The 72,089-nt window shown below is 43.1% G+C and overlaps 2 protein-coding genes and 1 long non-coding RNA gene across 5 annotated transcripts in view; 2 read left to right on the forward strand and 1 right to left on the reverse strand.

Moving 5' to 3' along the window:
* Positions 1-223: 223 nt before the first annotated feature.
* Positions 224-42,561, reverse strand: LOC115655882 (P2Y purinoceptor 8-like). 3 transcript variants are annotated; one of them, XM_030571887.1, is made up of 2 exons: positions 42,501-42,561; positions 224-3,776 (listed from the first exon to the last, which is right to left on the reverse strand). In XM_030571887.1, exon 2 carries the CDS (start codon positions 3,670-3,672, stop codon positions 2,671-2,673), a length of 1,002 nt encoding a protein of 333 aa, XP_030427747.1. In that variant the 5' UTR covers positions 3,673-3,776; positions 42,501-42,561; the 3' UTR covers positions 224-2,670. The 3 variants fall into 3 exon arrangements, with proteins under 3 accessions (XP_030427747.1, XP_030427739.1, XP_030427756.1); XM_030571879.1 differs by lacking the exon at positions 42,501-42,561 and adding an exon at positions 26,721-26,936; XM_030571896.1 differs by lacking the exon at positions 42,501-42,561 and adding an exon at positions 10,554-10,589.
* On the forward strand, positions 27,259-40,888 carry LOC115655898. The gene is made up of 3 exons (XR_004001534.1): positions 27,259-27,354; positions 39,917-40,023; positions 40,517-40,888. It is a non-coding gene; the product is annotated as an uncharacterized LOC115655898 (long non-coding RNA).
* Positions 42,562-63,832: 21,271 nt separating the features above from the next.
* The window catches only part of AKAP17A (A-kinase anchoring protein 17A), a 15,764-nt gene continuing 7,507 nt past the window's right edge, over positions 63,833-72,089 (forward strand). The window contains exons 1-3 of the mRNA XM_030571918.1: positions 63,833-63,954; positions 65,215-66,466; positions 72,069-72,089. The exon at positions 72,069-72,089 is cut by the window's right edge and continues 128 nt beyond it. Coding sequence (XP_030427778.1) covers positions 65,705-66,466; positions 72,069-72,089 — 783 coding nt within the window. The 5' untranslated portion in view covers positions 63,833-63,954; positions 65,215-65,704. The remainder of the gene's footprint in view (positions 63,955-65,214; positions 66,467-72,068) is intronic.

Genomic DNA, 72,089 nt, shown 5'->3' on the forward strand with positions numbered 1-72,089 from the left:
ATACATTTCTTTTCAAAAGGTTTTTCCCTCCCCCTATTGTATAAATGGCCTACTTGTTTCTTACTACTCATTTATTGAGAAAGTGTCAGGAAGGAAGTACCCCACCCAGTCTCAGTCTGTCGCGCTCTATCTCTTAAAGGTGTCAACATCACAGTTAAATTGCAAGTGGTTTTATTTAAAAAAAATGTATAGAATCTTAATACATGTTTTAGAACATCCACACAATAAAGCTTTTGATTTTTTTCAAAGTACTGTAAAACACATTTACTGATTAACCTGCTCAACACCCTTCATAGGTACCAAAAATTTATTATCCTCATTTTACTGATTGAGAAATTGAGACAGAGGGGTTAGGTGATTTGCCTGATAATATCAGTGCTCTTGGATTAGAACCCATGTTCCCAGTTCCATACTCTAAACGCTAGGCTACAGTTCCTTTTCTTATAACTATTCACTGAGATCATAAAGTAACAACTGGATTTGATGTCAAAGGGGTCTCAACCTGTGGCTGAATTCTGCTCTTGGTTATGCTGGTGTAAAACTAGAATAATACTATTGAAGTTTGTGGAATTACTCCATGTAAATGAGAGCAACACTTGGCTTTCGGTCTCCAAATGTTTATGGATCCATAAGTTTGTGTGCGCAAGTGTACATGCAAAATTCTAAATTTGCACTTACCAATCAGATGTCTAATCAGTGAGAACCTAGTTCATATGCAGCTTCCAAGTCGATGACCCGTGGAGTGTAATTCTGCAGGAATCAGGCTAGGAATGAGCATAAGAGCTGAGGGGAACAGATAGGTTTCTGCAGAGGACACTGGATCAGGGAAAAGACACAACTGATATGCTGAACATATGTTAAAACAGCTTTATTTTTGAAGAAATAAAACCAAAGCCCAGGAGAAAAAGGACCAAAATCCTGTGAATGGAAAGTATTCTTTGGTGCATGGGACAGCGCATTAGCCTACAGGGCTACACTGCTGCATAATTTCCTTTTTGTACTATTTATATGGACAGCCAGTGAGCCTGATGGAATAATGTGGGGGGGGGAAGGGAGCAGAAAATAGCTGAGGAGATAAAATAAAATATATGGAGAAGTGGTAGGAGCAGGAGGCAGGGCAGAGATGCTGCATAGGAAGAGTTCAGGTGCATTCATCAGCTGCAGAGCTTCTAAGGAGAAAAGTCTCACTTGCAAATCTGCTTCCTTTTAATTTTAACAGCACTTCAGCTGCAGATCAGTGCTCAGAACTCCCCTGAGACCAAGCTCTGCCTGACAAGAGACCTTCCCCACACCGACCCTGAGCTGCTGTTGTTTCTGCAGCATAACACGAAGGGTTTGGGGGGGGAACCTAGGATATGACTCCACTGCAATTAAAAATCCACAGCTGGCCTGTTACTCAGGCTACGGGGCTCAGGCTAAGAGGCAGTTTAAATGTGGTGGTGATGTTCAGGCTCAGGCTGAAGCCCATGCTCTGGGACCATCCAATCTCACAGGGTCCTGGAGTCTGGGCAGCAACCTGAGCAGGAATGTCTACACCACAGTCAGGGCCAGCTCCAAGCACCAGAGCAGCAAGCAGCTGCTTGGGGCAGCCAATAGAAAGGGGTGGCACGTCCAGCTCTTCGGCGGCAATTCGGTGGCGGGTCCCTCAGTCCCTCTCAGGGGGGAAAGACCTACCGCAGAAGAAGGAAGCAGTAGCGGCAGAGCCCATCGCGGCTTTTTTTTTCTTTTTTTGCCACTTGGGTGGCAAAAATGCTGCAGCCCTGATGACAATTAAATAGCCCTTAGCCTGAGCCAAGTGCACCTGAATGAGCTAGCGTAGACCAGTCAGAGGGGTCTAACTGCAGTGTAGCCATACCCTTAGAGCCAATGCATGACAGCAGCATGGGTTTGGGTTTGGGTCTGGGTTTGGGTTAGGCTATACTAGACCAGTCTGTGAAACTAGAAAGGTTTGGTGCAGTAGGCTGCTGGTGGTGGGTTCTCTTCTTTGCTGGGTCTTGCCATATAAATGAGGTATAATGCATTGCATAGTAAAATGGGCCTTGTCTATAAACAGCCTGTCAAAGCAGTGTCAGTGAAAAAGGAGCATAAGTTTTATGCTTTAAGACTGAATATGCCAGTCAAGTAAATACTGATAAAGAGGAAATAAAATTTGCATGACCAGATTAAACCTCGTCTGCATGTCTTTTGGCTTTTCCCCTATTACAGATGCTAATCACCAGTCTTTGCTTACTCCTAAATCAAGGGATGTGAATCATTTTAGGCTCAGCTATTCCTCTGCCCCTCACAAACGTGGAGTTTATTTTATTGCTGTCAATTATTTATTTTAGAAATGCTGAACTGGAAAACAGGTTTTAGAAAATGTTCCAGAAATGCATTCCAAGGGAGTGCAGGTACCTGGCACTGACACATTTCTTGAGTTCCTAATTTATAGTAATTTATGTCCCATAATCCGTTGTCCTTAGCAAGCTAAGAGATATGCCTTTTTCCATGCACGTTGAGCCTTCCTGAATGCCTGGTTTGTTTCCAGAATAAGTTGTGGTAATATATTGCCTGGTGTGCTTTTCTGTATCTCTTGATGTTCTGTGTTCTAAAATAGAACAACCTCTAAACTCTCTGGATGATGATTTGGTGCAATGACTAATATAATCTGTTCCAGATCAAATCCATTTTTTAATTATTTTGTGCATGTTCTCTGGATGTTATTGGCACATCTTGCTCTGAAAGCATGGTGGGAGGTTCATTGAATATATCAGGTATGCATTTGCAGAGCTTCTTCTGTATCTTTCGTCGAAACTCTTTGGAACCGAAAAAATAAACAAGTGGATCGAAGCAACAATTAAGGCTATTCAAAGCCAGAGACAGCTTATATTCCACATAAGCAGTCTTATTTTGGGTACTATAGATGAAATGGATGATTGATATCACAATATTGGGCACGTAACACACTACAAAGACTGTAAGCAACACTATTATCAAGTAAATTGTCTGCTTCTTAATTTCCCTTAGTTGTGTGGGAGGGGAATTAAGAAGAGTTCGAATGACTAAGGTGTAGCAGAATGCCATTATTAGCAAAGGTAGGAGAAAGCACAGAAGAACTTGAGAGCCAAAATAAGCAATGAAATGATTTCTTGAAGGAAACATAGCTCTGGGCAGTATATCAAAACAAGTGGTTATCTGCAGCTCCTCTACCCAGAAGGTTAGCTCTGTCTTCATGAGTGGAAAGTGCAGCAGTAAAATAAATATCCAAATGATGATGCATGTCAGGAGAGCTGTTCTGATAGGTCTCATGGCCCTGTGCTTCAGCGGGTGAACAATTCCCAGGTAGCGCTCTATGCTGATGCTCATCATGGTTAAAATGGAACAGTGCATGTTTGCATAGAATAGCACAGTTACAACGCGGCACAGAACCTGTCCAAAGGGCCAGTCATTTCCCCGTAAGTGGTAGACAACCTGAAAAGGGAGGAGCATGCTGTACAGCAAGTCCGTGATTGTCAGGTTAATGGAAAACACGATGGTCGGTGTCCAAGGCCTTGAGTGGCGGCAAAGGAACCACAAAGAGATAGAGTTGAGGGGAATGCTGATGGTGAAGATGAACAAGTAGAGGGCAGGCAAAGTGGTCTGCAGCATTTGGTTCTTAAGCATCTCTATGGTGCTGTTTGGCAGTTTTCCCATGATAGTGAGATAGATTCAGTGGTTTCTTCTGGATTGGGACAACTGGAAAAGCTTCAGGTACCTTTTCCCACAAAAGAAGAATCTTGAGATGGTAGAGATTAGACCTGGTTAAAAAATGTATGTTTTGGTAAATTTTTTTTTAAGAGCAAATTAATTTAACACATGATAAAATTCTTAGTTTGTTCATTCCCATCACATTAAATCATATTCACGCTGCCCTTTGAACCAAAGAGTAGTTTTTAGCTATTTTCTAAAGTGCTTAATGAGTTTTGTTTATAGTTGCAATAGCAAGATGCAAGATCCAACCACCTGAGCATATATCACCAAGAATGGATGCTGTATCTTAAATAGGCTTAAAGCTTTTTCCTCCAAAGATGTTTTAGCATGCCCATTCTTGATCCATTTATTATCTTCTCCACCTCTCCCTTTCCCTTTATTCAAGCCCTTTCAATTGGCTTTAATAGTTAACATTTTTAGAGAGAGGTGTGACAGTGGCAGACAAGGTGCTAGCTCAGGAGTCGGCAACCTCTGGCACGCAGCTTGCCAGGGTAAGCACCCTGGCGGGCCAGGCCAGTTTGTTTACCTGCTGCATCCACAGGTTCGGCCAATCGCAGCTCCCACTGGCTGCGGTTTGCCATCCCAGGCCAATAGGGGCTGCTGGAAGTGACACAGGCCGAGGGATGTGCTGGCTGCCCTTCCCGCCACCCCCATTGGCCTGGGACGGCAAACCGTGGCCAGTGGGAGCCGCAATCAGCCTAACCTGCCAGCATGGCAGGTAAACAAAGTGGCCTGGCCCATCAGGATGCTTACCCTGTCGAGCCATGTGCCAGAGGTTGCCGATCCCTGTGCTAGCTCATGCCAAGGCCCAGGGCCTCGCTGAACACTGACAAATGAATAGCTGGAAACCAGTCTGGCTCACGTGTGGGTTAGTTAAAGTAGATATTAGAATTATAAGAATGTGTTTAGAGCAGGGATGGGCAATCTTTGGCACGCGGCCCATCAGGGAAATCTGCTGGCAGGCTGTGATGGTTTGTTTACTTGCGGCGTCTGCAGGTTCGGCCAATTGCAGCTCCCACTGGCAGTTCACTGTTCCAGGCCAATAGGGGCTGCGGGAAGCAATGGCCAGCACATCCCTTGGCTCATGCCGCTTTCAGCAGCCCCCATTGGCCTGGAACAGCAAACCGCGGCCAGTGGGAACTGCGGACGCTGCAGGTAAGCAAACCGTCCCAGGCTGCCAGCAGATTTCCCTGATGGGCCGCATGCCAAAGGTTGCCGATCCCTGGTTTAGAGTTATGGAATGCTTCTAGGATGCTGCATGTATTAATCCTACTTATAATATCTGTAATCCATGGTAATAAAGTAATATTGAGTGATCGCATTGTAAACCTCTGTCATTTGTAACTCACTAAACAGGAAAAGAAGCATTAATTAGGGTAAAGTGTTTGTCCTATGGCCCACTGAAGGCAAAGGAGGTATTGTGTAGCATCAAAGGACAGAGACCTTGTTGGTTTCATTCATTACTCCCTCCAGGAAGGTGAGATCTGTGCATGAACTCATCCCATCAACTTCGATTCTGGGGTGAAGGGAATAAAAATCCATGACAAGGAGGAATTGGGTCTCTGTATGCTGTCTGGATTCTGAGGGACAAAGATTCCTAAACATAAGCAAGAAATCCCCATGCTGCTTAACATGGGTCAGCCCTAAAAGACATACACAGCTGCTTATTATAGAAACTTGTATTACCTTTTTAAATCTAAGTCTGTAACTCATTGTATATGTATGCTTACCTGTTGTAATCTTGTACATAACTCTCATTTCTTAGTTAGTAACTCTTGAGTTAGTTTATTACAGGACTGGCTACAGGTGTTGTCTTTGGTTTGAGATCTGAGTACAATTGTTGGGTAAGTGACTGGTCCTTTGGGACTGGGAGTAACCTGAATATTGTTGTGATGTTTGGTGTAAAGTGACCATCTATGACATAGTCCAGCTTGCCTGGGTGGCAAGATAGACTGGAGTCCCCAAGGGGTCTGTCTGTGACTCCATAGTAAGGACTCAAAGAGTCATATGGCACCTTATAGACTAACAGATGAATTGGAGCATAAGCTTTTGTGAGTGAATACCCACTTCGTCAGACACATTCACTCATGAAAGCTTATGATCCAATACATCTGTTAGTCTGTAAGGTACCACAAGACTCTTTGTTGCTTTTTACAGATCCAGACTAACACAGCTACCCCTCTGATACATAGTAAGACTACTGTTGTGCTTTTGGAGGGCATGCTTGTTACTGAGTTGGTGAAATCTAATTATAGACCATACCATCTGTTTCGGGTGTCTGTCTTGCCATTTCACAATCTGCCTTGAGGTCGGCACTCGTGATTGTGAGCCGCTCCAGACATTGTGACAAGTGGTTTCTTAATTTATTGTATTTATATATATTTTATGTTATTTTTCATATTATAGGGTGATTGATAGTGGGTGCTTTCTACATTTTGGGGGATTAACTTCAACAGACTTGTGCTCAAAGTTAAATACATCAGACCCTCACTAGAATGCGCATCTATATAGCGGGAATGTGCATATAACGCGGCCTTAACTGCCATCTTGAACATTGGATACAATCCTGAACTGGGGTCTAAGTCTGTGGTGATTCAAACCCAGAAGGTTGAATCCTGAGGGGCTGAGTACTTGTAAATCCCATGTTGATGTCATCATTGACATTATGCGATGTAGTAGCTAAAGCTGTGCAGATAATGGATATTTTTTGGTTTGCTGGCAATTCTGAAAAATTGAAAAACAATTGTTTTGGGTTGAACCCGAAATTATTTTTAAACATTTTTTTTCAGTGAATCAAAAAGTCAAAAAGAGTTTGTTTAAGGGCAAGCTAATTGTTTTGTTCTGACAAAACTGAAATATTTCATTTTGATTTTGACCATTTAAAAACTTTTGCATTGTCTTAAAAATAAAATTAAAGGAAATTTTGAAATCCAATTCATTTCAAACCAAAAAATCAAAACATTTTGTTTTGAAAATGTCAGAACAAAATGTTTTGATGTTTTGGGGAATTTTTTTTTAGAAGGAGATTATCTTCAACCAAAACAATTTGTTGAAACCAACATAAATTCAGGAAATGTTTTGGTGTCACCAGATATGCATTTTTTCACCAAAAGTATTTCAGCCAAATTTTTTTGCCCTGTTCTTGTAGAAACATGAATGCAGACATGATCCAGAGAGAAGGTATATATCCTCAACTCATATTGAAGTCACTGGATTTGAAACTGCTCAGCACCTTGCAGGGTCAGGCCCCCCTGTAGCCCCTCTGCTTAGTGGTAACATATTCTAGAGCCTTGTAGGTCAACTTCCTGTTGGAAAACAAGTCAGTGACATAGAGGCTGGATATACTCTTAGTTCAGGTTATTTATTTAACACTAGCTACACTTGTCTTGGAATGGAGGTGGACAAACAGCATGTAGGTAATCCCCTCTTTTAGGAATCTCAGGACAAAAACCAATTCCTTGTTTCCAGGGAGCAACTGTGCCTCAAGAATTGACCCTGATTAGAGAGATTAAGAGAGAAAATAAATTTCCCTGCCATTCACCACAGATCCCACATGAAGAAACTACATCACTAAAGTAACACAATAAAAACATTTCTTCAAAGACTGAATGCTCCAATGTTATATAAAAGAATTTGTGAGATTGTGTAATGGCACCACCTGGTGATTTTTGCAATAACAATACTAAAGTGGCTCTCAGATATCTTTTTAGTAAATATAGAGTATTGAGCAATTAACAGCTTCTAAAGGCTGTTGCCATTGTCACGTGACTTCTATGCAATTATCCTCAAATGTTGTAGGCCAGGCTTCAGCGTTCAAATGACAATATGATTAATTAATAATTTGCTGCTACTAAAGTTAGTGGAAGCATGAACAGGTATTGTATATAGAACTCTTGATATTCTGGAATCTGGGAACAGACTGACTGAAAGGTATAGTGCTTAATATATCCTTAATAAAATGCAAGAATGAGTGAGCAAATGAATGTCAAAAGATTTGGGAAAAGATCCTCTGCGAGTGTATATTATTATAGCTCCGGCAAAATCATTGAAGCTTTGACAGTTTACATCAGATGAGGATTTTCCCTTGGTTCTTTTTGGGTCCTGTTCTTCTTCCAAATGACTTGGATTGAATTAGAACAGAACAGAGCACATTGATGGAGGAACAACAAGGCTCAATAATACAAATCTGTTTTGTTGATTGACACCAACCAAATTATGTGCAATGCATCAAATGAAGGATCTTAGTGCTTATTGAATAAAAGTGAGTAAGACAATATTGAATGAAAGTGGGATGGAATGAAAAAATACTGGTAGCCAAACATTATTAATAATAATGAATAGTAAATGGATTTCTTCACATGACCCCAAGTGAAGAGAGGATTCTGTACTTTTGATTTAGTCTAGTAAGTACTGCTTCCTAAATTGATGCCACTGAAGTCAGCCTATCAGTGTTTCAGTTAATCACCCTGTCGTTACCAGGAGGTAATTTTGGAATGGTATTTCTAAAAGTGATAACCTCAGTAATCATGATGTTCATATGTTTGTATGTAGGTGGGGAGGCTTCTGAATTTCCTCCTATTCTTAAGTATTTTATACCTAACCTAGAGTATTTTTGTAAGTACACCCCATAAAATTTATTTTGTATTTTTCCTTGTTATGTTTACCCCATTGCTGAAAATGTCTTCTGAATTAACCACAGATTTGTATAGCATTGTATCTTTCTCAATGCTACTCTGGTTAGGCAGTGTTCAATTCTGTCTTCTTTCCTAGTGTTAGCTACTACCAGGGCTGCCCAGAGGATTCAGCGGGCCTGGGGCAAAGCAATTTTGGGGGCCGCTTCCATAAAAAAAGTTGCAATACTATAAAATACTATATTCTCGTGGGGGCCCCTGCAGGGCCCGGGGCCTGGGGCAAATTGCCCCACTTGCCCCCCTCTGGGCGGCCCTGACTACTACCGTTGTTTGAAGAAGCCCAAAGCACTGAGGGCCACAAGCCCTCAGGAGACACTCAATGAAATTAAAAGGTGGGAAACTGTGAACCAATACAAGGAATCCTTTTCCACACAAGATTCCAAAAGGGTTTGAACATTTATATAGTATAAAAATATTCAGTTATCACACTTAATGTCAACACAAATTTTGAAAGGGATATTAAGCCTTGTGCTTTAGGTCTTAAACCAGTCAGTAACTACACCTCTACCTCGATATAACGCTGTCCTTGGGAACCAAAAAATCTTACCATGTTGTAGGTGAAACCACGTTATATTGAACTTGCTTTGATCCACTGGAGTGCACAGCCCCCCCCCCCCCCCGAGCACTGCTTTACCACGTTATATCCGAATTCGTGTTATATCAGGTCACATTATATCGAGGCAGAGGTGTATTAGATACCAGCATAAGACCTATGTGGGGAGCAGATTACTCCACATCTGTCTTCTGTGGGATTCCCACACCTTCCTCTGAGGCATCTAGTAGTAATCACTTTCTGAGACAAGTTGCTGGACTAGATGGATCTTAGGTCTGATCCAGTTTGGAAGTTCCTGTGTTTTCTGAATAGTTGTATTACCCAGGAACAGACCAGAGACTATATTGTGACTCAGAGAGGAACAAGCTGGTTCATGGTTTCCTCTCTTCCCAGGGTGGGGAACCATTTGCACCAGCCATGTACCTGGCACAGATTCCTTTCCCCTTCATGCCAGCTCGCTGTGCTGGCTAGAACATTGGCAGGGCAGAGTTCCTACCCCTGTCTGCCAGTTCCCCGTGCACCAGCACAGGAGGGAGTATTGTGTATAGGTGTGATATAGGTAGCCCACATAGGGTTGCCACCTTTTTAACTGCTGGTAACTAGTCCCCCAAGGCCCTGCCCCCGGCCTTGCCTCTTCTCCATCCCTGCTCCACCTCTTCCCTCGAGGCCCCACCCCTTCTCTGGCTCTTCCACAGGCCTTGCCCTTTTTCTGCCTCTTCCCCCAAGGCCCTGCCCCTGCTCTGTCTCTCTCTCCCCAAGGCTTTGCCCCCATTGCTCGCTGCTCTCCCTCCCATCCCCCATTACTCACTGGTGTCTCAAGGAGCTTGCCTGAGGTATGAGGCCCTGGCTGAGCAGAGACTGGTGTGGGTTAATGACCTCATGCCTCCCCTGGCCCCATGGTAACCAGACTTTTGGTTTGGGTGCCATTTTAGGTGCCATTTTGTTTTGGGTGCCATTTTTGCCCAGACTTTTCAGTTGAAAACTGGACACCTGGCAACCCTAAATGGCACCTAGACACAGAAGCCAAAAATTGGGCTGTCTGGGTAAAGTCCAGACAGGTGGCAACCCTAAGCTCACACAGAATGTGGAGGGGGTGTGACAGTTTCACCCTTATTGTAATGCAAGAAGCTGGGCAGGAACTTTTGATTTTAGAAAAATAAATTGAAAGTTAAAAGCAGACTTTTTAATTAATCCCACTTTGGAAGGAAATGGAAATGGTAAGATGTATGTGCTGTAGTTTTTAACTCACTGTGATGGTTTCTACTAAATTAAATCGATAGCATATGAATCAATAAACAGATACAATGACATACCAAAAATCACATTTGTTTAAGATGTATCATTTTTTCTAAAGCAGCAATTTTCCCTTCCCACTAATAACAAAAAGTTAAACCCTCACTCCTTGGCACGAGTGGAGACTCATTAAGGGTTTGTGAACAAGCATTTAAACAAACATAAATTTTAAAAAATGAAGACTAATACATCACCGAATGCACCTTGTTCACTTATATGGTGCCCCTAGCCTCTGTTTGCCAGAGGCTAGGAATGGGCTACAGGGGATGGATCACCTTGATGATTACCTGTTCTGTTCATTCCCTCTGGGGCACCTGCCAATTGGCCACTATCGGAAGACAGGATACTGGACTGGATGAACCTTTGGTCTGACCCAGTATAGCCATTCTTATGTTCTTATGTTGACAAGTGTAGTTCAGTTTTAATTCTTCGTAATATATTAGCAAAGGTTCTGTGGATAAGTGTACAAGTAGGGAAGATTTAATAATATGCCCCCTCTTTATAGTGCTATGCTCTTTATTATTTGTTGAGAAATAAAGTGAGACCACAGGATGTTTCTGGATTAGCAGTGAGAATTGCTACATTTCTAGTATATTAATGGTAAAATACATAGTAGCTGTATCTAGTTACTTGTGTGGTTCCAATAACCACAGTGTCTGAGCACCTCACAAACATTAATGGGGTGGATCCTCAGCCTACTTAGTTCACTTTGTTGCATTCTCTGCTGGCATCAATTTATACCTGGCAGAATTTGATTTTTAAAATAATTTTGATGGCTAATACTAATGTTTATTTTTAAGCATTTTTTTCTGTTTTTATTGATTTAAATGTTCACAGTTGCATGAAATTATGGAGGGAAGGGTTGTCAGACATTTATTGAACGGCAGTAGACTTTCAGATTCAAAACATTAAAGTTGTCTAAACCATTAAAACACAAATTGTTTACATGTGTCAAAATAGACAAAATAATATACCTCAGTCAATAAATCATACCTGTTTTTACTATTCATTTGCTAGTCCATTTGTAATCAGCCTAATTCAGAAGTGTAAATCACTGGGATTTGACTCTATTAAGTTCTCATGTGATGTTTTCCTTACTCTGTCTGTCTGTAAATGTTGATTATTATTGAAGGAAATACTTTTCTTTGGTTTGTGTGTGTACAGTAAAATGGATGTTTACCGACATTTACCAATATAAATCTTATCCTTCTGAGCCTGCATAAATTACAGCTGCCCCCCTGCAGCTTTTCTTTAGTGCAAAATCAGTAAACTGACTCAGGGAACTGCAACTGGTTCCCTATCATTCCCTTCCCTCACCCCCTTACTGCATTCAAGCTCTGCACAATGACGAATGCAGCCCTAACAAATAGATCCTCATAACACTGCTGTGATAATATTATCCCATTCTGCAGATGAGAAAAATGATGCACACAGGGGCTAAGAGTGGCGAGACTGTGACTTGGACTACATGCTCATGTGGGAAGCAAGAGATACTGCTCCTTAAGCCCCTACCTGGCCTACCCGGACTTTGAGTAAATGATGTTACCCACCTGAACAAGGGGATGGAGACGTGTGATAATGGGTGATATGTGTCTCCACCATTGGCCAGAGTCTAGGTATATCAAAGCAGCAGATTTACTACTGCTCTGAGGGACAAGGGGAAATTTACTTGGAATGTTCAGAGGTGTGTTTTCACGGGCTTGTCTTCACCGCAACATTTATCTCAAGGGATCTGCACTCAGGGTTACCCCAGGTCAGTTTGCCGAGCTCGAATGAGAGTGGTCACATGTTGAAACAGCATTTGAGCTACACAGTGCATATGTTAGAGCAGATTTAAAATATGGCTCTGAAGTACTGTTGCCTATAGCAGCTTGTATTCCAGGAAGACTAGGGTATGGGGGCAATAAGATGGTGACAAGGTAGAACCATTCTGCAGCATTTTTACTGAGCATGGTTAGCTGAAGATAGCTAATCTCAACATTCAGAAATTCAGAGGTAGATGTAAAAATCATTAGCTTAAAAGTCATGAGAAATTTTTTAAATAATACATTTTGTGTTTTTACTGGCCTTGTCGGTTTTCAGCCTTTAGTTTCAACTATTCCTCCACAACTATGGGAGCTAGAAACTTTAAAAAATGAGAACTGGAATGCTCTAAAAATCATTTGACTCCAGGAGCTGTATCTTTAAGAAAAACACCAAATATCACTAAACTTGCCATAAATGAATTACGAGCATAAGCAATACTTTCTCTTTATGTGGTGCTGTTGGACTTAAATCCATGGAGAAAAGTGCTGGGATATGAAACCAATTCTATTTATCATGGAGGAGAAACTTTATGCAGCAGAATCAGACATTTAAAACATAATAAGTAATAAGATGGCAGATCCTCGAACAGTTACACTGGCTGCAGAGTGGGTGCACTGAGGTGGTGCATGTTGTGTATGAAACCTTAGGAGAATGTCACTCTACAGAGGTAGCACAGAATTGTGGGCCACCAACTAACTTGTTTAAAATCAGAAGGAAGAGAAAAGAAAGAGGTCAGGAGTCCATTATATATAAAATTACATTAAACCGTGCTAAAAGAACAATATGTTTGCAAGGTCAAACACTCAAATTTAGGAAATGCCATCATGCAAAAATTGGAACAACCAAATTAGTGTTTGATGATTTTTCCATTCTTATCAATGGGTAGCTGCAATGCTGCATTTCTAATACCAGGTGGTGCTATGAATGTAAGTATAGCATACCCGGCAAATACTATTCACTTCTCCTGGTTGCAAAGAAAACCCGTAATAAGCCAAAACGTCTCCTGATATAAACCTAGTTCTGTTCTTTTTGTAGTAAAGGCAGAAGGAAGGAGAAAACCAACTCTGCAGGGTGCATCGTCCAGTTTCTCCTTTGCTGCATTTCCCTTTAGAGCATTGTACTATTTTTCAAGAAGGGCTTTTGAGATGATTAATATGTCTTTCTGTGTTAACCATTTAATAGCTTTATAAGCCCTTGAATAGCTCTCGCACTTGCTTTCTCGCCCTCAGTGCTGAGATGGAAACATTGTTTGCACTCCAGTACTGAATGGGTCACACCTATTGGAACAGTAGGTGGATGTGTTTTGGCAATGAAAGGATTACAAGTTTTGGCTAGCCTAGGGGTCGGCAACCTCTGGCACGCGGCTCGCCAGGGTCAGCGGCCTGGGCTGAGGGATGTGCTGTTCACAGCTTCCTTCCACCTCCATTGGCCGGTGAGAGCCGTGATCGGCCGAACCTGCAGAGGTGCCAGGTAAACAAACTGGTCCAGCCCACCAGGGGGCTTATCCTGGCGAGCCGCGTGCCAGAAGTTGCTGACACCTGGGCTAGAGGATGAGGGGGACAGTTGCATGTACTGTAGGACAGAAAAGTTTACACCAGCTGGGTCATGAATGGGAAGGAGAGTGAGATGGGACATGAACTCTGCCATTTTTTAATATCCCTGCACCTCCACTGCTAGTTCCTTTTTGGGCCATGATTAATTGAAAAGAAGCTCAACTCTGCTCCTTTTCCTTCCAGTCTTTCCCCTCATCTGGTCACTCTACCAGTTTATCCTGAGCACTCAGCCTTCCTTCCTTCATTTTTGCTCTTGTTCGCCCTTCAGAAGCTGTCTGATGCCCAATGACTCTCCGCCCTGGGCAGTTAGAGCCCATCTGCATTTCTGTCCAGATGAGAGGTGTGTTTATGAGAACTTGCCAGTGGCTAGGGAGCCCAGCAGCTTTTGGGAGCAGGACAAAGGTAAGCAGCAGAATGTTGGGGAGGATTCTCAACACCTAGGCATCTTTTTGGGGGGGGGAAATATTTGTGAGGAACTTTCTGTCCTAGGGATGACTTTCAAGGATATCTGGGCAATGAAAAGGGCTAAATAAGTGGTTCTCAAACTGTAGTTTGAGACACCAAAGTGGATCACAACCCCATTTTAATGGGTTCACTAGGGCTGACTTAGACTTGCTGGGGCCCAGGGCCAAAGCCCAAACCCAACTGCCCAAGGCTGAAGCAGAATCCCCAGGGCTTCAGCCCTGAGTGAAGGGCTCAGGTTACAGGCCCCCTGCCTGGGGTGCAGGGGCTCAGGCAGGCTCAGGCTTCGGTCCCCTGTCTTGTGGTCGTGTCATAATTTTTGTTGTCAGAAGGGGGTTGCAGTGCAATAAAGTTTGAGAACCCCTGGGCTAAATGAAATCAATGAACAATGGACAATGGAATGAAACAAATGCAGAGTTTCCAGATCACACCATTTTTGAAGTGTTATGTTAAAAACTCCGACTGAGTAACTCTTAGATCTTCCAAAACAACTTGTGTACCTAATCTCTGGTTAGAGGAAGGTTAGACAGAAAACAGGGTTTGTTTTTTAGAAGTCAGGGGTAGATCAAGGATAGGAAGTGCCTGTGAGGAGGTGTATGTACCCTGCCTCTAGAAAGATCAATAAAGGATTACTGGGTTTCCTTATACACGAGGAAAAAAACCTGCCCTGCAATGCAGGAAGTGTACAATCTGTCAGGCCTACAGGTTGGTGCTGACAAGTCAGTCTCCTGTAGAAAGAGAACAAAGGAAATGTTCCAGGGAGAAACACCCTAGCTTGAATTGAGAAGACTTCTGCCTAGGGCTGGTAGTGTCATGAATGAGAGACTGGGCTGAATCTGCTTTGGACTCACAGGACTAATGGAGTGATGCCTGCTGGAAATCCCCAGGCATTTGTTTGTAGTTAACCTCTGCAGGGGCTGGGAAGGGAATCCTGTTTAATTACTATAACTGTGGTTATGCCTTTGCCGTGTGAACTGTGCCAACGGCTGGACAGTGGAGAGCTTGCTGGGTGCAACCCTCTGGTCAAAATTGGGCTTTTAATGGAAAAATTGTCATAGCCCTACCCATGGGTTTATTAAAATGGGTCAATAACAAAGCACTAGAAAATACACTGTAAGGAATAGCCATGGAATAACCCTAGGAAATGGGCTAGATGGGACCCACATGTGATAGGGCTTTTGGTATTTAATGTCCATGATTTTATGCTGATCTTGTGTTTGAACCTTAACTCACTGCCTCAGTTCCCTTTAAGTGCAGCAGCCTATCTAGGGCTGCACAAGAGCTCAGGACTGCGGTGGGGAGAGGTGCCTCTCCCACGGTGCCAACCTGGCCCAGAGCTGCTGCGGGGAGAGAGCGCAGGGGGAGCCCAGGGGCAGCGTGCACCCCAAACCCCTCATTTCCAGCTCCACTCCAACCCTCTGCCCCAGCCCTGAGCCCTCTCCCACATTCTGAACCCCTCGGCTCCACCCCCGCCACACATCACCTCCATATTGGTGCACGTAACAAAATTTATTCCGCACATGCATGGGAAAAATTAGGGAGAACATTGCTCACTGCATGTGGGGAAGTGCAGGGCAAAGAGTGTAATTGGTCTCCCTTTGCACATGTTCCTTGTTGGCAAGAGCAGAGAGTGGTGGTTCTGCTTTGTACCACCTAATTCTGACATCAAGGAGTTAGGAAATTTCTTTTCTCTGTGTACATTGCCTGCGTAAGATAGTGAAAAGGGGGAACAAGTTTATTGCAAAATATCCTTTATTACAGGAACATCCTCCCCCCATCTCTTCATTGCACTACCTGCCCCACCAAAACAGATTCATCCCCTCCTCTCCACCACCCTGTCAGCTACTTCCAGGGCCTGGAATCCCCTCCTAAAAGGAGGTAGGAAATCATCTTGGTATCCCCAACAGCAGGGCTGTTCCCTCCCATTTCTTGTCCTGAAAGGATCCCACTCCTACATTGACAGCATGAGTGGTTTGAAGTGTGGAAGTAGGGCCAACTAGCAGGAAATAAAAATTTTAAAAAGCAATGTTTTTTCTTAAAATAAAAGCCCCCCATTATTCAAAACTTCTCACCATGTAAATGTGGAGCTAGCCGAGATTAACACTACATTTTAATAACATGCTTCTCAATCCTGATGAGAGAGGGGCTGCAGAAAGGTTGGTGGAAACATCCTGAAGTTCCATTGCGGGTGCTGTCTCTCCCATTCTTCAGTCCTTCACTCTTTATAGATGAAGGTCTCAAAGTGTGAGTGATTTTCATCCCCAACTGCTTCTGGATTCCCCGCTGGTACTAATGACCACATGCTCTGGTTTTTGTTGTCTCTGAAAAATGACTGTGACTGTTTTCCTGGGATACTGACCCTACTACCTATGCCTTTGTGACTCTTTGAATGAATGGATGAATGAATGAATGCAGTGTGCTCTATGTAGGACCTGTTGCACAAAGCAGTTTTCCATCTGCTGTGGGTAGCACTAGCCAGAGGGAGGAAGTCAGTTCTTCTAGGCTACAGAGGTTTCTTTTCTCCTTCACCTGATCAGATGTGCGAAAAGCTTTGTAATACAATCAGGCAAGAATATCGGCAAAGGTTTGTGTGTCATTTTAAAGGTATGTTCATGAGCCTAGACATCTCTTATGACAGGTGCATTTTGTACATTTAATTTTAGGATGTTTACAGATATTAAGTTTTAATACTGCAACAAAATTTCTTCAGTAATTAGCAGTCAGGCAAAAACAGTCACAACGGAGCTCAGGAAAAATGTCCCTACGTCTTAACTAATAGCAACCATCACATAAAGCAAACAGATCTCTCAATTATTGCTCATCAGATAGACCAGGGAGGAAGAAATAAGGGAAGAGAAGGTTAAAAACAGATTATAGGACAGCTATTACACCAGCACAGAGCCTGGTCTGTATGCCTGGGTCAACTAAATAAGCTTTAGTCCTATCTTGGTCATAATCAGGCCAGCTGTAGATGGACTTCAACTAGTCATCTAAAATATTTAAAATGGAACCATTTAAACTGGTGCCAGGCCCTAACACAGCCACCCCTAAACTAGTTTGGCTTGTGTTGAACCATTTCAATAATGATTAAAAAGTTAAGGATGTCTCACATTAGAGGTTTGCAACAGTTTTGACTAGATCAATTTGAAATCAATTTTGTTAAATCAGTTCTACTTTTCTAGTATAGACAAGTCTCTCACACCAGGATGTCACACATCACTACAGCACAATGGGAGCATTTACACCCCGTGTCCAGATGTAAATAACTGGAGAAGATGTGAGGTGATGGAAAATCAGGTCCATTCACTTCCATACCGTGGTATGAGTCAAACCCCTCTTCTTCAACCCACACTTGAGGCTTTGTCTTCACTGACAAAGAGGTGTGGTTTCTCAACATAAAGTCTGAGTGGAGACAAGGTGTGATGATTAAGGGAATTTATGTACAATTTAGGAATTCAGGGTGATCCTAGATACTCTGGAAATGTGTTTGTGTCCGACTACAAATTTCATTTTGAATATGAGACTTGGTTATCTTTTCTGCTGTCTTTTGTCTCCATATTGAGATAAAACCCACAGGAGCGGCCAGGATAAATTCTTTCACCTGGCACAGAATTAACAGTATAGGGTTGTTAAATTTTGATGAATGTCCATTCAAATGGAGTCCCCCTGGATAAAGAGATGGCTATTGCCCAGGTCAAACCAGTTTTTCAAGTCTGAACTATTGAGGGATGGCAATTAAGCAAGAAGGCATTTGGTGGGGGACTCTGATCACCTGCTGGGACTGATCTGTGAGTCACCTGACAAAAAGGTCTGGTGGTTATAAAAGAAAGGCTCTATCACCAGCTATTTTAGAGACAGAAGTACAGGAAGATGTGACCAGAAAGATTGGTTGTTCCAGTGGAGAAGCCATGTGCAAGAAGGCAGAAGAGAGGAACAGAGGGGTCTACTTTCATGTGCAGAAATCATGTGCAGGAGGTGGGATCCTGGAACCCTTAGAGGATTCTGACTTAAACCTCAAGAATGCTCAAGAGCAGTAAGGAAAATGAGGCAAGGAAATGCCTACTGGTGTTATTGTTTTATCTGGATCTGTGTATTTCTTATGCTAGCCCATGTAAAAAGTGGCTGGTTTGGAGGAGCCCTTACAAAACCGATGTGTCTGTTATGTGCTTCCGCTATCAAGTGTCCCTGAAGAGGTGAACTGTAAACCCAGAGCACCCATAAGGTTAGAGCTCTGGGAAAGGATTTGATTAAGCTACTGGGGAGTCTGGATGTCAGCACTGGTCCTGGGGTCCCATTTCCCCGAAGGAGTAACAGACAGGGAGCCTATGCCTAGAAACTGTGCCAGGCAGGCCAAGGGGAGAGAGACAGGGCTATAGCCTATTTAGAGCAAGGGAAGCTTAAGAGCACATGGGTCTTGTGTATTGGGACTCAAACATAGCAGCCTGGTGAATATCCAGCTAGGGCTGTGTGGCATAAAGCACTGATAGTTTTTATTTGGATGTAGCTAGTTGAGGTCAACCCTGTATCTCCCACTAGGTTGACTTCGACTTGTTACACTGAGATAAAAACTACAGTGCCTTGTATCCACTGGGATTTTACATCGAGATGTTGTAAGCAAGACACGAGAAGTCATTCTGCATGACTCTGCGCTGATTAGGCCTCAGCTGGAGTATTGTGTCCAGTTCTGGACACCACATTTCAGGAAGGATGTGGACAAATTGGAGAAAGTCCAGAGAAGAGCAACAAAAAGGATTAAAGGTCTAGAAAACATGACCTAGGAGGGAATGTACCTATTGGGTTTCTGGGAACTGGGCGGGCTAGATAGCTAGGAGTTAACTACCTTTTTTGCACTGATGACATAGCCTTAATGTCTAGAATTCTTCCCCTAAAGTTACCTGCAGAGACATTTTTATCTTTTAATAAGCTACACAAAGTTCAGCACAATGCAGTATCTGTAATGGGTTATAAAGGTACACAGCACACTGAACAAAGTGTACAGGTTATTAGGATGCCAAGCCTAACTACAGATGTAATCATAAAACTATTAAATAACATTTGTGTTGGTCTAACTGTGCCCTTATAGGGACAAACTTCACAATAAACTCCTTTTATCAGAACCCAGAATGCATTCAATATGGATAGCAATATCTTCAGAGTGTATGATAGTCTCTGAAATAAACGAAAATAGGTAATATCATTAATATATGTCATTACAACCTGTCCATTTCTAAATTCATTTCAGCTGCTGTTCCTCTTCTTTCTTTTATGAAAATCTCCACTTCTATGCAGGGCTGTCCTTAGGCATAGGCAGAATAGGCAGCCGTGTAGGGCCTCACACTGCCTGAGGGCACCACTCTCCAGGCAGCCCAGACAGAGTAGAAGCAGGGCTGCTGGGTCCTAGAGAGAGACGAATGCAGCACAGTCTGAGGAATGGGATTGGCTGCTGGGGTCTCTGGGAAGGGGTGGGGGTAGGGTTGGGAAAGGAGCTCACCAGTGAGTGTGACTCTTTCCCCCCGGCTGAGGTCAGGTGAGGTAGGCTCTGTGGCTCTGGAACCAGTATCCTTTGTTGTCTCCCATAACATCCATTCTTCTCCCCCCTGCCCCACGGAGCACCCCCTCCTTTCTCCATCCTCCCCAGGAGCACCCATCTCTCTCTCCTCCCTCCCCTCCGTCAGGGCTGGGTTGGGTGAGGTGCTGGGGGATAGGTGGGGGAGGGCTGGCTGGCTGCCTGCCTGAGGAATGAAAGTGAAAGTAACTCACTTCCTGGGCAGGCAGCCAGGATTGGAATGTCACACAGGGCTTGGCTGGGGTTAGCCAGATGTGTGAAAAATCAGGACAGGGGATTGGGGTAGGGTGAGCAGATATCCCTATTTTATAGGGACAGTCCCAATTTTGGGGTCTTTTTCTTATATAGGCTCCTTTTATCCCCCTACCCCCACCCATCCCTGTCCTGATTTTACACACTTTCTGTCAGGTCACTCTAGGTGGGGGTAATTGATACCTATATAAGACAAAGCCCCAAATATCAGGGCTGGCCCTATAAAATCAGGACATCTGGATCTGGCCACCCTAGCTGGGGAGCGCTTCTCCCCTGGGCTGGCAGCTACCAGCGATCCATCTCATCCGGGGGGAGTTGCACAGGGCAGGATGAGCTGCTGTGGCTCCATGGGTGCCCTGTCCCTGAGATCAGTTGCTGTGCTAACTTCACCATGGTCCATAAGGCTGGTGGTGGTGCCCATTGGCGTGTGATTGGACCTGAGGGTTTGCTGCTGCTGTTGCTACTCTGCACTCCAAGAGGTGGATTTTGGGGTCCTGCAGTTTTCCACCTATCTCCTCCTCCACTGCAGCTGTTGGACCAGCGGGCTGGGGGGTGAGCCAAGCATGAAAGCAGTACTGTGTTGCCATTTAGATTGTCATTTAACAACTTTGTTTGCCAAAAATTCTTGCTAACAATCCTGAATCCAATTTCAATATTTTTTTTTAATCAATATCTTAGCCAAAAACAGAAAATTAAGTTGTTGACAATTATTAGTGACAGGTTTGGTTTGAGGCAGGGAGTGGACCAGTTTTCATCAGAGAAACAAAAAATGTTGACTGACTTTCCTATAGCCTGTTACTGCTGATAAGAGCCCTCCAACAACTGTAATATGCTCATCTCCTTACTAGTGTATAAAGCAGGGGTCGGCAACCTACGGCACACGTGTCAAAGGTGGCAGGTGAGCTGATTTTTGATGGTATGCAGCAGCAGGCTGAGCGGCTCAGACCATCACTGCTCTGGGGTTCCGGCTGCTGCCCTATGGCCAGCTGGGATACCAGCCATCGGCCCCACTCAGCACCTGCTGCTGGGAACCCCCAAGGAACCCTAGGCTGGCAGTGGGCTGAGCAGGCCAGCTGAACCACTCAACCTGCTGTCAGCCTGGGGTTCCATTCACTCAGCCGGCAGCAGGCTGAGTGGGCTGGTGGCGGGCTGAGTGGGCTGGTGGCGGGCTGAGCAGGGCCGATGGGGGGTTGAGTGGCTCAGTCTGCTGCCAGTCTGGGGTGCCAGCAGCACTCAGCCTACTGCTACTCCAGGGTTCCGGCTGCCGGCCCCTTGCCAGTCAGGAGCTCAGCCGCCAGCCCCGTTCTGCCTCCTGCCAGCCTGGGTGAGCAGAATCCCAGGCTGGTAGCGGGCTGAGGGGGGGTTGGCGGCCGGGATCCTGGCTGGCAGGAGTTGGTGGTCAGAACCCTAGACCAGCAGCGGGCTGAGCAGGGCCTGGGATCCTTGTCTAGGGTTCCAGCCACCAGCCCGCTGCCGGTTTGGGGTTTCATTTACTCAGCTGGCAGTGGCCTGAGCAGGACCGGTGGCCAAGACCTCAGATAATAACAATAGTTTATTTATATAATATAGACATAGAGAGAAACCTTCTACAAACATTAAAATGTATTACTGGCACGAGAAACCTTAAATTACAGTGAACTTGGCACACCACTTCTGAAAGGTTGCCGACCTGACCCCTGGTATAGAGTGACCATATGTTGTACTAAGATTCTCCTGCTTTTTTTTTTCCCTGTGAGTCAGTATAACTTTTGCCAGCCCAGATGTTGGGCAGCCAATGTTTTACGTTTTCACAATGTTTTCTCCAACTTTCATAAAGTAAATACATAGTTAATATGAGTTAAAAAGGCCAGGGACACTTCTTTGTGAAGAATCTGTACAGCAGATCATGCCCATAGATGATCCAGAAAAGAAATTTAAGGTTGAATTTTTTAATGTTGTGATGGATAAAGCAGTATCTGCTGTTGATGAAAGGTTTAATACCTTGCAAGTATACCATGAACAATTTGGATTTTTGTATGACATAACTAAATTCAATGAAATAGGAAAACAAGAGCAACTAATGACAAAGTGCAAGAACCTAGAGAGCCTCCTGAAGCACGGTGATAGTTTTGATTTAAATGGACTTGAACTGTACGAAGAATTGAGTACACTGTCATCAATGTTGCCACATGCAAAATCAGTGATGGACATTGTACAGTTTATTCATACCTGCAAACTTGTTGACATATATCCTAATGTGTACATTGCCACTCGTATTCTACTGTCAATTCCTTTAACAGTAGCATCAGGAGAACGGAGTTTCTCAAAACTAAAGCTCATTAAAAACTATCTCCGCTCTACAATGAGTCAGGAACGCTTAACTGGTCTTGCTATTCTTGCAATCAAACAAGACACGACTTTGTCATACGATGACATTATTACTGATTTTGCAGCCAAAAAAGCCAGAAAGATTGCTTTTAATTAAAAACAAATCTTTGTTTCAATACCTCTTCATATAAATTTCCAATAAATTTTGATAAATTAAAAAAAAATTTGCATCATTCTGTCATCAGAATTTTTTCCATAGTGCTGCTTCTTTAGTGCTAGTCCATCAGCATTACAGTGTGCTTAATTAAGTTAAACTGGTTTTAATAACGTGAATGTGGCAAGTTTTCCAATACTGTAAGCTTATGTTTGTGTTGCTAAGAGCAGATCAGGCACAGGGGCACCAGTTTAATAATCTCGCCTAGGGCACCATAAATCCTAAGGCCGGCCCTGCTTCTATGGTTTTGATGATGTCAATGTGCCTGTCCTGCCAAGTTCAGCCACTGAAAAGACATTTCCAAAAACCCCAGGAGAACAGCCTGTATCTCAAAGTGACTTCTTAACTGAAGTGAAACCTTTTTTTTTTCATTTTAAAAACAAAACAGCATGCTTCAGATAGATTCCGGTCACCCACTCTGGGGCCTCAGTCCTGCCTTTTGACCTGGGACATGTAGACTAGTATGTTTCATCCCCTGACTTCAGTCACCCATCAATAATAACACAACTGGGGTTGGGGTTAAAGTGAATTCTAGACTCCAAGTGAGCTACATAACAACCCATTTTGGAGTCTGCGTGCACATTATTTCTGTTCTGCTCAACGTCACACACGAATTCTACACTTAAACACACTTTTCTCCCTTGTTTAGCAAGGAAGAGGTTTCCGGAGATTTGGTAGGAACCAAGGAACTCTGCACAACCTAATGTACCATGTGGAGAAAGCTACTGCAAACTTCAGCATTTCCTGAAAGACTGGGGGCTAGATTCTCCATTGCCCTGAATAGTCATTTACATCTGAGTGAAAGAATTGCTCTCTCCCAGCGCTGCTGCTGTGACTACACAAGCCAGGGGCTTTAACCAGGGTCAACTCCAGGCACCAGCGCAGCAAGCACATGCCTGAGGTGGCAAGCCGCAGGGGGCAGCCTACCAGTCACTGTGAGGGCGGCAGGCAGGCGGCTTTCGGGGGCGCGCCTGCTGGATGTCTGCCTGTCTCGCGGCTTCGCCAGCAATTCGGTGGCAGGGATGCTGATGGCGCAGCACCGGTGGACCTCCCACAGGCATGCTGCCGAATCTGCGTGACCAGTGGACCTCTCTTAGGTGTGCTGCCAAAAGCCACTTGCCTTCTGTACTTGTGGCAGCAAAAAACATAGAGCCACCCCTGCGTTTAGTGTTGCCAGTGAAGATGTGCCCTGACGGACAATCTCCACTCATTGATATATTTTGCTTTCCACAACCAAATCTCTGTACAAATTTTCATGAGTGATGTACCCGAGTATTCGGATTCTAATATCTAAACCGTATTGTTAAATCTATTCGCCTAATTTGGGTTATCACTGATTGTATACTCTATGTGTAATATGACTTTTAAAAAACTAACTTTGTATTTATGGATAATCTAAGCTCTGTATCCAGATGAACAGACACTCTTTCCCCAACCTACGTTTTATATCTTTTTTTAAACATTAACTTTAATAAAATTTTTATTAGACCAACTTCTGTTGGTGAGAGAGAGAAGCTTTCAAGCCACATGGAGCTCTCCATCGGGTCTGGAAAAGGAACTCCCAGCACCACAGCAAAATGCAAGGTAGAACAGATTGTTTAGAGTAAGTAGTTAGCACGTATTGAAAGGGACCATTCAAGGTTAGTGGGATACAAATTGTTGTAACATAGCTACAAATCATGGATTGAACTGAGACACTGGATCTATGGCTTATCATTGCAACAATCTGTAACCCATAAACCCTCTCTTTTTGTCCTAAGACTGCAGAAGTGTTAACAACCCACTCTACCTTGAATGGTCCCTTACAATATATGCTAACTACTTATGCTAAACAATCTGTTCCACCTTGCATTTTACGGTTAGGCTGGGAGTTTCTTTCCCAGACAAGAAGAAGAGCTCTGTGTGGTAGAAAGCTTGTCTCTCTCTCTCTCTCTCTCACCAGCAGAAGTTGGTCCAATAGATATGATCTTATCCACCTTGTCTCTTTCATATCCTGTGACCCGCACAGCTACAGCTTCAGCTACACTGCATACATCAGATAGAGTTCATCAATTATCCTTAAGCAGAATACATGATTCTGTAGGGTGAGAAACTGTTATAAATGACCAGACCAGATAGTGTGTGAATCTGTTTTCTGGCCTTCTTGCTCTGTTTTCCCTGTGTGGGGAATTATGTCCTAATTTAGAGTAAACCACAGTAGGCCAAAAGAAAATAAAGTCTTTTCCCCTGTATCTTTAAAAATGATTACATTCAAAGTCATACAATATGCCCTAAAACTAATTTGTCTTTAAATGTAACAGGAAAAGACATCACCTTCTAAAGGAACAGGGAGAAGTGACCCAGTGCCAATCAGAAATGAGCTGTCTGATCCTGCTCCCGATCCAGTCAATAGGATTTTTTTCCATCAATCAGTGTCACTGAGAACAGGATCAGGCCCTAGTGTTATACTTTCTAAGGTTCTAATAAGCTTTGTGTCACTAGGTTTTCTGAAGTAGGCCAACACGCAGTGCTGATCAAACTCCCTGACAAAGCTCCAAGGAGGCTGGAAAGCCAAGAGAAACTCCACAATGTTTGAGATAATAGCAGCATTATTCTTGCAATAACTTTAAATGGAACTATACTGATCCAAATTCATATTCATCTGCAACCTAGGCCCATTGTGCTCAAGGCAGGATTAATGCCGCAGGACGGGAGGTGGAGTATAACCCATAACATGGAGTTAATGCCTAGTCTTTCCTCTTTCCCTCCTGTTATGTCCCTATGCCACTACTCTCCCTCTCATCACCTACCACTTCCTCCTACTTCTAATACTCCCATCTAGAGCTGGACATAATTTTTAACCAAAACTTTTTTTTGGCAACAAAATAAAACGCACTGAACATTTTCATGACTTCACATCAATTTAAACCATTTGTTTTGAAAAAAAATCAAATACAAAAAGGCCATCTAAAATGTTTTGTTTTGATGTTTTTGAAAAGAAATATAATGAATTTTCATTTCAAAGTTTTCTTTAATTGTATTTAAAGTATTTTAAAACATGAAAAAATGCACATTTTAAAACATTAAAAAACAATCTTTTTTGGATTTTTCAAAATTGCCAGAGAATTGAAAAATCTGTTATTTGCACAGCTTTACCCCCATCTCCTCTTCCTCCTACCAGCTCAATTCCTCATTGTAAGAGTTCCCACAGGTCTACCTCACCCAAAATAAAAATATTTTAAAATACCTTAGTGTGTAAACAGTTAAAGCAAAAGTATAAATCTGTGGGTATATAGAGCAAATCCACAACAACATAACACATAACAAATCTATGTAATTGTTTGGCCTTCCTTTGTAGGTCCTTGTCCTCACTCTATTGTTTGTTCCTATCACTTGTATCTCATCTAAATTTTAGGTCAGAAGCCATTTGGAAAGGGACTAGGGGTAATTTTTTTAAGTGTTTAAGTGACTTTAGTACCTAAGTAATATAAGGTTTCTTGTTAATTCTACCTCATGTCTTTTAAAACAATATGTATTTAAATATATACATATGTAAAGGACTTATGTCACTTTTGGGCATTGTAAAATAATTATTAATAAATTAATACTGACCAATCAAAGCATGGAAATGCATAACGGAGTAATATTGCAGCAGAGCTATGTACATTTCTCAGAAATAACATGTATTTTGTAATTAACTGGGTGAGTGAAATCATGTTGTTTCCACAATGATTTGTTCGGTTAGAAATAGAAAAGAATCAAAGGTTGTGCTTTTTGGAGCATAAGTCCCACCTTTCATGCACGCACATAACTCAGAACAAATGGGAATTATTTGCAGACCTATACAGCAAAATAGACCCTCTGATCTGTAAAGTTAACAAAAAAAACCTTATACATACAACAGAATCATAATGTGCCATCTATAACTTAAAATACTGTGAGTACTTATGCCCATGTTACAATACTCAATATAAAATCAAGCGTATGTATTTACAAGAATTATATTAGAGAAGTAAAAACAACTCCCTTAAATTCAATGGACCAAATGCGAAGGTCCAACATCCTTACTAAGTGTTTACTCAAAGAAACTTCCATTGACTTTGAGGGCGGTTTGCCTGATCAAGGACTGAGTAAAAACTGAGCACAAACCCCAGGATTTAGCTTTGCATAATTAAAAATAAAGCACATAACAAAGCAGTAATCTGAACTGTTACACTATATCTCTGCAACTCAGCTGTTCTCAGGATATGTTGTTTGACTCTAGTAGGAACTGCTTCTTCAAGTGATTTATATCCAAAAGATTTATATATCTTACCTGATTCCTCGTCCACATCCGATAATCTGAAGCTGAGCCGTCTGACTGACCACAAATTTTCTGCAAGTGGTTCAATAGTAAACGTGCACACTGTATTGCAACACCTACTTCCTTCTTCATATTTTTGACTTTTTGACACATAGATCACAACTCAGTAATATGTCTAAAATGATAAAAATTGTTTCCTCCCCAGAAATAAAATGAAAAATCCTCTTTCTAAAGTAAATATATTCATTACTTTATGGTGCATTGGGATGCCAATACTAGCCCTGGCGTATGACAAATACTTGATTCATTATGAAAAATATCTTTCTCCTCTGTGGATTTTGTAATACCGAGGTACTCCCCATTCTTTTTTATCTTGTATGAAACCTGTGAACTGTGGAGAGGTTTTAGTGTACTGGGTGTAGTCAAATCAGAAAAGGAACCCCATACTTCTGCTTTTGAAAAATCTTTCAGAGTTCAGATATGTTTCTATTATTCTCCTAAACTGGCCTTTTTGTGCAGTGAAAAACTCCATGAAAAAATCTGCAAAGTTGCTACCATCTTCTCCTTCAAATTGTTCCTCAAGACTCATTTTTACTACAGTACATACAAAGCAACAGTGACTGACATCAACTAGGCAAGTGGAACAGTAAGTATTGTGCTTGTTATATGTAGAGCTGGTTGGAAAATGGAATTTCTATTCTTCAAAATATGCCAACATTTTGATTTTTTTTAATTCAAATCAGAACAAAACAAAAAAAATCAATTTTTCTGCAAAACAGAATTTTCTAAAAAGTGGTTTTGTTTCAATCAGAATATTTTATTTTGATAACACTGAAAGATTTTGTTCTAATTTTTACTTTATAATATACATATTTTTCAAATTACCAAAAAGTCATTTCAAAATGAAAAACTGAAATCTGCTGCTCCAGAAACCTCAAAGTGGGACATCTGGTTTTGATTTTTTTAAAAGAAAACTTTGCCAAAATTGACCTACTCCCTCAGAAAATTTTGATTTCAATCAAACAGTGTTTTCTCCTGGAAAAACATTCCAGTGGAATATTTTTGACAAGCTCCAATTATGATGCTGGTTTGCTTCACTGTTTTCTCTTAAAGGATGGGGCAACATGTGCTCCCTTTGTGTGGCACATTGATCTGGGGATTGTTGTGAGGTACAATTTCTCCAGGAGCTAATGCTGAGGCATTGGAGCCATCACTCTGTCCCTAATGCAGGACAGTGCCCATAAATCATAATCTTGCCCTAACGATGCCATTGTTTTATGAGATAAGGAATTTCTTTTATGTCTTTAGCTAAAAATATCCTATTGCTGTGTGGTAGTCTGTGTATGAGTTGTCTGCTGCTCTCTGCTCCTCTGTATTGTGTCTTGGTGGCTAGCCCACTGGTTTTAACTCAGGAGATCTGGGTTCTAATCCCACTTTAATCACTGGCCTGCTGGCAGACCTTAGATCTGTCATTTCATCTCCTATGCCTAAATTCCCCCATCTGTAAAATAAGGATAATGATCTTGACCTCCTCGGTAGAGCATTTTGAGATCTGCAGATGAAAAAGTGCTATATGAGAGCTAGGTATTACTTTTACTTTAGAGTCAGTGGAAGTTAGGCACCTGTTATTTGCACCTTTGGAAATCTCTCCTTAGAGTGTATGTATATGCTTTGTAAAGTGCTTTGAACCTCTATAGTGAAAGGATCCATAAATGTCAAAAATTTTAATTTTGTCTAAAACTCTTTTCACATTTGTCTGTTTTGTTTTTCCTATATCCTCTTTACCTTTCCGCAAACCAGCCTAAATAATCTTACTGACAACAAGGGCAGGATAAAGAATCTGTCCAGACTCAAACAGCTGGAGCTAGCGGGTACAACTGGGGAAGAAATTCAATCTCATTTAAACCAGTCATGTTCAAGTCTGCCATACATTGTGAGGTGCAATCAGCTGACATGGTAAACAAACTGCAACACTAATACAGCTGTCCCAAAAGATCCTGGCACTCTATAACATCAAATTGAGCATGCAAGAAAGAATGCATGTTCCACTTCAGATCTCCAAACTGTGTGTAATGTTTCTAGATTCACTCAACCCTCTTACTGCCAACACATAAATCTTTTCTTTTTCTAGATGCTGTTACTGTAAAAGGCAGAGGTATTGATTGTCACAGAATAGTAATTCCAATAGTCATGAGCAAGTTGATGGAAGCTATAGATAGCCTATAACATTTTCACTAACTCCTACACAGCAGGGGTTGGTGCAGAGAGATTGGTATCCCCAGGAACACTGTGCCATAATGTGTTATCTTCCTGTTGGTGATTTGAATATCTTTATAGGCACTTCTATATCCTTCTTTATGATAACTTCTGAGCCTGTCACAATCATTATTGAACTTTATCTTAACAACTCCTCTGTTAATTGGGAAAGTATTTTCTCTGTTGAACAGATGAACAGAGGCACCGGGAGATTATGTGATTTGCCCAAGGTCACACAGGAAGTCTGCATGAAGGAGAGATTATCTGTATGTGTGAATTAATATATACCACATATTATTCAGATTGCTTGACACTTCCCATTACGAGACCCTATTGTCTGTAGGGTATAACTTTGCCAAATTTCAACTGTTTGGAGTGAAGTTTTCCATATTGGGTGTCTGCCTCAGGTTGATTAATTTATTTGGGTTTGTACTGTGTGTGTGTTTTCATTTCAGTCAAAACAATTCAGAAATTTCTGAGAACAAGGCCAGGGAAAAATACATTGTTTTCCTCATGTTAAATACGCTCTGGCAACTTATTCTTTGAGAAGCTCTAGCACCTCCATGCTGTGGAGTATGGACTTGAAATTTGGCCAGGGGCGGCCTTTGTGTCAGAGATGTGCCTTTTGCCTTCTGTCATAGAGTGTACAAACCCCACACAGCAGAGGAAGGATTAAGCAGCTGCTCTGGGCCCATGCCTCTCCACTCCACCCCAAATGCCAGGCATGCAGAAGCTGGAGGAGAAGCCTAAAGGGGGAGCAGAGCAGCTCACTCCTGGTTCTGCAGCAGGAAACAGAATCCTTGAGAATCCCAGCTAAAGCTAAAATCTCTGGGGCCTTCCCTACCACAGAGCTGGGAGCCTGAGAACCCTGGGAGACACAGCTGAGCCAGGAGGCCTCAGTGCTTGGACTGCCAGAAACAAAACATTTCTACTATTTCTAACACGAATCCTTCCTCCTCTTCCCCTCCCCACCCCTCCAATTTTTCCCTTCCTTGGAAGTTTTGATAATTCTACTTTTTTTTTAACAACTTTTTTTTTTTCTTCAGAATTTTGGAATTTGTTGTGGAAGAAAATGTTGGCTTTCGACCAGCTCTAAGGATAACTTCTTAAGACTATAGTATGGATTGGTGCTAGAGTTATATGGGTTAATGGTTGCAGAAGAGATGGGTTTCAGGAGGGATTTCAATGAAGTGAGGGGTGACATGGGAAGCTAATAGTTACCCATTTCTCTGTCTCGTTAAGCCAGAGGCTTTGCCGATATTAGAAAAATTGTAACAGACTAACTAAATGGATCTAGTTAAACTGATGGAATCCTCTAATGTAGATGCACTTAAACCATTTAAACCTTGCTTAAATCAGTTTGGTTAAGCTGGTAATTTACCAATGCAAGCTACACTGGTTTAAGTTGGCTGAAGTGCATGTTTACTTTACATAAGTCTGTCTGTATTAGGGGCTTGCATTGCTGGTCAACATAAAATCCATTTAGTTAAACTGGTGCACTTTTAAAAAAGTAGACTATGCCAGAGAAACCCCAGAAAAACATCAAAAGAGAGACCGTTTATCAGACTTCCCCTCCACCCCATTTCATTATTCATCTTTGCAGGAAATTCTGTTCCAGCAGTTGTTAACTTTAACTTCACGGAAGAGCTATGTAAGTTGTTTGTTTCTTAGCCTACCTATACCACACACCTTTGCCAGAGTGACCAAGTGTCAAAATAACATATTAAACTGAGCTATGCTGATAGCAATTCCTCCTGTAAAAGATCAAGTACTTCCTGCTGTCTTGTAAAAACAGCATTTTAATAACCAAAACAGGATTTAGCGATGTGTAGGGAGAGATCAGAGCATTATAGATTCATAGTTGAAGGCCAGAAGGAACCTTTATGATCTAGCCTGACCTCCTGTATAACACAGCCCACAGAATTTCAAACAGCAACTCCTGCTTTGAGCCCATAACTTCTGGATGAGCTAGAGCACATCTTTTAGAAAGACATTAGTAATGGCTCTTCTCGCTCTATTGTCTTCAGCATGGAGTCTCTGTAGAACTGGCTAGGAAAGGTTCCATGCAGCAGTCAGCTTGCAGTAGAATGGGCCAAACAGATGCAAAAGCCTCTTTCCTTTGCCCATCATACTTGTTAGTTTGAACAGCAGTAAATACCACAACATGTCTGCTACGCAGAACCCAATTAATGTCTCTAAGAAGCAGAACTAGTCACAAGGACATTAGTCCAAATGATAGATTTTTGCAGCTAGCAACAAATGAATCTGACTCATTAGTTATTATTTTTATTATGGTAGCATCTAGGAACTCTAGTCATGGACCACGACTCTGTTGTGCTAGACCCTGTACAAACGCTGAACAAAAAAGACAACCACTGCCCCCAAGACTTTAAATCTGACTATAAAACAAGAGATAACAGATAGATCAGGGAGGACCAGGAAACAATGAAACCATATTGGTCAGGTGATGGTCTCAGCACATGAACAGCCTAACGGTTGTCAAGTTTTTGTATAGGCAAGTCCTGCAATGAGCACCCCTTGGGTGCAGAAGCCCCTTTCCCCCCAGAGTTCATTGCACCACTGGGATCTTACTGTGTCACTTCTTGTGAAAGTGTGACCTGTTTCTCTGTTTATGATTGTATTCTTTGTACTCAGTTCCATTCTCACGCTTTCTATGAGTAAGTACGGTACTTGGAGGATGCTTTTCATGAAAATTACTCCATGTCATTTATTTTTTGTTGCACATGCCTCAGATCTGAGCGTTTTGGTCAGTAAAAAAAAAAAAGCCATTGATCAACTTTGGTTATTTAAAATCTGTGTACTGGTGGGCCCTAGAGATCGAACAGCATTTGTACTGCCCCTGCGGTGGTTATATATGAGAGAAAGCCAGTACTGAGACAACCATTCTGTGAATCATCATTCTAGTTTTGGATAATTTTCACTGGTGGGTGAAACTGAGTAGCCTCTATTTCCTACCTTCGGTTGAAGCTCCAAATACGTCTTCAGTTTTAACTTGATCGTATTCACTCTTCTCGAAAACAGAGGGCTACCCTTAACTTTTTGACAGCTTGTCACATACCTCTGTGTGTGCTTATTTGAATAGTAAGCATGTTTCTTCCTACGTAAGTATCTGGCTTTATTGGTTTTTTAAATTGTGTTTGTTCTAGCTCATTAAAGACTCTTCCTCTCAAGAAATAGAAGGAAATAAATTTGTAGAAGCAGAAGAAAGAGGGCCCTGAGTCTGTAGTGGCTTGTTTAAAATGGTTATATAATTCCATAAATGGAAACTCAGGAGAAAAATCAGCATTGCTACAAGAGACAGCACGAGATAAACCACCGATCTGAGATACTTAAGGGGAAGAATTAATTAGTTTTGGTCCCAATGTCAGTATATAAGGAAAACTCACCTGTACTCAGAATACACACTGGAAGCCATTTATGGGGAGTCACACTCTCAGGATTCATTGTTTGCAGTACAAGTGGACTTTGTATGTCATGTAAGTGTAGTGGATAATGGGCTTCAAAATGTTCCCTTACTACATATATTGCTGTCCCCTTGGAAGAGCAGAGGATGAGCAATGAGATCTGATGGGGGGATCTAAAAGCAAAATTTTGCCTATTGATAGCTGTAGCCCAGCCAGGTTATTATTTTTAAGAGTATGTGAAACAAAAATTCGGATCCATATATTTTCCCCATAACAATACACTGTCTTGATGAGATGAGGAGGATACATTAGTGTTCTAAAAAGAAACAACAACCTTCTAAAAGAAATGGGTGCTAAGAGACCTCTGGAAGAAAGGTGCAATCAGCACAAAGAAAACAGAGAGGAACTGATTGTGGCCTATTGCCATCAGACCACATTGGGTGTGTGTGTGTGTGAAAATGCACGCTGTCAACTAGGTCTCCAGGATGCATTGTACCTCAAGTAAACATAATACCTTCAAACGCTCCTGGGAGTGTGGCTGCTGAGCCTCTCTCAGAGAGCATATAGTCTGCACCCAGACAGCTCATTGTGGAGCATAGCCCCACCTTTAGCTGCTCCCTCTGAAGAGGCTAACAGCAGAAGCCCTAATTTGGCTGGGGCTTTGTGTTCTGAGAACAAGGACTCTAGGGGGTATGTCTACACTGCAATTAGACACCTACGTATGGCATGTGCCACCTGAATCAGGCTTGCAGGGCTCAGGCTGTTGGGCTGTTAATTGCAGTGTAGACATTCGGGCACAGACTGGAGCCCATGCTCTGGGACCTTCCTATCTCACAGGGTCCTAGAGCCCAGGCTTCAACCCAAGCCCTAACATCTACACCACAATTAAACAGCCCCTGAGTCTGAATCCCGGGAGCCCGAGTCAGCCGGGGCAGGGCAGTCACAGGTGTCTAATTGCACTGTACACATACCTAGTGTGTGCTCTCCTTCTAAGCAAGGATCTGAGGAGGGAGAAGAGCCTTCTTGTGTCCTGTCCTGCCCTGTGCAACCATGTAGAATTAGGCACAGCCTGGTCCAGAATGTTTTCTATAATGGTCACATCTGACGGCTACTACAGAGAAGTACGTCATTAGTCTTTATAGAGCTTTGCACCTGATGTTACAGACATAAAAGTCATTTTTTTTAAGGTTGCCTCTAATTTTGGATGCCTAAGTCAAGACACCTGGGGCTTGATTTTTCAAAGGAACTGAAAACACACAATTCCAATCAAAATCGCTAGAAGCTGTGGTACTCAGCGCCATGAAAATCAGATGCTGTATATCTCCAGTTAGGGGCCTCCATTTTGGAGTGCCCCAAAATAGTGTGCAACTGAGATTTTTTTGTTGTATACTATAAAAATATATATTGAGAGCACATATGCATTCACAATAACTATACATTTGAAGCACTTAATCAATAGTAATAATAATTCCTCACTCTTACACAGTACGTTTCATCAGCAGATCTCAAAGCCTTTTACAAAGGAGGTAAGCATCACTATTCTCGTTTTACAGATGGGGAAACTGAGGCATCAAGGTACTTTATAATGTACTTGGTAAAAAGACAAAACAATAAGAAGTGAACAGCATAAAACAAATATCTAACTAAGGCACTCTCCCCATTAAAAATGTATCTGAGTACCTTACAATCTTTAATATTTTCATCCTCACAACACGCTCCTAAGACAGAGAAGTATTACAATTCCCATTTTGCAGACAGGGAACTGAGGCACAGAGAGACTTAGTATCTTGCTTAAGGTCACATGGGAAGTCTTTGGCAGAGTTGGACTCAAACATGGGTCTCAGACTAACACCTTAATTGCTGCATGTGGCTGACCCTTCTACTGTGTGGAGTGCAGTGGTGGAGAGGGCTTTTTCGCCCTTTAAGTGTGTGATGACTGGTGTGTGTTGTCTTCAGTTAAAGCAAAAGTCTGTAGTCACACGACAGTATGAGCTTGTTAGTACTATGTAATACATTGGTGTATTTGCAGAATGGACTGATTTGAGAAAAGCTGTCCTATCTGCTATTTGTATGAAGTCATGCAGATAATAAGGCCACCTACCTCTAATTATAAACCATTATTTATGTTATCTGCTCAGTGGAAGATGTAAGTCATAGCACACGTCACACAGCTGGAAATATCTTCTTACTATCACTGAATACAGTGACAATACATGTAAGGTATTTAAAATAGTGGTGACTCTTAGTAGGAGGGCCGTAGAATGTCTTGTTTGAATATATCGTGTGAATAACAAAGTACAGACATGTACTCTCATGTAACCCCTACATATAACTATGAATTACTGAATTTCTAATGCAGCTCTCCTTTGAGCTATATTGCAGAAAAACAGTCACAGTAATCAGCAGATAGTTGAAACATTTCTACTTCCCCTCAGAATATGTGTCTGATGTGTTCAATATGCTGTTGCTATGCTCCTGACTGTCACAGTTGCATGCATCACAACATGCCAAATCTTTCCTGTGGCATTTGAATCTCTTTGTTGCACAGGTTACACAGGCAGGCCATGCTGCACAAATGTGAGGATGGATTCTGGAACAGGTGACAGCAACATTGTTTAGAAACAAGCTGTCCTATCACCCATCCATTACTGGCAGAGGGTACTTGACGATACTGGCCTGTTGCATGAGTCCATATGGGTGACTGATAATTTGCACATTTCAGGAGCTGCCTGAAGGAGGCCATTGTTGGTGGCAGTTTCTCACTTGTTTTGTTCTTCTTAGCAAACAACTCATAGCACACATTTATCCAGAGGTTGTTGCTTCTTACCACAGTACAAAAAAGAAACCAGTGAGACAAGGGCTGCTGATTCTGAAAAAGCTGCAATTGTGTTGGGCTGCAGTTTCCTATCTTCAAATCTTGCTAGTGATATGTTAGGGTCTGGAGTGTGGTGAGTGCGAGTAGTATGCGGAGAATGTTTTGTTAGCCAGTGAGATATGCCTACTGGAGGGGAACAAGGAGGGAAGAGGACTCTCTTTCTGCATATGGTGATGTCATGTGGCTAATTGGGAACGTTGCGCCACTGCAACATCATCCACCCCCTGAGCTGAATCAGAGGCATAACCGACAGTCCCAGGATCACCAGGTGCCACCAGTAAAATACCGCTGAACTTTTGGGGAAAAGAGAAGGAAGTTGTGATGATGGGTGTGTGGGTGTATGTGTTGCTTTCCTGCTTCCCCTGCTTATTGCTTCCTGCTCCCTGTTCATTTCCTGGGCCCTGCTCCCTGAACTCAGAGTTCCAGTTCCTGTGTGTATGTGCACATAGCGCTGGGTGTGTGCAGTTATCAGGACCTGCTGCTACACACCTGCCATTTGGACTGTGATAATGTTTTGTTCAGACTGTTGCTAACTTAACTGGTTCATGGTTGTTATGTGTGTTGATTCCACCTATCTGTGTGTCTTGCTTCAATGTCCTTGTGTTTTGTGATGGCTGTTCTGGGGTGCCTCGTAGTGTAACAAATTGGAAATACCTGCATAGCTTATTCCTACAAGGGCCCAACTTTGCTCTCAGGCAGTCAGTGAGAAAACTCAGAGACATCTCCATATTAATCTCAAGGCTTTAATGTTGCCTGCCATCCTGGATTTTCTTGCAATAATGTGATCTTTCATTACCCAACCAATGCTAACAGGAGATTCCTGGATCCGGGGATGACTCAAACACTATGAACTTGTGTTTCAGGGTAATAACTTCTTAATGCAGTGTGATTTATTTTCTGACATGCTCACACAATCTTGCAAAGTTGTTACAGATGAGTTTTCCCTCTGAGATATTCACAAAGGTAGGAATCAAGAAGTCCATTTTCAAAGAGGTTGCAGCACATGTTGCCTTATTAAATATTCCAGGAGTGCTGAAGAATGAGGTGATTCTCTGAAATTATCCCATTATGCAATTATGCCCCCTTGCACCAGCCTCAATTTAATAATGATAGAGCCTAGGAAGACTACAGAGCTTAGGTGGTCCAACAGCTGTGAAGGATTTTTTATAGGTGAGCCAAGAATATAAGCAGTTCATTTAGTTTAATAAGTTTTTATGTGTTTTTTTCCTTTTTCTCACTTTGCCCACAATAGCATAAAAGGTCACACTTTCCAGTTACAAACTAACGTTACCAAAATAAAGTTGTCTGGCTCATATATACTGTGTTCATCACCTGTTTATCTAAGTAACTTTTGGCTACAAGGTACACCACAAGCTAAATTTAATAATAAGAAAATAATTCACACAGACAGGAGGTGTTAAAGAGGCCCATAACACATGTTGTTTTTGCTCATCTGAACTTTGAATGCTGCATGTATAACAACTCTGAGCTCACACAAGTTCAATTTTCTTTCTATCTATCTAGGTTATTCTATGGCACTTATCATGTTGGTATTCGAGTGCCTATTTAAATGTATCCTTTAGGGAGAGATATATTACTTTCTTTATCCATAATTATTTTATCAATGAATATATCTAGTGCCTGGATAAATGATCTAGTGTAGCTGATTTACATTGATGAAAGGATCTCTGTGCATATGTCCCAGTCTTTGCTATGCAAAACCGAGGCAGTGGATACAATGGGCCATACTGTAACTTCTGTTTTACGCTGAACTCCATTGATCTTTATGTGATGAGTGGGCGTGTTCACTAGGCATGGTAATGACACATATGCATGGATTGACTTGTAACTGGAGGTGGTCACTAAATGAATAGAAAAGTTTAGTGTTGGTTTCTCTGAGTGTATTACAGGGTAAAACCCACTGATTGAGTCAAAAAAGTTGAAAGTTTCAGTATATAGGATTTTAAAGTAAGGATTGAGAAGAAACCTACCATCTCTTTTTTCACCATAAGCAAATTATTTTGCAATGTCCGCTATCTACAATATATCAGGGATCAGATTTTCTGAGCTGTTAAGGCAGCTTTGTGCTGGTCTCCCAAACAAAGCATCCCCAAAGCCTGCAGTTGCAGTCAGTGGAGCATTTTCTCAACACAGAGGAGTTCTTTGGTAGCAATGAACCATTGTAGTAGCTCCTGCACCCTCTCCCCTCCTGGCCTCCAAGTATATCTAGGGGAAAACAGGTATGGCCAGGGCAGTCCAATGACATAGGAATCCCCAGTTACTGGAATAGCTCCTGAGAATCACCACTGGGGCAACCTTCATGCTGGGGATAGCTCAGTGGTTTGAGCGTTAACCTCCTAAACCCAGGGTTGTGAGTTCAATCCTTGAGGGGCTATTTAGGGACCTGGGTAAAAATCTGTCAGGGTATTAGCCCTGCTTTGAGCAGGGGGTTGGGCTACATGACCTCCTGAGGTCCCTTTCAGCCCTGGTATTCAATGATCAGACTGATGTTCAGGGACACTACAATGATTGCCTAAAGCCCCCTTTTCTCCCTCAGCACAGCTTGCAAGCCAAACAACATGCTCTCCAATATTTTAGTGAATCCATTGGAATAATGTCTGTCTTCCAGAAAAGAACTAGCAGACCATAGAACCTTCAGGAGGTGAGTCAGAGAGCTCAATTATAACTATATGTGAAGAGATGTACCACCTCAGTTGTCTTGCCTCAAACTATGCAGCAGTTCCACTATACAGACAAAAGTATCTGGAGCTACTCTGGAGCTATACTCCTGAAGACTTTAATAAATTATCACAATGAAGTAAATACAAAAAAAAGAATCTTCTTAGCACACAAGTACCTTTTAAAAAAAGAGATATAAAGCCTACTGTGTATGTGAAGCCAAGGGGAGCTCACCAAAAGCTTACAGAGATATTAAGGGCTAACTTTTCAACATGTTACATACCATCTCAATTTATCTGCATAAGCTCTCATGGAACAATAGAAATCACAGACAGAATAGACCTAATAAGCAGGGCTGGCCAGAAACCAAGAATTATGTTTGGAAACATTCTGAGGTTTTAGAAATATTTTGTGGGGAAAAAAAAGCCACGAGGCAGAGTGAGTGAGTGACCTGCTCTAGAATAGTCAATAGCCTGGTAGTTAGGATGCTTAGGTAGGCTGTAAGGTCTCTGTTCTGACTCAGGCAGAATGCCTTAATCTTTGGAGTATTGGCTATTCTGGTATCTCTCTTCTCTTTCACCTCACCAGAAGTTCTAACCTGGAACTGAGAAACTCTTCTGATGAGAAAGCATTTTGTCAAGACATTCCAAACCAGCTTTACTTAGGATTCCCCTGCCAGTTCAGCTTTGGTCCCCACAATACATTTTGGTTATTGTTTCATCCAATCTAGCTTTAACTGGTTCAAGCAATGTGGCATCCATTACTTCCCTGGAAAGAGATTGTTCCAGTCCAAAGGATCTTGCTGATGTGAAGTTTTTTTCTGATACTCATCCAGTTTTCTCCCTTTCTGAATTATGTCCATTGCTCATAGTTATGCTCCCTCGTACCAACTTAAATTATTATTCTCATTCTTTGGCATAAGGGATGTATTACATGTTCAGGGCATTGTCATGACAGAAATAGGTCAGCATAGTTTTAAAATAAAAACTGTGGATAAGTTCCATTCCAAACATGCAACTTCAGACAATTGAAACCCTTGACTAGGAAAAATCAGATTTTCCAGTGATGCTACAGGTTTTTCAGCATGAATACCACTAAGGGCCAGGGCTTATGTGGGCCTCCAAGTGGTAGCAGGGAAAATGTGCCCTGGGATTGGCTCAGAGGGGAGATCTGAATTCAGCAAAAGGTCAGCTTTTTCCCCTGGTGCAAGTTAATTATTACCCTTGTTTTCCCATGGCTCTGTCTTTTCCGTCACATGCCCACAGCAATGTGTTATTCTTCATTCAGGCTCATTCTCACAGCACAATCTTGTCTCTCTTCCTGGCTCATATCAGATCTAATAAAGTCACTGCTTCTGTGGTTTTCAGAAGGTTCCTCTCTGCTGCAGAAATAAGTATCGTTATGCACAGCCATTGGTTTCCTTTGTACTTCATCGAGTGTGATTCTGTGCTGAACAGGCTAGATCTCACTCTGCCACCTGGATTTGCTTTGCTTTCTCCTCAGGATATGGACAATAAATTTTATTTGTTTTTAAATAAACCATACACCTATGCCTACTACTACTTTGCAGTGCCCCCACACAAATGAGGCTGGGGAGCAAATTGCTTTATCTGCAGAGAGTAGCCTCCACTAACCTGCAAGTATCTCCCATCTCACGCTACACAAATACTAACGTACTTAGTTCTTTGCCTTAGTTTCCAGCTGTACCATTAAATGCCTTTGGTTCATAGAAAAGCAGTAGATATTGGGCCAATGAGTCTTTGCTGGTGAAGCTGAATTAATCTTAGTTATTGCTGATTGAAATGATTTATACAAGGTATAAACCCAGAATCCAGGTGAAGTACTTGCAATGACTTTACCATCAAAGGAATTTTAGTTATATCAACAGAATATAATGCAAGATAATAAAGCACATGTTTGTTTGAGTATGGAGAAGAACTAAATTAATTTTTGCTCCTTTGTTGTTTTATTAGGTTTTGCAAGGAGACAAAGAATGGCTGGAAACAGAATTTGACTCTACAGCAAGCTAAAGATCATAAGTGAAAACAAAACTCTGTACACTGAGCTCTTGAGATGTTAGGTGAATATTCAGATTGTCTGACCCAAATATAACATTAACTTCCTTTTTAGGACTTTTTATAAAATCAATTCTTTGCATTATGTATAGTGCCTTTTTTCTGAGGCTCTCTAACTACTTTAAAAAATAATACTTTGCCACATTCCTGAGAAGAAAGCAAGCATTACCTGACTTGTTTGCAAACAGGACAATGGAGGTACAGACTGGTTAGATCAGTGGTTCTCAAACTAGGGCCGCCACTTGTTCAGGAAAAGCCCCTGACGGGCCAGGCCAGTTTGTTTACCTGCTGCTTCCGCAGGTTCAGCCGATCACGGCTCCCACTGGCCGCAGTTTGCCGCTCCAGGTCAATGGGGGCTGCAGGAAGCGCGGCCAGCACATCCCTTGGGCTGCGCCACTTTCCAGTGGCTGATATGATGTTCCAATATAATAGTCTGCTGCTAGTTTTGCATTATTCCACTCTTTTTAGTGAAACAATAATTTATTGCTTTTGTTTCAGAATAAGAAGAAATATGGGCCAATATTGAGAAATTTCAGAAAGGGCTGGTTATGGCCATGCTATGAATTATTTTCATAATTTGCTGAGTTCTTGTGTAAGAGCTTGAAGACCAAAGTTGCAACACTTCTATTCAAAGCCTTCATCACAACATTGGCCATATTTTTAATTGACAAAGGGAAATGCTGACAAGTTCACGTGAAGAAATACACCCACTATAAACATTACAAAAATGCAAGAGACTTCCGGGGCATAGCATTAGTCACTTTCCATATCAGCAGAGAGTTAGTTTACACTGACTGTTGTGACCTGTATTAAAAGATACTCTTAATAAAGGGAAAAAGTTTTTTACTTACCATACTAATGGATAATTCCCTGCATTGGACCCATGCTTTAGGGGCCTGATCCTTTATCAGTGAAGCCAGGGGGAGAGTTGCCATTGATGTCAATGTTACATGATTAAAGTTTAGGTGACATGCACACTCTCAGCACATGAGCTTGGAATTTTCTTGCTGGTGATGTCAAATGGGAGGATATGCATGCTCTAGTTATCTCTCTGTGCCTTACTCCGAAAATATATATGGGCACAAGGTCCCAGTGGCCACTCAGTTCCTTCCACTAATCTAACATAAACACTTAAAAATATTTGGGAAGGCAATCACTGCCTAGTAGCAGATTTATTATCCTTACTTCTTTGCATATTGCCTTCATAGACCCACACTCCTAGGGTCAAATTCGCCAGCATTTGACGGCAGTCTCTGAAACCAAAGGAGGTAGGCTCCAGGAGTCTGAATTGAACAGTCATTGCTGGATTGCTCTCCTGAACTGAGTGACTGTTCAAGAAGCTAAATCCAGGGAATAATGCTGCATGATGAAGTATGGCGAGAACTCTAGCTTGCACCCTGCACGTATTGCTGTGATGTTTCTGAGACAGGCAGTAAAGGTTGCTTTGTATCTTGTGGAATGTGCTCCAGCGATGGTACTGAAATCTTCAATGATGCCTAGTATGAGAGTCTAATTCATGTGGATAAGCTCTGAATGGAAATTGACTATCCCCCTAATATTATCCCCATGTGCAATGAACAACCTAGATGAGTTAGAAAACATCTTAATTCTGCTTAGACAGCAACTAAGTGCCTTTTTCACATCTAAATGATACAGGCTAGTCTGTCTAGGAGTGAATAGCTCTTGGGAGACAGCAGGGGAAACATTGGTAAGTGGATTGGGGGTTGGTTTAGATGTAAACCAGAGATCACCTTTAATAAGAATCTGGGGTAAGTGTGACACTCTGCATGCATCCGATGAAGTAGGTATTCACCCACAAAAGCTTATGCTCCAATACATCTGTTAGTCTATCAGGTGCCACAGGACTCTTTGTTGCTTTTTACAGATCCAGACTAACACGGCTACCCCTCTGATGCTCTGTACCCCATATTCACCATAGTGGTATTATTATAATGTAATTATGACATAATTATGATGCACTTTTTACAGAATGTGTCATCTGAGGTGTCATTGGAAAAGTTATGATTTGCTGGATATGATTATCCTGTTTGTATGCATGTATCATATTTGTATCTGGAGTTATGAATATTGACTATGTATCTGTATTTGTGGTTGCAATAAAACCCCCATAGCAGCAAGTCTCAGAGCCTGGATCAACTGACTCAAGATTGCAGGGCTCACACTAGGAGGCTAAAACCAGGCAGTATAGATGTTCCCATTTAGAGTGGAGTCTGGGCTTTGACACCCATACCCTTTGCCTGGTTCAAACCTCACCACCAGAGAGCAATTAACCGTTCAGAGGTTTCAAATGGCAGAGCAGATCAAAGTTCCAAGGGTCAGAGTCTTGAGGCCCCTACCAAGGCACCAACAAACAGACCTGTCTCAGCTGCTTACTCTGGGAACCACTGCCCATCTACTGCCCATACATAGAGAACAAACATTTAAACAAGCAATCCACAGACAGATCAAATGCACCACTCACCAAGTCCAGCTATCTCCAAGCACGGAGTCTGCAGACTCTGCAACAATGCCCTCTGAAACTCTTGTTAGCTGCTGCTCTTCACAATGCTAAACCTATAAAGTTTCCTTAAAAGCCTCACCTATGTTCATAAATAAAGTGTCACATAGACTTCAGAGGGATAGTTGCACTATCTTACCAGATTTCACAAGCTAAGCTGATGTGGACCTCTGGGAAATGCGGAAGGACAGGGACCATCAGAAGGAAAATAGCATTCTACAGGAAGTATTGTTGATTCACTTGGTAGTCCTCTTTCCTGAAAGTCTGTATTGAACCAATGTTCTTGCACAGTGTTAGGAAACTGTTCTGCTGGAGGGTGTGTGTTTTTGCTGCAACATGAAACTGATGTCCTGGCCATTTAGATCCACTTAACTGTTTGTGGTTATTATAGATTACATAAAAGAGAAGGGATATTTACCTTAGTGTCCTGGCCAAATTTCTAGTGGGAATTTTGCCTACCTAAAACTCTCTTGCAGATTCAAAGATTTTTAAGTTCAGAAGGGACCATTATGATAATCTATTCTGACCTCCTGCATAACACATTCATCGTTTCAGCTGGTTGTGGTATTACTGAATATATTATTATTAATTATTATTATTATATTATCCTCTTCCTTTTCTGAATTGTTGTGCAGTGTTACAATGAGCTGTTAAACTGTCATATTCCACTCTGGAAGTGGCTGCATTTCAGGATGTATAAATGATTCCTGCATATTAGTTTATAAATTGCTTAAAAAAAAAACTCTCTGGGATAAAAAGTGCTACATAAATATAACATTTTTTATTAACTGAAAGAATATGTAATATTTAGTAGAAAAGAAAACACTTGCTGTGATCCATAACTGACTATATTCCACTAAATGAATAGATCCATATAATTGAAGCTACAGCCACAGAAGTCTGAAGTAATAGTATGTTGAAATATTTTAAGTCACTCTTTGTGTAAAAATTAAGATAATTACTCTATGATCTGTTTGACTCCCTAATAGTAGAATTTTTGAAAAGACAAATTTTGCTAAAGAGACTAGCACTGTGACTGCTTGTACTTAATTCTAATGTTTTATGGGATGAAGTGTACTATATACTTCAGCCAGACAGTTCATAACTATATTTAGCTGCAAGTGGTAAGAAAGATATATTCGTCCCAACAAGCAGAAAGCAGAAGTGGGTAACTAATGGACAATGTATTGCAGGTGGCAAAAAGCATGATGTGTGGAGTATGATACCCTTATTAGTAATGGCCCTTTGTGCCTGGGGCATACCCAAGGACACATAGCAGGTTGTGCTAACAAGCTGAACCCACAGATTTAAGAATGGATTACGGACAGGGGGAGATCCGCAGTTTGTCTAAACTGTCATAATTCCATTTACTCCACAGAGTTACAACAATTTACACTCGCTAGGGATCTGCCTCACAGAGTGCAGCCAATAAAGTGAAATTTGCACTTACACTGGCCATGCCCTTACTCCTCCCAATAGATCTTCCTGCATATATATAATTTCCCATTGTACCCGCTCTATTCACTGACACAGAATGTGCAATTAGATATATTTATCTATCAGAATGTTAATAAAAGGCCTGATGAAAACAAATAAAACTTCTCATTGCCAAAAAGCAAAATAGCCCATAGGAAATAAACTGTATTCCACATTGCATATTCCTACCTACAGATGCCTACTTTAGAACTCTGGTTTCAGTTCGTTAGCAGAAACCATCTGTGGAGCTAGGTGAAAACCAATTTGCAACTCAAATTTCAGTTGTAGTGAAATCTATGTATTTTAGACTTTTGTACTGTTGAATACCTCTTTAGTATCTGAGCACCTTCCACATAAAATAGACTGGCATGGCAAATTATTTTGTCAATCAGTTTCTTTTCTCGGTGTGTGTGGAAGAACTAAATGAACTGGAAATAGGGAAAAAAAATCAGCTACTATACTGGAGAACTTGGGGGCAGCAAATGTTGTATCGGGGTCTGGTTCTAGTCAATATCTTCATAAATGACTGGATAATGCAGGGGTCGGCAACCTCTGGCATGCGGCTCACCAGGGTAAGACCCTGGCGGGCCGGACCAGTTTGTTTGCCTGCCACCTCCACAGGTTGGGCTGATCGCGGCTCCCACTGGCCACGGTTCACTGCTCCAGGCCAATGGGGGTGTCAGGAAGCAGCGGCCAGCACATCCCTCAGCCTGCGCCACTTCCCGCCACCCCCATTGGCCTGGAGTGGCGAACCGTGGTCAGTGGGAGCTGCAGTCGGCTGAATCTGCGGAGGCGGCATGTAAATAAACTGGCCCAGCCCACCAGGGTGCTTACCCTGGCGAGCCACGGGCCAGAGGTTGCAGAACCCTGGGATAATGACAGGTATAGAGAGCAAACTTACAATGTTTGCAGACAATAGCAACAAGTCTGGCCCATAACATTTTGTCACCTGAGGTGGGGCGCTCAAATGACGCCACCATGCCCCCTCGCTTGGGCCAAAACATTGAAAGGTCTCAGTTCTGCCTTCTTCCTGTTCTACTCCTTTCATGGTACTGCTCTGCTACATACCCCCAAAAAGGAGAATTAACAATTTAAAATGCCTTGTTCAAAAATTTTAAGTAACACTCAACTTTCAAACACCTGAACAGCAAATGTAACTTTTCTTCTCTGCATAGAAAACACTGGCATTTTTATCTGTTTGAATAATCAAAGTGGTGCTTTCTTGGCTGCAAAGATTTAAACTGCTTCCTGAAGGTCCACAGTCTGGGCCAGCTCATGCTCTGTTGAGATGGTTGCAAGGCCGACCAGCCTCTCCTATGTCATTGTGGAGTGTAGATGTGTTTTTATTAACTTCAGCTTGGAGAAGCTGCGTTCTCCACTGGCAACTGTTACAGGAAATGTTAGAAGTATGGGCAGAGCAACAAAAGCATTTGGAAAGAGGGTGGTCATCGTATTTGTGCACATATATTCCAGAACAGCCTTTGGAGTTGATCCTGCTGAAATGTATCTTGAAAGGGCTTTCAGTTCAGCAAATAAATCACTCGCATCAATAGCACACGTCATCATGTGTCAACACTGTCGCTAGTGCCCTGCATTGCTGGTGTAGGTCTTCTTCCGGTATAGTGAGGAGTTTTGGAATAATATACAACATCCCAAATATACTGCTGTGTTCCTTGAGCTGCATGAAACATTCTTTAACTGACTGTATTGCACAATCTAGCACCTGATTGAAGATTTCAACTTTGAATTGTTTTTTGGGGTATCTGATGGGATTATCCCATGCCTCGTAATCAAAATATCTTCTTCTTCGGTGACTCTTGTATTTTTGAATGGGTGGGAAAATAGCTTCAGTGTGAAGTTCCTCTGCCAACTTCTGTGCACTCTTCAGAACATTTTGAAATCCCTCAGCTGACTGGTAAGACTGTAGATATGACTTTGCTTTATCCAGTTGTTCCATTGCTGCAGATATATCAAGGTTAACACCTTGAAGTCTCTTGCTTACAACATTTATTTCAAACAGAATGTCATGCCACAACACTAAGCCACACGGAAATTTGAAGTTATGTATGTTTCTGGTGATTCCATTTCCCTCTGCCACTGTTCTCTCACGAATAGTTCCTGTCACAGCATTATCCTTCATAATGGCAACGATGGCATCATCTGTTTTCCCAATTTGGTGTTTGATAGGCTTTACTGCCTCCACTCAACTTTCCTATCATGTGGCACTAAGTGGTTTCAGTGTCAGAGAAGATGTTCCCAGATGTTGCTTCAAAATTTGCCATTGATGAGTTGATGCAGAGAAAAATACATAGATGCTTGGAGTTACATTAAAAAATTAGTAGCCTCACTAGAAGCTAATGCTGCATCACTGACCACCAAGTTCAATGAATGAGAACTGCATGGGACAAAAAAAGCTCAAGGGTTTAACTCTCGGATCCGTGTCTGCACTCCTCTATTCTTTCCTCTCATGTTGGTACCATTATTGTAGCCCTGACCTCTCATGTCAGCTATCACAATTCCCATATCTTCCAGCTTTTTAAGAAGCACATTTGTCCTACCAGCTCCTGTAGTATCATCAATGTCAATAAATTCTAGAAAATGCTCTCTAACAGTCACCATTGCAGCAACATTTTCACTAGGTTCTGTTGTTGTTACAAAATGCACCATTAAAGTCATTTGTTCCGTATGGCTGATGTCAGGTGTGCAGTCCAGAATAACAGTAATATCTTGCTGTCTTCAGAACTGCCACAATCTTCTGTTTGACTTTTGTTGCCAGTAACTGTATGATCTCATTTTGAATTGTTTTTCCAAGGTAGTGGTTGTCTACATTTCTTGGGTGGTGACTCTTCTTAGATGCTCCTGGAGTACGGCATCAAACTCAGCCATCAGCGCCACAGTTTTAAGGAAATTTCCATTGTTTGGCACATACAGCTGATCTCAAGTGCCACGCAGTCAGGGGTGAAAGTAATTTAAAGGACTTACCAGTACTCCAGAGTCCTGCGGACAGGGAGGGGCCTCAACTGGAAGAGGCATGGCCTCTATCGGAAGAGGTTGGGGCCTTTAAATCCTGAGGCTTTTAAATCAGGATTTAAAGGGCTCAGGGATTCGGCTGAAGCTAGGAGCCAGGCCTTTTAAATTAACCTCGGAACTACCAGCTGCAGAGGCAGCTGGGAGCCCTGGGGTTTGGGCAGGGGTGAAAGTAATTTACATTTCTTACCCATATGGTCCAATCGCAAGCAACCCACCCACCTCTCCTACGTACTTCATGGATCCCTCGCATTGCATGACATAGAGAAAATAAAGCTACTATTACCACTACCAGTATTGTCTGTAATAAAACTTTACTATTGGAATAAGCCTGAAAAAGTGAAAACTCACTGTCACATTTTTCTCTGTGTCTTCCCTCCTCCTCCAGCCAGGCTGCTGATGCTAGGCTCTGTGCTTTCTCCCTGTCTGGCACTCAGCAGCTGCTGTAGAGGCTTCCCTCTAGCTTGCAGCAGGGAGACTGCCTCCTGCATAAGAACAGTTTAAACTCAGTTGTTCCCTGATGGTTCAGCCCCCAGGGTTAAGAGAGGTTTCTGGCATCTTTGTTAATTTCACTCCCAGTTGTTGGTGGGGGGGAAGCTGTGTGTGACCATGGCAGGGGCAGTTCTTTTCTGCCCCCTGGATGAGGGGATCTCCAATGCTACTAAAATACAATAGTAGGGGCCGGTTGCTGGGGCCAGGGCAGTCGGCAGCAGGCTGCAGCTGCATTGTTTATGACACACACATTCATACACATACACATACATACTGTATGTATGTGTATGTGTATGAATGTGTCACACACAATGCAGCTGCAGCTTGCCACTGACCAGCAATGACCCCAGCAACTGGCCCCTGTGGGCTGCTGCCTGCAGAGAGCTAGCAGGTGCCGCTGGGCTGGGTCTGCCAGTGAGTAAGTAACCAAGGCAAAAACCACAGCCAGCCAGCCAGGAAGGGAGCCTGGGGGCGAGGGGGAGGAGTGGAGGAGAGGAAGGGAAAGTCAGGGGTGAATGAAGGACAACTGGAATAGCCTTCATGAAATATACAAGATATTTAAAGAAAGTTTTATCAATTTCAGCCTCTGCACTCTGCAGGCAGGACAAAACAAAAAGAGATCTGAGATTGCACCCACTGCCCTAAGGACATTTCAGGTGTTTAAATCAATATAGAAAGAGGGTGGATTGGAATGAAAACTACTATTTCTTTCAAAGGAGGCACAATAATTTCATTGAATATTCAGTTTTCCCCTCTAATCCCTATGTTTTATCTATGGGGCTATTTGCTTTCCCTGTAAATCTTTAGTTGCTTTAGCAAAATTGCTTTGCCCAAAATAATCCCTAATCATCCTGACACATCTTTCCACCATGTTCTCCATGTTTTTGGTGTTTTTTTTTAAAACAGTAACATTTCAAAGAGGATCTGCAATCAGTTTGGACATCACAACCATGATCCTCTGCTGGGGACGGAATGGGATAGATTTGAAATTGGAAATGGTTCCTGATTTTGATTGTGTTTAGGAGATTCCCTCATCCTGGGGGCAGAAAAGAACTGCCCCTGTCATGGTCACACACACCCAACAACAACTGGGAGTGAAATTAACAAGGATGCCAGAAACGGCTCCTAACTCTGGGCACTGAACTGCACAGGGAACAGCTGAGTTTAAACTGTTCTTTTGCAGGCAGCAATAGCAGGCATCTCAGCCAGTCTACTGCAAGCTAGAGCCTAGAGGAAAACCCCTGCTGGGGGGAATGAGGAGGAATTCAGAGCCTTGTCCGCAGCCTGGCTGAAGGAGACGAGAAACCAATGTGACAGTGAGTTTTCCCCTTCCACCTGCTTTTATTAGCTCAGGATTTAAGCTGTGCAGCCAAATGCTTGTATTTGTTGTGTATATTAGTAGGAGAGATCCCCTTATCCCCGGGGGCAGACATTGACTGCCCCTGCCATGGTCAAACACGCCCTCCCCTCAACCCCCTTCCCCCAGCTACTGTGAGTGAAATTAACAAGTAGGTCAGAAACCTAGCCCTGGGAGCTGAACCATCAGGGAACAGCTGAGTTTAAACTATTCTTATGCAGGGAGCAGGCTTCTCTTTCCCTCCCTCAGTCAGTCTCCTTTTCTTACCGGTCCTCCATACCGGCGCGTACCAGCTTACTTTTACCTCTGCACACAGTGCTAGGTTCTGGGTAGCAAGCATTCTCACAATGGCAATGAGCCTTTTCAGAACATTTTACCACTAAATAGACTCTGATGCAATCTTCTCTTGATGCTGATCATCTATGGTGGCCTTTAACCTTAGTCTCATCTCAAGCTCTTTTCACCTATGGGATTCTCTCTGGTGATTTGCTGCTTTCTCATGTCATGCCAGATTTCTAGTCAGATTTTTCCAGTCCTTTGTTCCTGTAGAACCGAATGAGGCTGGAACATTAGACTGGAAGAGTTTGCAACAAAAACAGTATGCAGCATTCTGGGTTTTTGTGTACATAAGCCATGGTCTCTCCACTCTGTCACCATTGGGTATATCACGCCAGTAATGTGTTGGACGGAAACTTCTATTTTCGTTGTCTTTGGGGAACATGAAGCTTTTCACTTGCTGTGGCCCATGCAGTAGAAGGAAGTCCCTCAGGCTACTGCTCAAGTGGGTCCACAGTCCTTGATCAACTAGATTTAAGGAACTAACCTCAGCAGCAGCTGTTTCTTGCACCTCCACCACACTCTTCTCTGATCTACACTTTTCTTTAGGAATGTGCATGGTTACATCCATTTCAGATGGAGATATGGATGCTGCAGTAGCTGCCAGGTCACCTGCACGCCGACTAACTGGAAGATCAGGCATCTCCTCACCACTCACATCCTCACCAGGGCCAGAAGGCTCACTGTGAACATTTGTGTCTGTGTATCTCAGGAGAGCTCCTTCCTGCTTAGATAGAAAAGCTTCCTTTACTTTCTTTCTTTTTCTGAATGCTGCCCCAGAGGGGCATTTTCTTCTTTCACTCATGACTGCTGTTCTGTGCCAACTATAGTGACTCTCAACACTCAGTTGAAGGGAACAAATAAGCAGGAAGGTGCAGGGTCTGAGTGAGGGAAGATATCAGCCTCTTAAGGACCTAACTGGCTCCTACTACTTCAGTTGACTGCCTGTTCTCCTCAAGTGGGTTCAGGGAAGCAGCAGGAAACAGAAAGCTCCCTGAGAAGCTAGTGTTAATCAGTCCAGGCTCCTGGGGGTGCTAGAGAGGTACATAGAGGCTCCTCCTTCTCTCTCTCCCTGCACCTCCTGCTGCTTTCTGTTATTCATAGATTCATAGACTCTAGGACTGGAAGGGACCTTCAAAGGTCATTGAGTCCAGTCCCCTGCCCTCATAGCAGGACCAAATACTGTCTAGACCATCCCTGATAGACATTTATCTAACCTACTCTTAAATATCTCTAGAGATGGAGATTCCACAACCTCCCTAGGCAGTTTATTCCAATGTTTAACTATCTGACAGTTAGGAACTTTTTCCCTCTCACCTTTTCTCCTGCCTGCCTGTTATGACTCTTGTGGCCTCCTTCCTCCAGCACGGCACTCCACCATCTCTGTGCATCTAAAGCAGAGAGAATACATATGCACCAGCAGCATACAATTTTCTACACTCTGGGTCCTAGTGGTGCCCCCCATAGTCTGGCACCTAGGCAGCCGCATCTGTTCGCCTCATGGTAAGGCCAGCCCTGAATAGCAGGCTGGGAGGATTTGCAACGCTTTGGAGGACAGGATTAGAATTCAAAATGATCTTGACCAAATGGAGACATGGTCTGAAATAAACAGGATAAAATTCAATAAGGGCAAATGCAAAGTTCAGCACTTAGGATGGAATAATCAGTTGCACAAATACAAAATGGGAAATGACTGCCTAGGAAGGAGTACTGCAGAAAAGCATCTGTGGGTTATAATGAACACAAACTAATTATGAGTCAGCAATGTAATACTATTGCAAACAAGGCAAACAACATTCTGGGATATATTAGCATGAATGTTGTAAACAAAATGTAAGAAATGATTCTTCCACTCTACTCAACACTAATAAGGCATCAACTGGAGTACTGTGTCCAGTTGTGGGCACCACACTTAAGGAAAGATGTGGACAAACTGGAGAAAATCCAGAAGAGAGCAACAAAAAGTGATTAAAGGTCTAGTAAACATGATCTACAAGGAAAGATTGAAAAAACTGGGTTTGTTTAGTCTGGAAAAGAGAAGACTGACCAGGGCCTGATAAAGTCTTCAAGTATGTAAAAGGTTGTTATAAAGAGGAAGGAGATAAATTGTTCTCCTTATCCACTGACAACAGGACAAGAAACAATGGACTTAATTATAGGAACTTTAGGTTAGACATTAGGAAAAATTTCCTAACTGTAAGGGTAGCTAAGCACTAGAACAAATTACCTAGAGAGGTTGTGGAATCTCCATATTAAGGTTTTTCACAACAGATTAGAGAAACACCTGTCAGGGAGGTCTAGAGCAATGGTTTTCAACCTAGGGTCCATGGACCCCTGGGGGTCTGCAGACTATGCCTAAGATTTTCAAAGGAGTCCACTCCTCCATTCGAAATTCTTTAGGGACCCTCAAATGAAAAAAGTTTGAAAACCACTGGTCTAGAGATAGTTAGTCCTGCCTCAGTGCAGCAGACTGGACTAGATGACCTATCGAGATTCCTTCCAGTTCTACATTTCTATGATTCTATCTTTAACAAGACAGTAGCCTTACTTCTTGGTAAATTGGGTGAAACAATAATTAAAGGTAGATGTAGATAAATGAAAAAAACAAGCATAAGCATATATTTTTAAATATAGTACATATTTCATTTCTTGCCAAAAGACACCTTTAAGATCAAGAGCATAGTAGGATTCAGAAAAACAAACAAAGATGTATACATAAAAATTAGTCTCTTCCCATATATATATATATATATATACACACACACACACACACAGGTGTAGCTATATATCTATAGATATAGATATATATTTGCAAAAGATAAATAAAACAAACCCTCATACTTCAGGGCAGAAGCTAATCAATAGCTAATGGGAGTTAGGAAGACATATCTCCAATGCTGGCAGATGTTTCCATGATTGTCCACTACAAGGCTTATTGCACCTTCTCTGAAGAATACCACCACTGTTATTGTGATGGGGTAGATCAACCCCTCTGAGGCCCCTTGCTGGAGGCCTGGTGGCCTGGTCACACCCTGCCCCAGAAAAGGGCAGTGGAGAGGGTCCTCCAAACTGCCTAAAGTGGCTGTGTGGGACACAGGCAATCAGGGTCCAGCAGGTCTTTGTAAGAAGAGCTGCAGCAGAGCCAGAGTAAGTTGCAGTTCCTTGCTGGAGCTGGGGGAGCCTGGATGTTGTGTGACTGGCTGGCAGAGCTGCAGAATCTCCAAAAGGGCAGCGCTGCTAGAAGTCGGGGAGGGTGAGAAGGACCCCGAGCTGGTTGCTGGGACTCCATTAGGACAAGGCACTGAGGTAAGGGAGAAGACGGTGCAGGGCTGTGGGGAAGCAGACCAGGGAATTAGAGAAGGTGGGTGACATAGAAAAAACGACAACAGCGTATGGCTGCTTTCTACACGGTCCCTGAAGGGCCGGCTCCAGGCACCAGCGCAGGAAGCTGGTGTTTGGGGTGGCCAATGCAAAGGGGCGGCATGTCTGGATCTTCGGCGGCGGGTCCCTCAGTCCCTCTTGGAGCAAAGGACCCACCGCCAAATTGCTGACAAAAAATGAAAGCGGTGCCATGGAGCTGCTGCCGAAGTGCTGCTGATCGCAGCTTTATCTTTTTTTTTCTCCCGCTTTGCGCTTGGGGTGGCAAGAAAGCTAGAGCCAGCCCTGGGTCCCTGGGCGGGGCCCCCTCCCCTCCCCTCCGCTCCCCTCCCCCCCATGAGCTACTGGGAAAAGTGGCCTGGACATTGAGACACCTCAGAGAGGGAACTGAACTGTGGTGGCCCAGCTGGAGAGTTGTGACCAGAAAGGGCCCGACAGGTTGAAGACATTGTCTCCAGGGAGGGAGCCTTGGGGCACTGCTCTAGTCTGGAGCAGGCACTCGGCCAAGGGCAGGCACTCGTGAGAGGTGAGTGTTCCCCGTTACAGTTACAGACAGGATAATGGACTAGAACAGCACTAGTCTGATCTGGCACGGCAGTTCCTACATCCCTAGTCATGCTTTATTGCAGGGATCGGCAATGTTTGGCACGTGGCTCACCAGGGTAAGCACCTTGGTGGGCCGGGCCAGTTTGTTTACTTGCCATGTCCACAGGTTCGGCCAATCGTGGCTCCCACTGGCCACGGTTTGCCACTCCAGGCCAATGGGGGCTGCAGGAAGCAGCGTGGGCTGAAGGATGTGCTGGCCACGGCTTCCTGCAGCCCCCATTGGCCTGGACTGGTGAACTGTGGCCAATGGGAGCTGTAATCGGCTGAACCTGCAAATGCGGCAGGTAAACAAACCAGCCCGGCCCACCAGGCAGGCTAAATGCCAAACGTTGCCGATCCTTGCTCTGTTGCCTAGTTCTACTTGCTGCTCTTGGACTTTGGGAAAGGAAGAGAAAAGAGATAACAGGCCTAATTCTAATCTCAGACCAAAGTTAATCAGACCAAAACTTCAGTGGAAGTTAATGGATCTTGTACCTTGATTTATCAAGCCCCTTGCACGCTCTGGTACTTTGGAAAAAAGAATACTAAAAAAAAAGGACTGGATGGAACCTGACTGAATTTAGTTTCTGCCTCAACCCCACCTCCTGGGCAAGGAAGTGGGTTACTGACTCAACAGGCACCAGCTGGTACATTGTGTCTGGCGCACCTGCTGTCTGAGGCAGAGACATGAGAGACGGATGAAAATAAGTCAGTGATCAAATTGAGTAATGTAAGGAGTCCAACACTGCCCAATTCTATGAAAATGTTAATGCACAGTATGCTGCTCTGCAACTAATTCCACTTCCTGTATAAAAGAAGACAAAATATCTCATTTCCCCCTTCCCATCTACCAGTCATGGTGGCTTCAATACTAAGCCATGTGACCTGTCAGGGTTCTGATCAGGGGCTGAGTTGTAAGAAGACTTATTTCTATGGAAGACTCCTAGTGGTTTGGCCACATGTCACAAATATCACACAAAATGCAGAATTATCTGTGCTACACATGAGTTTAAGTATTAACACAACCTTCACACCTGCTGTTTATAACTCATGTCCTATATAAAAAGGAATAAAAATCACATGAGAAAATTCTACTGTTTGTCATGTAATTAAGTCAGCTTTACAGTTCTTAAACTGAATATGATCACGTGAAGGGACATTCCAGGGTGTAATTCAGATCAGAGAGGGGTTGTTGTCAACACTAGCAATGCATCCCGAGGTTCCTCAGTGCTTTGCTGCTGTAGATCCCAACATGGGATTCTCCCAAACAGCATGCAGATCATGCGCTGAGTGTCTGTGGGTATAGCCACAGCCCTGGTCCAACAGCTTTGACCCCAGCAGCCTGTCAGCAAACACCAGCCACACTATGGCTTCCAGAAGTCTTGGTTATTACTTGCACGGTGACCCCCAACACATTCCAGTCCTGGATTTTCCCCAAAAAACATGTGTTCTGCATTGTCCAGCCCTCTCCTGAACAGTCCAGATATATTAGGCCCATTGCCCCTCTCAGGGTTTCAACATACAACAGTCTGCTACTTTGGCTAATTCCATTTAAACAATTCCTAATCTAAATGGATTAGTTTTAATTAAAGAATAAAACAAGTTTATTTACTTACAAAGAGAGAGATGTTAAGTGGTTACAAGTAATGAGGCATTAAAGTCAGAAATGGTTACAAAACATAAATAAATAAAAATAAATCACTTTCTAAACTTAACAAGATAGACTTAGTCTAAGGTGAAGTTCTTTTGACAGGTTTCCAGTAATATTACTGACCAGGTTTATTCACATCAGGGTCTGCTCCCAAAGTCCGTAGGCTGTTTCTTTTTCTTCTTAGGTGAAAAAGGAAGAGATGGATAGAGACAGATAACCTGGGCTGGTTTTGCCCCTCACTTTTATAGTCCAGTCCCCCTTGGAGCTGCATTTTCTTCACGGTTACCCCTCAGAGGAGGGCTGGGCAAATGTTTTGGCCTGAGGGCCACATTGGGGTTCCAAAACTGTATGGAGGGCTCAGTAGGGAAGGCTGTGCCTCCCCAAAGAGCCTGCCCCCCGCCCCTCCTACTTCCCACCCCCTGACTGCCCCCCTCAGACCCGCCAACCTACCCAACCCCCCCTGCTCCCTGTCTCCTGACTGCTCTGACTCCTATCCACATCCTTGCCCGCTGACAGGCTCCCCAGGACTCCCATGTCTATCCAACCCAACCGTTCCCTGACCGCCCTCCCCTAGAACCTCTGGCCCGTCCAACCACCCTCTGCTCTCTGTCCCCTGACTGCCCCCTGAGACTCCCTTCCCCTTATCCAACCCCCCCGGTCCCAGCCCCCTCACTGTGCCACTTAGAGCATCAGGACTGGCAGCCGCCTGTCCGGAGCCAACCATGCTGCCGCGTTGCCCGGCAGGAGCTTGCAGCCGCAGCGCCTAGAGCGCTGGTGGCACAGCGAGCTGAGGCTGCGGGAAAGGGGGACAGCAGGGGAGGGGCCAAGGGCTAGCCTCCCCAGCTGTGAGCTCAAGGGCTGGGCAGGATGGTCCCGTGGGCCGGATGTGACCCGTAGGCTGTAGTTTGCCCATCTCTGCCTCAGAGCAATGTTTATTCAAAAAGTAAAGGCGGCGACACTGTGTCTGGTGGTGAAGAGTTGCATGATTAAGTTTGCTGATTTTCCTTGTCTTCGATTCCCCCCCCAACCGTCTGAAGACACTGTTTACAACTTATATGTAAACTGACGTAAACACACTTCTGTTGTGTAAGGTCTGCTCGACAAGTCCTCCCTAATAGGGGCTACATGGGTTTGAACATGCTCTACCAACATCATTTAGTGGAATTCATAACTTTATATATAATGTTACTACATACATTATACCAAACACTACTGACCAGTAAGTTATTAATTTTCAAATGATACTTCAGAAGGCATATTTTGTACAAAGATTATTACAATAGTGTATAGGGTGTGAATACAGAGGTACATTCTGTCACAGTGATATATTATTATTAGTTAAGCACTGTAAACTGATGGAGTGCACTGGGTTCCAGCAAATCTGGCTACACACACTTCATACAAACTCCAGAGTAGCCAGTCTCTAGGCATTGTCTTTATTTCTAAGTAATTCATATTAAGCCTAGCATAAACCTAAGGGCTTTGGTGATAAGGGTATAGAATAGTTTCCATATGAGGAGAGATTAAAAAGACTGGGACTTTTCAGCTTGGAAAAGAGACAACTAAGTAGGGACATGATAGTGCTCTATAAAATCATGAATGGTGTGGAGAAAGTGAATAAGAAAGTGTTATTTACTCCTTCACATAACACAAGAACCAGGGGTCACACAACGATTTACCAGGCAGCAGATTTAAAACAAACACGAACACACAGTCAACTTATACAATACAGAATGCACTAGGACAGTGGTTCTCAAACTTTTTTTTCATGGACCACTTGAAAATTGGTGAGGATCTTTCCAAATGTTGTTTGTACTGTTAGCTAACTATTGTAAAGCACTTTGGATAAAAATGCTATAAAATATTAACATTTTTTGTTTTACAAACAAAAGCACACAATTCATATTTTAATATCAGTAGTCTTACCTTTCTAATGTGATGGATGTGCCCTTTCTCCCCTGCCGCGGCAGCCTCTGAGCGTGGGCTGGGAAGGAGGGAGATCTCTCCCCTCTCCTCTACTGCAGCAGCCCCCGAGCTGGGGCTGGGAAGGAGTGGGAGTCTTTCCCCCATCACAACAGCCACAAAACTGAGGCTGGGAAGGAGGGCCATCTCCAACTGCAGCCCTGGAGCTGGGGAAAGTCACCTCTTTCTCTGGCTGCCATAGCCCTGCACATCCCAAATTCTTCCCCCCCTCACCCCACTGCCCACTCCCATCTACCCCCTACTTCCCCAAAGGCCACCACCTCACCTTACATGCGCATCTTCTCTAGGGTCCAGGCACCTATTTAGTGGAGCCATGCCTGCGCAGCTCCACTAATTAGGCGAGTTGCCCTCCATTTTTTTGTGTGCGGCCACCCAGGCGTGCACCTTAGAGGGAACTATCTGCGGACCACGTGAATGGAGCTTGTGGACCACTGGTGGCCCACAGACCACAGTTTGGGAACCTCTGCACTAGGAGACACAAAAGATGGTGCTGTCATGTTTTAGAGCTCACCAACACCAGTAAGGGGTTCTGTCACTGCCTGCCCTGTATCCTGCTCAGAGCCTTGATCCCAATAACCATCCCACTAATATAGAACTCTCATCTTGGCTTCTACCAACCTAGTTACCACAGGCAGGGTGATCCCAACAGCCCTAATAGTACTGAGTCTCCCCAAATCCATCCACCCCAAGATCTTAACTGCCAGACACGCAGACTTTTCCCTTCTGGTTCATCACCCCTGAAGGTATGAAACCTCCCCCCAGTTATCAGTTCACTTTGGCATGCAGACTCCACACAGTCTGGTCACCAGAATCCTGCTTGGGATAAAAATAAACAAAAAGTGTATTTAATGGAGAAATCAGATTCAAAGATGAAATAATAAGGAAAAGTGAACACATACAAGTTACACAGAAAATATACACAGATGCAACTTTAGTCTTCACACTTCTGCAATAGGTAGATTCCCTTTTTAGTACAAGTTACCTACTGCCTTTGAACAGTTTCCCAATGTACCCCACAGCCATTGAGAGGACCCAGGCAGCCATAGACAGCCCCCTCCACCACCTTTGAGATTGTCCCTCAGTTCTGGATACCTGTGATGTTCCCCTGGTGTTATCTGGACCGGTGATCAGCTAGGTCACTCCAATCCTCGACTCTGGGAGCCAGCCTTACCCTGCTCTGCTATGAGAACCCCAACTCCCAGTTTGTTCCCGCACAGCCTCTGGCATGTAAGCTGCTCCCAGCTATGTAAGTGAGCACTTTTGGCCAGCCGCTGCCTGGATTGTGCAGGCGAATGATGCTAGCCAATATCTCTGATCCCAGACACAACCCTAGGAACCTTCATCTTGCAGTGTCCAGTTATGCCTCAATTTATTCATCAATTTAACAAATAAATTGATATGCACCAGGCTTCTTATCCTAAGGGGAGTTTCTGACACATTTCAAACCAAATGCACAGCTTCCGGTAGAATAAACAAACCAATTTATTAACTACAAAAGATAGATTTTAAGTGATTATAAGTCAAAGTGCAACAAGTCAGATTTGGTCAAATGAAATAAAAGCAAAACTATTCTAAGCCGATCTTAACACTTTCAGTGCCCTTACAAACTTAGATGCTTCTCACCACAGGCTGGCTGGTTGCCCTTCAGTCAGGCTCTCCCCTTTGATCAGCGCTTCAGTCGGTTGGTGATGAGGTCTGTAGATGGAGGTGGAAGAGCGAGAACATGGCAAACATCTCTCCCTTTTATCATGTTCTTTCTTCCTTCTTGGCTTTGCACCCCTCTTCAGAGTCAGATGAGCATTACCTCATTGTAGTCCCAAACTGACCAAAGGAAAGGGAGTGATTCACTAGAGAGTCCAACAAATCCTTTTTTGCTGTCTAGGCCAGTGTCCTTTGTTCCTGTGAGTCTGGGCTGGGTTTGTCCCATACACATCATGATGAGGTGTGAACTGCCCCTCTGCTCCTTGAGAGTTTTGCCTGGGCTTGTTTTAAGCCACGAGGACACATTTTCAGCCTCATAACTACATACATGAAATTACAACCTGTAACATAACATCACTATAACAACAATGCTCAGTGCATCATGAGCCTTCCGAAGACACCCAACATGACAAACTTAGCATTGGATACCACACAATCGTATTATAAGGATGGACATGGGGGTGTAGGGTGTTCCCCTGAGACACAGAGTGTCACAATACCCTTTACTTCAAACCACTTCTCTTTTAAGGGTTTGCAGTTCTCTTTTTCTTTCTCTCAGATTCATGGTGGGGGAAATTCCCTCTCAATTACGTAGTTGGGATGACTCGGTGTCTTCCCACTAACTATAATGGGCCATCATTTTCTTTTCCTGGGTCGTACCATGAGCCATTAGTTGCGTTCAGTTTTATGTAACCATCTGGCTTGGGAGGAGCCCCTCCCTGCTGTGAGGTATACTTGAAATTTAGTACAGGTCATGAGCATAGTATTCTATATACATAAATGCATATTCAGTCTGTATACATATCTCATTATGACCATCAAGTTCAGAACATTACAAGGTTTCATAAAAGACCTTACTTGTCATATTTTTTATACACAATAATATTGTATACAACCAGCTGATTCAATTGCTTACTCTTTGGAGTTCAGACCCCCTGATCTCCCCTTGGGGCGATTGGACCCTGATTGTCACACTATCATTTTTTTTAAATGTATGCCTGTTCAGATACAACTATGATAAAGTGTAATGTACTACAGCACTATATGTTAAATTATATATGATGCTGGACAGAGATTACTTATGCTTCATCAAAAGCTAAAACTGCAATACAGAACCAAAGAAACTGGATGGAAAAGACCCATTGGGTCATCTAGTCCTAAATGTTAAACCAAGATTGTTCTCTCCATATGACTTTTCAGAACTTAAGACCCTTAAAATGGGACAAACTAAAATACAGCCCTAACCATGACCGTGTACACCTATCTGGCATAGTTACATTTCTCTTGGAACATTTTGGTGTTTGTGTGTTAATTGTAGATAGGACAATTTTGTTCTATATGTATGTTATCCATCTCTCTCTCTCTCTCTCTCTCTCTCACACACACACACACACACACACACAGACACACACACACACACACACACACACACACACACAGTTGGAGAATATGGCCATCCCAAACTGTGCCAGAAAACATCTGTGTGCTGCCATGGTTACAGAGTAGTAAGGGAAGATCCCCACCAAACAACATATTCAGGCCCTAAATGGCTCAACAGACTGGGGTTCCAGCCCTTCTGCTCACAGATCATTTTGTGATTTAATTGACCACTCACTATTATGATATCCCATTCTCATCATCATATCCTAATGCTACGAAATCAGACTGCTAATCAGCATAATGGTTTTTAAAATAAAGTAATAAAGATTTTTTTAGAGAGACAAGGTGGGTGAGGTAATAGCTTTCATTGGTCCAACTCCTATGTGAGACAGACAAGCTTTGGAGCTTACAGAGAGCTTTTCCTCAACTCTAGGACCGATATGGCTACAACAACACTGCATACGACAAAGTTTTTTTTGTCAATTGGTTCAGATCTTTCTTTAGAAATAACTGTCCAAACACTGTAGGAAGTTCTTCAGTGACATCAGTTTCAACATCAGTTTTAGAGTCAAAGAAAAAGTTAGATTCTTGTGCAAACAATGGACTAGCTACTGCAGGCTTTTATTAGTCTCCTAGTGGTCTTACATGATTTTTCTGTCTGTTTTGAACTGCAATACATTACAGAGAAAACTGAGTTTGTTTGCACTAAACATATATGTAGAGCCTCATGAAATTATTATTTTTTAAATAATTTTTCATTTTATTTTGTGGGAATTTCTTTTGTTTTATCCATTCAAAATATCGTTTATTATATTTACATTAATAAAATACCTCAAAAGACTGTATATAAAAAAAAAGATTATATATATCACAGTATATCCTACTTTATCTATACTACCTCATTTTATTAAGCATTATTCCATGGAATGGAAAGGTTTTATGAATTAAAAACAAGCATACAGCAGTACACTTCATTTTCTTTTTTGATGGTTTGTCCTCTGTTGCTTACAAACAGCTCCTTAGATGTTCACCACTGACATTTACCCATTATTGCAGCCCTCAAATAACCCCCGCTTCTCCATCCCCACTCAGTGACACAAACACCATAGGGCACCATGGATCTTCCCAACCCCTACTGTTTCCTTCTCTAGTCCCCCACCCTCACCTCAACCTCTCCCTCTATATCCTCAGGGACCCCCTCCCCTTTCCCCCCCTCTTCTACTGACTCTCACCCTCCAAGCCCCCATTAGCCCCAGAAACCCCTTCCCTCTTGCACTGACCCCCAACTCCCCTACTAGATTCCCTCCTCCCCCAAGGGAGTGAAAGGCCCTGGGAGGATGTTGGATCTTTCCCAAAGGACCCTGTACTTACCTTGCAGTGGTGACTCCTTACCCATAGGTCTGGGGCCATGTCCCTGCTCTAGGTGTGGCAATCTGGTGCTCAGGTTTGGCCCTGCCAACCTTCCATCATCATGACACAGGGGCAGGTGAGCCAAATTTGAGTGAATGATGCTGCAACCTCAAGTACCAGGTCACAACGCTCAGACCAGACACCTGGGTCCAGCCCCCTGGGACAGGAGCCACAGAGACCACCACCACGACAGGGTGAGATTTTAATTTTATGTCATTTTTATGTTCTTTTTTGTTTTATTTCATGTTATTTAGCATTTGCAAAAAAACACTGGGCTTACTATTCAGTTTAGAGGAACAAGACAAGAATAGTCATGTAACTGAAGTCACTGAATTGTCATGACACATTGTTATACAGTTGTAACTTACGTTTATTGTTGCTTGTTCTTTCTGGTGTGTGTAATATTGTCACCTGGCTGTCATGCGCATTATTGAGGCTTCAAATCTGAAATTATCTCTACCAGGTGGATCCCTGCATCCAAGTGGAACCCTGCTCACCATGCAAATTACATTGTAGGATCATGGCTTTAAAAATTACATACCTATCTGAAAACATCATACCTACTATTGTATTATTGAATTCTGAAATCAGTGGTGTGCCACATAAGCACAAGGGTCCACTCACCCACTCCATGTTGCAGGACTGGGGCCCAAGTTGACTATGTCTCTTGTGTGGAAGGGGGCTCTGGGCTGAGCCTGGGGCAGGGGATTGGGGTGCCAGATGAGGTTTCGGGTGCAGGCTCTGGGAGGGAGTTTGGGTGCACTAGAGAGTTCAGGGGTGGGGCAGGGAGTTGGGCTGCAGGTATTTTGGGGTGAAGGCTCTGGCTACACGGCAGTTACCTTGGGCGGCTCCTGGGAAGTGACCGGCATGTCTGGCTCCTAGACTCAGGGGCAGCCAGGTGGCTTGGTGTGCTGTCCTGCCTGCAGGCACTGTCCCTGCAGCTCTCATTGGCCATGGTTCCTGGCCAATGGAGCTGCGGAGTTGGCGTTCGGGGTGGAGGCAGTGTGCAGAGACCCCCTGACTACCCCTGCACCTAGGAGCTAGAGGGACATGCCAGCCCCTTCTGGGAGCTGTGTGGACCCAGGCCTTGTACGGAGCCTGCCTTAGTCCAGCTATGCCGCTGACCGAATTTTTAGGGGCCTAAAATCTCCCGGATTGGCTTCAATAGCCACCAGGAGATCGAGGCCCATTCTGGGAAATTCCTAGCCAATCCAGGAGGGTTGGCAACCCTAGCAGCACCCTATGCTAAGGGTGGTGAGGTTCATGGTGCTTCTCCACTACTGGAGGTTGGGAGTGGGAGCAGTACAGAAGACAGCACAGGCAATTCTTGCAATAATTCCTGTGATACGTAGAGGGGTTTGTCAAAGCCCTAGCACCTGGAGTCACGTTATCAGTGGTGGCACTTGGCATAAGGAGACTGAGCAATTGGCAAGGCCCCACAAAGCTCAAGGAGCCCTAGTGATGCCAACTTTCTAGTTGCACAAAACTGAACATCCTTGCCCCGCCCCAACCCACCCCTTCTCTGAGTCCCAACCCCCACTCCCTCCCCCTCTGTCACTTGCTCTCCCCCACCCTCACTCACTTTCACCAGGCTGGGGCAGGGAAATGGGGTGTGGGAGGGGGTGAGGACTTGGGTTGGGGGTGCAGGCTTTGGGATGGGACCACAAATGAGGGGGTTTAGGGTGTGGGAGGGGGCTCAGTGCTGGAGTAGGGAGTTGGGGTACTGCAGGGGGTGCAGGCTCTGGGAGGGAGTTAGGTTGCAGGATGGGGCTCAGTCCTGGGGCAGAGGATTGGGGTGGAGGAGGGGATATAGGGTGTAGGGTCTGGCTGGGTGGCGCTTATCTTGGGCAGTTTCCGTAAGAGGCCAGCATGTCTGGTTCCTAGGCTCGGGGCACCCAGGCCACTCTGCATGCCGCCCATGCCGCACCCACAGCTCCCATTGGCCACGGTCCCTCGCCAATGGAAGCTGCGGAGCCGGCACTCGGGGTGGGAGCAGCACGTGGAGCCCCCTGGCTACCCCTACATGTAGGAGCTGGAGCGGGGACACGCTGCTGCTTTCTGGAGCCACAGGGAGTCTGCCTTAGCGTCGGGCCCCCGCTGCGCCGCTGACCAGACTTTTAACGCCCCGTTGGCGGTGCTGAGCGGAACCGCCAGGTCCCTTATCAGCTGGGCGCTCCAGTCGAAAACCAGACACCTGGCAACCCTGTGGGCCCTGATGTAATATTACTGCCCCAAAGCCCCTTCACTGGCTTGCGCCAGGCCTGTGCCACACCCGTGCTACCCCCAGTGGGGACCCAACACCCCGCAGCAGGCGAGTCTCCTCCGCGCCCCGGGCCCCTGCGGCGCTGCCATTTCCTCTCCGCCCGCCAGGGGGCGCGCGGCCGCATCCCACGCCGGGCTCGTGCGGTTCTTCTTTTCCCCTGGAACCATAGACTCGGAGGAGCGGCCCAGCCCGGCCGCTTCCAGGACGCTCTGGCATCGCTCGCTCCCCCCACCCTTCCCTCTGGGTAAGCCAACGCGGAAGCGGAAGTTCCCCTCGCAGGGGTTTGTGGGACGCCGGGGAGCGGGGCGGCTGTTCTGTTTTCTTTTGGGTCCGACGTAGCTGGCGGCGGCGGGTTGGAGGCCAGAGACCGATGTGGCGGGTGAGTCAGTCCCGGGCCGGGGCTCGTGACCCTCCTGCTCGTAGGGGGGCGGGGAGCGCAGGGGGATAGTTGTGACCTTTGACCCCCTAAATTATCGCAACCCGCCACCCCCCTGCCCAGCTCCTTCTGTCGGGGCTCGGGGGGCAGACTCAGGCGCGCGCCCCTGCTCGGTGCCCGGCGCTGCGCGGACAGGGGGCTCCCCTGGGAAGGGAGCAGCAGTCGCTGACCGAGGCTGCGACCTCCCCCGCCCGGCGCCGGCTTGCGCAGCCCGTGGGGCGCGGGCGCGTTTCAGCTCCGTGCGCAGTGCGAGGCGGCGCGTCACTCGCCTGTGCGCGGCTCTTGCGTGTCCTGTGGCAGGAAACGCTCCGTGGGTATTTCAGCGTTGTGCAGAATTCGGGGGTGGGGGAGAATCAGACAATAATGATCCACTGACCATAGCAGCGGTTGAGTCAAAAAGTTAAAGCTTCTGTCATGGTTAAAAGACAAATTTTCAATATCCTATGTCAAAATATACAAAGTAATTAGCTGCGAAGCAAATTCTAATTAAAAAAAAAAAGGAGCCTGCCTTAGCCCCGCTGCGCTCGCTGACTGGAGTTTTAATGGCCCAGTCGGTGCTGACCAGAGCCTCCAGGGTCTCTTTTGACCAGGTGTTCTGATGGAAAACAGACAACCCTGACAACCCTGTGGGGCCCTGATGTAATATTTCTGCTCCAAATCCCCTTCATTTTATTTAGCCTGGCCTGTGTCACATGTGTGCAAGTCCCACTGTGGACCCAATACCTAATAGGTTTTCATTTAGCATTTTTCTTCTTTTGCCTGGCTGAAAATTTGTCTTGCCTTGATGGAAAATTTTTTTTCATAGGTATGTGTGTGCAAGGTGAAATAGGAGTTTGACATTTACTGATAAAAATCAACTTTTTCCAAGTTTGTTTATATGTTATGAATTATAATGGTTGTTTGTAAATCTCTGGCAGATCTGTGAGTGGTTATATGTATACGCTCTAGCTTTAAAATTATCTCACAAATGTGATTTTAGGAAGTATGTTCTGTTGCCTATTGATTCTACCAGCTCTTTCTGCTCCCCCATTTATGGCCTTAGTAATCAAATGGGAATTTGCAGTTGATGTTTACCATCATGTAGAGGGGATCTCACTATATTGAAGATACACTTTGTGTACTTTGTTCAGGTCTGATCAAGAGTTATAAGACTAATTCTTCCCTTTAAATTGACATCTGTTTGTTTTTTTTCTTCCCTTCCAGAATAACATCATCTAGTTAAGGATACGGAATTCTTCTTCAAGGCTGGACTGCTGCAGTATAACTATTGCTAGTTGGCACTCTAGTAATTCTGCTCATGTTAGCACTGGGTGACGACATAACTTCCACAGTGCTTCCTCCTGAAGCCTAGCTTTCTGTTGAGCCATTGAGTACCAAACCACACTTATTCATATCATCAGCTTTTCAGTTTCCTTGTGGATATAATTGTACTGCTTATGACTGTAGTATTTAAGTTGTGGAACTGAATTCATATATTGTGATGGTTAGAAAACAGTTTATAATGGCAATGCTGTTACTTTTAAATTTCCTAATTGACTCTCATGCCAAGAATCAATGGTTTTACTTGGTAATCTTTAAATCTCAGAACCAGTCAATTCTTTACAGATAAGGACCACTTTCCTCAGTTAGTGTTTCCTACAGGTTAAATGAGTATCCATTTTTCTTAGTGGTTTTATACTTCTTTTTCTGTGCTATGGCGGCTGCTACAATAGTTCATGATGCATCAGAAGCAGTAGAGCTCTGTGCTTCCTATGGCTTATACCTTAAACCCATTACAAAAATGTCTATCAGCGTGGCACTTCCTCAGCTCAAGCAACCAGGAAAATCCATTTCCAACTGGGAAGTGATGGAAAGACTAAAGGGAATGGTGCAAACTCATCAGTTTTCTACACTACGGATTTCCAAAAGCACCATGGATTTCATCCGTTTTGAAGGAGAAGTTGAAAACAAGAGTTTGGTTAAGTCCTTTCTAGCATGCCTTGATGGCAAAACAATAAAACTTAGTGGTTTCTCTGACATTTTAAAAGTTCGTGCTGCAGAATATAAAATTGACTTTCCTACTAGACATGACTGGGACTCCTTTTTCCGTGATGCCAAAGATATGAACGAAACTTTGCCAGGGGAGAGACCAGACACCATTCACTTAGAGGGGTTACCTTGCAAATGGTTTGCTCTGAAGGACTCTGGCTCAGAAAAACCAAGTGAAGAAGTCCTTATAAAAGTATTTAAGAAATTTGGGGAAATACGTAATGTGGACATACCCATGCTGGACCCATATAGAGAAGAAATGACTGGTAGAAACTTTCACACCTTCAGTTTTGGAGGCCATTTGAATTTTGAAGCTTACGTTCAATATCATGAGTATGCAGGTTTCATCAAGGCCATGAATGCCCTGCGAGGGATGAAACTGATGTACAAGGGTGATGATGGCAAAGCAGTGGCTTGCAATGTAAAGGTGAGGAACTGCAGAGTTATTTTGTAATAGACCTTAAGGGGAAAAAATACTGTTGAATGTCGTTTCCATGTATGAGTTTAACACGTTGAACTCTACAGCTGCATTTATATGGATATCAAGTCAGATTGTTGATGAAGTGACAGCATAAAAACAGTCTCTTGCAACATCCATAGTGGAATTTCAAATGAAAGGTGTGATGCGTGTTAAATTCTACTTCCCTACAATCATGCATCAAATTAAAAAAAACCTTAACATTGACATAGCTCTAGGGCTAGGAATAACACAATGAGGGGAGCTAAATATATGAACTAGGTCTGTGTTCTGAATGTCACATTTAATTTCTTAAACAACCAAACAAGCTGTGTTTATAAATATTAACCCATCTCATCTGGGTCTTACTTTAATATTCCAGCACCATGAGTAATTTCAAACAGCCAGAATTTATCTTTAAATCAACCTGTTAGAGGTGGATTTTCTCCTCTCCGTACTGCTCTCCCCAAATGTGAAATTCTCTCCAAAAATTACTTTGTCCTGAGGCTCCAGGATATTCAAGATTAATTCTTGCACCAGAAATAGCTTTACTACACAAAAATATCACAACTCTAAAGTCTCTTTACTCAAGGCCTATAGGGGTAGAAATGGGAGCTTTCCAGCTTCCCGGAGGAATACACATTTAACTGTTAACTAGCCCTGGAAGCCCTGGAGTTATTAGTCATGACTTCTTTGTATGTGGAAAAGTAAACTAGGTTTTTTAATGAGTTTTTAAGAGGTTTTTAATGGTCCCTCTGAACCCTGTAATATTGGATTGATGGTGACTAAAATGCCTAGTATTACAGGTAGTTGTGTGTCAGAGATAGTCCTAATAAAATATTTAAATCCCTAAAATAGTTTTCCTGTAACAGGAGGCATACGGAGGAAACAAAAGTAGAAGGGCTTTTTTGTCATCCATTTAGGTTGTCATAGACTTTAAGGCTGGAAGGAACCATCATGATCATCTAGTCTGACCTCACACATTGCAGGCCACAGAACCTCGCTCATCCAGTCCTCTTAATAGACCCATAACCTCTGGCTGAAGTACTGAAGTCCTTAAATCATTATTTAAAGACTTCAAGTTGCAGTGACTCCACCATCTACACTAGTTTAAACCTGCAAATGACCCATGCCCTGTGCTGCAGAGGAAGGCAGAACCTGCCCTGGGTTCTCTGCCAATCTCATTCAAGGAAATATACCTTTACAACCCCAAATATGGTAGTTTGTTGTGCCCTGAGCGTGTGGGCAAGACCCATCAGCCAGACACCTGGGAAAGAATTCTCTGTAGTAACTCAGAGCCCTTCCTATCTAATGTCCCATTTCTGTCCATTGGGGATATTTGTTACTAGCAGTTGCAGATGGTCCACATGCCATTGTAGGCAATCTCACCATACCATCTCCATAAACTTATCAAGCTCAGTCTTGAGGTATTTTGCCCTCACTGCTCCCCTTTGAAGGCTGTTCAGAACTTCACTGCTATGATGGATACCTTTGTCTAATTTCAAGCCTAAACTTGTCAATGGTGAGTTTATATCCATTTGTTCTTGTATCAACAGTGGTGCTTAAGTTAAATTATTCCCCTACTTCTCTGGTATTTATCCCTCTGATACATTTATAGAAAGTACTCATATGTCCCCTCAGTCTTCCTTTGGTTAGGCTAAACAAGCCAAGCTCTTTAAGTCTCCTCTCATAAAGTAGGTTTTTCATGCCTTTGATCATCCAAGGAGCTCTTCTCTGCACCTGGTACAGTATCTTTCTCAGTGCAGGTCTACACTCTGGCGCTAAGTCGACCTAAGTTACGCAACTCCACCTATGTGAATAACATAGCTGGAGTCGACGTACCTTAGGTTAACTTATTACGGTATCTACACCGTACTGGGTCTCCCATCAACTTACCTTATGCTTCTCGTTCCACTGGAGTACTAGAATCGATGGGAGAGCAATCGGCGGTCAATTTAGTGGGTCTTCACTAGACCTGTTAAATGGACCCCCGGTGGATCAGTTGCTTCACGTCGATACCCCTGTAAGTGGAGACAAGCCGTTAGACATGAGAGACCAGAGTTGCACACAGTATTTCAGATGAGGTCTCACTAATGCTTTGTATAATGATAATGATATGAACACTTCTCTATCTCTACTGGAAGTACCTTGCCTGATGCATCCTAGAATTGCATTAGCCTTTTTTGCTGCTGCATCACATTGGCAGCTCATAGTCATCCTTTGATCAATCAAAACACCCAGCCTTTTACCTCCTCTGTAACTTCCAACAGGTAAGTCCCCAGGTTACAGCAAAAATTCTTGTTAGTCCCTAAGTGCATGATCTTGCATTTTGCACTATTAAATTGATCCCATTGCTATGACTCCAATTTTCAAGGTCCAGTTTACCTTTTGTAAAATCATGTTGTATTTTATCCCAATTAAAGTTTACCTCTAAGGCCTTAACTACTTTCTCTTTCAAAATGTGTTCCAGCACCTTGCATATAATTGAGATCAAACTACTTGGCCTGTAATTTCCTGCATCACTTTTTTTCCCCTTTCTTAAAAATAGGTACTATATTGTATGAACCCTGACTGCATGGCTCCATTAAAAATCCCTGCCATTGGGCTTTCAATTTCATGTGCCAGTTCCTTCAGTATTCTTGGATGGAGATTATCCAGGCCCCTCCGTTTGGTCCCATTAAACTGTTTGAGCTTGGCTTAATTAATTTCTAATTCCATACCCTCATTTCCATTAGCCACCCCAACACTAACTACCCCTAAAATCTTAATTACACTTATTTAAAAACTGAGACAAAGTATTCATTTAGGTGTTGGGCCATGCCTATATTACCTTTAATCCCCGCCATATCCTCAGTGTTTAGTGGTCCCAGTTCTTTTTTCCTTGTTTTCTTATTTATATGACTATAGAACCTTTTACTACTAGTTTTAATTTCCTTTGCAGTGTCCAACTCTGCTTGAATTTTGGCAGTTCTCACTTTCCCCCTATACTTTCTGACCTCCAGTACTTAGCTTTCCTTCCTGATCCAGCCCATCTTCTATTCCTTGTAGGCGTCCTGTTTTTTCATAATAACCTGTTTGAGATGCTTGTTCATTCTGTTTGGTTTGCCACTCTTCACTACAATTTTTCCCCCTTGCTTGTGATGCTAACTTCAGATAGCTTCTGCAACTTTTCCAGGCCTCCTCCACATTCAGATCCCTGAGTTCTTCAGCCTAGTCACTTCCCTAACTTTCCTTCATTTTTTTAAGTTTGCCCTTTTGAAATGAAGGACCTTACTTGCAGATCTGTTTTTGTTTATCTTTCCGTTTAGTTTAAACTGAATTAGCTCATGATCACTCAAACCAAGGTTGTCCCCTGCAGCTGGTTCTTTTCACTATTCATCATTAGCATATCTAAATGGAATTACCTCCTGTTGGTTTGGTGATAGTTTGGTGAAGCAATCTGTCAGCTATCACATCCAGGAAAACATGGGCTCTACCATTATTAGTAGCATTTGTCCTCCAATATATATCTTGGAAACTAGTCTCCCATAATCACACAATTCCCAGGAGTATTTATTCATTAAAAATATTAAAGAGGTCTCTATTCATATCCAAATCGGATCCTGGGGGTGTGTAGCATACCCCAAGTGCTGTCCCCGGAGACCATTTTGTCCCTTTCTTCTCCAAAGTGGTTTTGGCTCAAATGGACTCTTGTTTTATCCATTCCATCATTTCTAATTTCTTTACAGTCTACTCATAAGTAATATACAATGCTATTCCACCACCTTTATCTTTATTTCTGTCTTTCCTAAACAGCACATTCCCTTCAATCCCTGTACTCCAGTCATGACTACAATTCTACCATGTTTCTATTATCCCTATAAGTATCACTTTCCTTACCAGCAGTTTTAGGCAATCTTCTTTTTCACTGCCCCTATGGTGCTGCTTCCATGTGCCTGGTAGGGGAAGCCAGGTCCGCCTTCTACTCTAGGTTCCAGCTGAGGGATTCTCTAATCAGCAGCTAAAGTCTGCATCATCCTGAACCTTTCTGCTTTTTCCCTGAACCGTTATTAATCCTGGCTCCCCCATCTCTGGATTTGTTAGCACACTCTCCCTTCTTCCACTGAGTAACTGCAAACTAGTTTCTGTAGTCCCAAACACACCTCTCTTGTCTCAGGGAGTGACTGCAGACAATATCCCTGCAGCCCCTTTCTGCTATCAACTCCCTGGCATTATACATGCCCTGCCTGTTCCTGCACAACTGAGTTAACGCTCAGCCTTAATTCCCCCATCTTGCAGCCTAATAGGTTAATTGTCCCCCTGGCCTACGTTAACCTATTCAGCGTGAGTTCGGGGAGCATACCCCATCACAAGACAAAGCACCTTTTTCTTCTCCAGATTAGCCCTGATCATCTAATTTCTTTGTGTCTGCTGCCTGTACATCTCAGATTTACTGATAAAACTTTTTAAGACCACATTGTGTGTGTGTGTGTGTGTGTGTGTATTTACAAATATAAATCCCATGCTGAGCCTGGGCTATGTATTTGTTCAGCACATTTATAAGAAAATTAAACAAAATTAAACTTTTAAGAGAGAGTTCCTTTTTTAAAAAGAGGTAACAAGATACAGCATTAAAATAAAAAAATCAGCAAACACCTGTAGAATGAAAATAAATTTAATTTATATAACTGAGCAGACATTTGAATTGTGTTTGAAGTGCAGATATAACCAAGATTTATTGCATTATATGATCTCCACCCATTTTTAAACTGTACTTGAAAATTTACTAAAAATACGTTTCCATGATACCTGAAAATCTGACATACATATCTTACTGCTTCTGTCCTGATAAAAGGCTTAAATTTTTGCAGCCACTGCTCCTCAATTAGAATAACAAGGTTATTATAACAAATTTGATAGGCCACAATATCAGATAACAGATGTATCATGGGTATATGATGTCTATAGAGACAAGGGCCAATGTTTTAAGCATTAATCTGCTGGCTATATAATGAGGTATAATATTCCCCTACTTTGCGGTTATAGGAGATTGATGTTCATAAGACTATTTAAAATTGAAAATCATGTAGGAGTACCTAAATTTATTTTAGGTTAAGCTCTCTAGGATTCACTTTTTCAAATCACAAATACCAGTACTGCTATTGAATAGAAAAACATAAATAAGTTCAATTTCTTTTTTTAATTTGGGTTAGTAAGATTTGCTTTGACATGTTTGAAGTTGAGAGCCAGGTAATTGAGTGAAATGTAGGCTTTGTTATGAAAAGGAAGTCAGTCAACATTGTGCAGTTCAGAAAGTATCCTTTAAGGTTCAGGGGAAAGGTTCGAATGTGTTGGAGCTACAAGTTACATTGTTTATATACTTCTTACTGGATAAACCCCCAGACTCATGAGTGAAATAATTTTACTTTTCCTCACATGACAAGACTTGCAAGAACAAGCATAAAAAAATCCAAAAGTCCCCAAACCTTTGTTTTCAGGATGAAGTGAAAGCAAAGCTGACACTTAAATGTACTAGATTAGAATTGGGTTTTGACCTCTTAAACTCATTGTTTCTTAACTGTGCTCTGTAAAGGTTTCCTTTGACTCAACAAAA

The sequence above is a fragment of the Gopherus evgoodei genome, chromosome 1 (assembly GCF_007399415.2).
Source record: "Gopherus evgoodei ecotype Sinaloan lineage chromosome 1, rGopEvg1_v1.p, whole genome shotgun sequence".
NCBI lineage: Eukaryota > Metazoa > Chordata > Testudines > Testudinidae > Gopherus > Gopherus evgoodei.

Excerpts from the sequence above, each read along its gene's own strand:
- LOC115655882 (XM_030571887.1), bottom strand. The coding sequence starts at position 3,672 with ATGGGAAAACTGCCAAACAGCACCATAGAGATGCTTAAGAACCAAATG.